The following is a 72,089-nucleotide window of genomic DNA, read 5'->3' as shown; positions in this document are numbered from 1 at the left end:
TTATATCAAAGGTTAACTAAAAAATTGTATCCATGTGCATTAGTTTTATGTTGGACCATTGACTTTCACATTAGACTCTAAGCACAGTCATGATACCAATCCTATATAGGTATATATTTTTACTAATTTGATTCAATTTATTATAAGATTGTATGCAGAGTCAGAATGGTCATGATGATGTTGATTTGGGGTCACCTAGCTTTCAGATGAGTTCATTTTTCCCTAGAGGTATATACATATTCTAATGTATTTTAATTTGTATGTCTATAGTACCTTTTTTTTCACATGAATGTGATTAATTTGTGATGTTGAATAGATTTACATACATGTGTAATAGGCAAATATTTCATCTTTAGGATCGACACCGCATAATGAAGGATGCAATGCTACAATCATAGAGTGCACAAATATTTTAATTGATAATGAGGCATACCAAAATATGTATTCTTGATAATTGTATTTGATTCTCGTGTTGTATCATTTTTAGCTAATAACATCAAAGACTCCTCCAGATCTTTGTCACTGTATTGATCAGGGAGTCATTATTGTTGTTGCTAATTCTGAACCATTGACTGAGATATGAAAGAATTTGTATTACAATTTAGTTATTATTGAAATCAAATATGATATGCATAAGTACAATTGAGTGATAACTTTGATTGTTGGTGTAGGGTCTTAGTACTCCCGATTGTCCATGTGCCCTTGAGGTGGATGTAGATGGGGATTATCAGCTAGCGCTAAGAAAATATTCTATTTTATGTGTGTTTTTATTTCATTTTTAATGTATAATAGTTTTTTATTCACATAACTTTTGATTGTAATAGGTCGAGTTACATAAGAGTCTAACCAATGTACTAGTGAGTGTGTTAGGAAGACCCCATCATCCATAGCATCTCCCTCTTCTCGATGATCGAAGACAACCATGGATTTGTTTTCTTTCCCTAATGGGAAAGAGTAGATATCTAGGGATGTACATTTTACACCTATATGGCATTATACATACATTTTGTATATTGTTTTTAATGTATGTCATTATATATATATATATATATATATATATATATATATATATATATATATATATATATATATATATATATATACACACATATATATATATATATATATTATGTCTCTCTCTCTCTCTCTCTCTCTCTCTCTCTCTCTCTCTCTCTCTCTCTCTCTCTCTCTCTCTCTCTCTCTCTCTCGCTCTCTCTCTCTCTCTCTCTCTCTCTCTCTCTATATATATATATATATATATATATATATGACATTATTAGACATATGATTATGATGTTTCAAATTATCAATGTATGACATTGTTGGATATTGACATTATTAGACATTGTGGCAACAACTTTGAGTTTTTGTTATCACATTGGATTTTATGCTTGTATTATGCGATTAGTTGATTGGATGCTAAGATTGGATAATTGTGAATTTTAAGATGCAATGTTTCGGCAAATCAAGGAATTTCATAATACATATTGTGTTAGACCTATGGGAATGTTTGTGCATTTAGTGATCAATAGTTTGCAAAGTTCAATACCTTTATGTTGGCTGAATTCTTTGTTGAAATTTGTGTCTAGTGCTACATGAATGTTTTGAATGTATGGTGGATGTCCCTCTCTTGTTTTAAATTGCAATGTTATGCATGATAACATATTTTTCACGTGAATGAGTAAGGGAGATCAATTCCATTTCTTTCAATTGTATTTGAAGGTGATTAAATAAATACTCTTCAACATTTAACTCTATCATCAAGGTTGATTAATTCCTCCTCACATTTTACCAAATTTGGATGCATCACCCATGGCTCCTTCATTGCCTTGGAGAAATTTGTTAAACACTTCACAACATGTCATCTCTTCTTCCACACATTTCACACTCTTTGAAGGTATTTTATCAAATAGTTTGTATGCTTTGTATATTCTCACACAACCAATAGTCATGGTGCAATGCTCACAAGCTCTTACAGACACCTATGTACAACATGCATGAAAGCATTCTTGATGCTTAGTGAGGGAAATGAGATTTCCCCCTAACATTTACTAGACCATCTAGACCTAACAAAGCTGACGGAATGGTCTCACGAAAAATGGATTGAAAAAAGCTCCATTTATCAACTTTCCACTATGCAAAAAAGAAAGATTTTGTGCCAACTAAAATGTGTTCGCCAAAAGAAAACTATGAGGACCATCAAAAAAATGGGGCTAGATGCACTTACAGCTTGGGAAAACCTTACTTGTGCACTTCATAGAACTTCAGTAACTGTCATGAGGTCCAAGGTATCGCCCTCCAAATATTGTTGTTTGGTTTGCCTTAGTGCATCTTGGGGACACCTAAGTACGACATGCACAAAAACATTCCTAATGCTCTTAGTGAGTGAAACAGGATGTCTCTTAGAGTTTACTTGGCCAATTGGACCTAACGGAGTTGACAAAATGGTCTCATGATGAACGGATTGAAAGATGCTCCATTTAGAAACTTTCCACTGCACATAAAAGAAAGATTTTGTGTCAATTGAAACATGTTCGTCAAAACCAAACTATGAGGACCATCAAAACATGGAGCTACAAGAACTTACACCTTGGGAATACCTTACTTGTGCACTTCATAGAACTTTGGTAACTGTCACGAGGTCTAAGATATTAAAAATTGTTGTTTGGTTTGACTTGGTGCATCTTGGGGACACCTAGGTACGGCATGCACGAAACCATTCTCGATGCTCGATGAGTGAAATGAGATGTCCCCTAGCATTTTCTTGACCAACCATAGCTAAAAGAGATGATGAAATGGTCCCATAACAAATAGATTGAAAGATCCTCCAGTTAGAAACTTTTCACTGCACAAAAAAGCAAGATTTTGTGTCAACTAAAATGTGTTCACGAAAACGAAATCATGACGACCATCAAAACACAAAGCTATATGCACTTACACCTTACTTGTGCACTTCTTGAAACTTTGGTAACCATCATAAGGTCCAAGATATCGCCCTTCAAAAAATTTTGTTTGGTTTGACTTAGTGCATCTTGGGGACGCCTAGGTATGACATGCACAAAAGCACACCTGATGCTTAGTGAGAAAAAATAGAATGTCCCCTACCATTTACCTGGCCAACTGGAGCTGATAGAATGGTCTCACAATGAATGGATTGAAAGATGCTCCATTCAGAAACTTTCCACTATGCAAAAAAAACAAGATTTTGTGTCAACCAAAATGGTTTTGCCAAAACCAAACTGTGAGAACCATCAAAACACAGAGCTACACACTTACACCTTGGGGACACCTAACTTGTGCACTTCAAAAAACTTTGGTAATCATCGCAAGGTCCAAGATATTTCCCTTCAAAAATCATTGTTTGGTTTGACTTAGTGCATCTTGGGGACACCTAGGTACGTCATGCATGAAAGAATTCCTAATGCTCAGTGAGTGAAATGAGATGTCCCCTAGAATTTACCTGGCCAACCAGACCTAACAGAGATGACAAAATGGTCTCACAATGAAAGGATTGAAAGATGCTCCATTTAGCAACTTTCCACAACACATAAAAGCAAGATTTTGTGTCAACTAAAACATGTTCACCAAAACCAAATTGTGAGGAGCATCAAAAGACATAACTACATGCACTTACGCCTTGGGAAAACCTTACTTGTGCAATTAAAGGAAATTCAATAACCGTCACAAGGTCCAAGATACTGCCCTCAAAAATTGTAGTTTGGTTTTACTTAGTGCATCTTGTGGACACCTAGGTACAGCATGCATGAAAGCATTCCCGATGTTCGATGAGAGAAATAGGATGTCCCCTAGCATATACTTGGCCAAACAGACCTAACGAAGTTGAGGGAATGGTCCCATGACATAGATTTAAAGATGCTCCATTTACCAACTTTCCACTACACACAATAGGCCCTTATTACACTTAATGATATTGTAGACACTCAAAAATGGTTTGTGTCACTCTTTTATCACCTTTGCATCATAACTTGTCTTGTTTTCTCATTTCACTAACTTTGATCTTTTGGCCAATGTCATCATCATTCAATCAAAATGCAGATCATCTCAGAATCAATTCAAAACCATTTCAATGTCATCTTATCACCATCAATCCTTTAGGCATTGTTACGTCCTTCAGTTCCTTATCAACATTCATTAATACATATCATGTGTCCTTGGCATGTTCTCATCTTTTCACCATCAATCCTTGGCATTGTTATGTCCTTTAATGCCTTATCAACATCATCAATCTTTGTCATGTGTCCTTGACAAGTCATCATTTCATTTTCATTTATCCAACACCATTTATTTCATCAATTTAATCAAGTCCCTGATTCAATCCAATGTCATCACATTTGATCTACATTTTCATTATAATCCTTTGGTAGGGTTATTTCTTGTATTTATTTTATCATTTGGCCAATCATTTCTATTAATTTTCCTTATAGGAATAAATAACCCATGCTTTATTCCTATGTCTTAATCATTTAATCAATTTCATCTTAGTAATCCATCCTCTTTTATTAATTATTCCCAATTAATTAATATTTATTAATTAATTGATTCCATTTCCATGAATTTTGGGAATTTTTTCCTAAATTCTAATTCTCCATTTTTGGAGGGATTTATGAGTTTTTAAATTCTAAAATCCTAACTCTCACAAATGCCCACTAATTGTGCTTCCACTTCCTATTTTCTAGCTTCCACTCTTACACCTTCCTCTTTTCAAACTCTTACACATTCTATTCATTTTCTTACACCTTCCCTTTCATTTTCCACTTCTTCTATTTAATATTTTTGCATGTTTCTATGCACATCTCTTACAATTTGTCATAATGTGCCATTTTATGACACATTTTCTATTGTAAATCTCTTAATCATGGCAATTTTCCAATTTGTGCAATTTAACTATGACAATTTCCAATTGCTCATTTTCCTTCCATTTTTGTATTTTGGCTCTCAAACTTTATAAATTCTGCCTCTTTGCACTTGTTTTGGCTAACCACATTAGATTCCAATCACATTCTCCTATTATTCTCATTATCTTATCATTTTGTCATATCATATCATTATCTTGCTTTCAATTGTAGGTACATCTTGTCAAGATCAAGAGCTACAAAAAAATTCAAATTTATGGAGAAGAAAGGAGAGCATAGGAGTTGCACTTGAAGGGAGTTTTGTTATTTTAAATTATTTTATATTTCAATTGGCTTTTATGTTTGGTTTAGATTTGTTTGCATTGTTTTATATGAGATTAGTGGTTCTCTCATTTATGCAAATTTACTCATTTTCTAGTCCCATTTGGTGAACCCAACATGAAACATGCTTTACTAATCTTCTTTCTTTTTCTTGTGTGCTTGAAGGTGTAAGAAGAAAGCTTGGAGAACTCTTGGAGTCTAACATTGTTCATTTGTGCAATTTCTTGGTTTTTGAATTAAAATGAACAACAAAGTCACATAGTCTAACTAGGAGGTTAATAAATATCACATCATATCATTTAACCTAATTAGGAGGATCAAAGAACAACATTTTTTCTCTTTTATGCTCTCAAATTTTCCTTTCTTAATGGATCAAATGAACAACAAAGTCACTTAGATCTAATTAGGAGGTGAATGAACAAAAAATCTCATTTAGCCTAATTAGGAAGGAAAAGAACAACAATTTTTCATACTTTGTCAAACTTCCTTTCTTAATGGGTTAATGAACAACAAATTTTTATGCAATTTTAATTGGGAAGGAAAAGAACAATAAAGTTGTGTTTTCTACCACAATTGCTTTCTAATTGGACTAAGAACCATGTGCTTATGCACTTAAAATGAACATTTTATTTTAAGTGTTTGGATTGTCCTATCATTAGTAATCTCAAAAGGCTATATAGATGTATCCTCTCCCCTCGCCTTTGTGGAACTTGGGTGAAGAGAAATCTATGTAGTTCTTTTAAGAAGCATTTTTGGTGTTACTAATGATCTATTCTTAGCTTGCGGAAACCATGGGATGAAGACCATATCATGCAAACTACTAACAAATTTTATGCAAGATGTTGTTTGAAGACCTTGTGTGTTTTCCTTGAAACCAATGTGTTTATGATTTTCTTAGATTAGCAAACACATTATTTTGATCCTAAAATGAACATTTTCTATTCTGCTTAGCGTGTCTACGGTGTCTAAAATCCCAAAGGGTTATACAGATGTATCCTCTACCCTCGCCTTCGTGGATCTTGGGTGTAAGATAAATCTAGATAATTCTTTTAGAGAAGCCTGGCTTGGACCAAGATACCTGATAATGGGTATGCCAGGGGATGACTTCGGAGCGGTAATAGGCCAAAGCTAGATCTCCACTCTAACTACTATATAAAGGCTCAATTGTGGGTAATGCCCAATCGGCAGTATGGTTGGGTGATAGCTCTCCTCCAGTACCCTTAGAGGTGCATCAAACCCTAGATCTCAAGGTTGGGAGACCTCTTGTGGGATTTTATCATCCACCTACTAAACAAAGTTTCTTATACTAAAACCTTTGTTGTAGTGGCCAAAATCTTTCTATCCACTAGCTCAAGGGGTCACCCATGCCCATGAAGACATCTCACACTTTCGCGGTCCTTAGTAGAGACAACAGTCCCTTGGGAAGTGATGCCCCTTGGGAAGCGAACCATGGTATGGCCAAGAAGTGAGTGCACTGTAAGGGGGAGCTTGTGCTACCAAGATTCTAAGTTGTCTGCTCTAGATAAGCACGGTTGAGCTTCAGTTCAAGTGAGAATTTAGTGGATACTGTCCTTTCAACCTAGTTTGTGGTGTGTTTGTTTACTTTTAACAACAACCATTCTATCTATTGTGTCTTGTGTGAGTGTTTCACTTTAATCAAGATAATTTCCAAATTGATAAACTCACAAAAACTTTTCAAAAAAATTCAAAACATTTTCAAAACATACACTTGTCAAATACTTGTTCAAAAACTTTTAAAACATTTTTGCAAACATACACTTGTCAAAACTTATCCAACATTACAAACGCATGGAAACTCAATCTTGTTGCCTTAGGATCTTATGGCATGTCTCTTAAAAATTATTTTGCATATCCATATTGCATATTTCATATCATGTCCTTATCATATTCCCTGCATAATATTTATTTCGCACTTAGGATCCCTTTTGCATAGCATAGCCCTCATCTTGGTCCCTACATTGTCCTCATTTCCACTTATCATACCTTACATTATCCTCATTTTTCACATCCTAATCCAAATTTTTATCCACCCAATCCTCATTTTGATCCCATCTTAATCCTTGCATATCCCTCATTTTGATGCTATCATAACCCTCATTTTCAACCTAGGACCCTTTGAATTTGGTAGAGAATCCAAACAAAACATGAGTCTTAGAGTATTTTCTTATTTGGATGAATAAAGGATCTGGACCTTGGTCTTATTATCATTTGTCATTTTATCATTTTCTTTGAGTCAAATTTTATCTATGTCTTGATGAATTTGACTTAGTCCTTTTATCAACTTTGTCATTTTGATTTTTTCCTTTCTTTCTTGGTCAAGATCCAATATTCATCCTTGTAAGGTTAGACTCTTAGCCTTGTATTTTCCAAATATTTTCCTCAAAATTCAAACCTCCTTTTGCATGTCCTTAGTTTTCATAGTCCTCATCTGGCATAACCTTCTCCTCATGTTTCATTATCTTAGTTTTCTCAAACCATAGTTGCATAAACCTGGGTTTGCATTTCATCTACTTAGTCCAAAAATCCAACAAAATTGCATTTTGCATTTGCATATTAGTATCCAAAACATTTTCATATCATATCCAAAAAAATTGTCCAAACATCAAAAGCCTCCAAAGTCCAAGGAGTACCATCAACAAAAACTTTGTCCAAGTCCAAACATTTCAGCCAAACATTTCTTTTCATAGTCAAACCTTTGCATACCCCTATATTACACTTTAAATTTGCATGTCCTAAATACCCACCACATTGCATAACTAAACCCTTACCTTTCATTTTCATTCAAAATTTCCAAAATCCAAAAATAAAGTGCATTTTGCATACACCCTCATACTTAGGTGCATTTGCATACATTCTTAGACATCATGCCAATTTTCACAAGATCACAAACTTCCACAAGGCAACAAGGTCCATACCCAGCTATTTACATTTCGAGTGACAAGAACCCACAAGCATTCTTTGACCCAACACAAGACATACATGTGCAACAACAAGGTTTTCACCCAAACATCATGGACACTTCACAAACACCTTTTGACTCAACACAAGGTTTTGACACAAATGTGATATATACTTCAAATGACATTACATCTTTTGATCAAACACAGATGACACCCTCAACAACTTATGATCAATCACTTGAATCTTACATACTCCTTATCGAAAGGTTGCAAATTAAATTGGATAACGAAGCCAAAAATGTTCAAGACCAAATGGAATCTAGTATAAAATGAGGCTACGACATGGCTAAACTTTATAATTGTCCATTACAAACTTTTCCTAAAGCTCATGTAAAATATCTCAAATTTGCAAAGGCAAAAGAAAAATTCAACCAAATACTTCTAAATGAAGACCTTAAATATGATCAATCCAATCCTATTGCATTTGAATCAAGTGAACCCCAAGAAATGTCACAACCTTCAGTCCCAACAATTCAATCACAAACTATTTGGCCTTCAACAAAATTTGATCAACAACACTGTGTCCTCAAACTCACAAACAAATCCAATAAATCTTTATCAAACAAACATCAACTCAAACATGTTAAAATTTTCACATCAAACAAACATGATCAATCAAATTCATTTTGAGGAACATCTTCAACCAAATAAATCTGAACAAGATGTACATATCAATTCTACAACACCAACAAGATCACCCAAGCAAAGGAAATCCAAGTATTATACTGTTAAGCAATTTTTTGAAAAGTTATTTGAAGAGGATGACAATAACGATTCACCCATGTCTAGCAATGGCTCATCCAAAAACATTCATATTGATGCAACACCAATGTCCCCTCAAAACATTTACCTTCAATAAACATCCATGTCTCTCTCTATCCCTTCATCTCCTAAAAACTCACAAAAGAAAATTCCTTCATCACCCTTGAGTTTCACTTCCAATGTTGAAACCTCCCAATGGCTATCCATAGAACAACTTCAAACTAGTTGCATCCTTGACATAAGTCCATTTCATGATTCCAAATTTCTAGATCCAATAACACTATGTCCTCCATCTCCAAGAAATCTCATTTCATATGGTCCAATTCAATGTCCATCTCTTCACATCCAAACATCAATCCATTTTCAAACTTTCATACCCCATGTCAAGAGGATGATTTAAACAATATAGAAATGTGTCCTAAAAATAATTGAGATCAAGATCCAAAAAATATCCAAACCAATCCAATCTTTGATCAAGGCCTCATTTCTGTTAAGCTTTACAATAATCCAATTTTCCAAGATGATCCAGTTCCTTTTGACCTTTCACTTTCTAAGCAAGATCATGATCACCTTTGCATATTTCATGATGATGCCAATCCAAGTCAAGATCAAAGTATTCCTTCACTCCTAGATTATCCAATATATCCATCCATCCCTCCAAATCCTCCACAAGATCTCATCCTACTAGATGATCCTACCACTACTTCTATTCCATTACACAATTCAATTATCCCTCTTGATCCCCATCATAGCCCAAATACACTTGTCCAAGATGCTCATGAACCCCCTTCACTTCAAATGGGTTCCCCTAGTTTTGTCAAGTTTAGTCCAATTCATTGTCCTATCAAGTATTGCATATCATATACACCTAAAAATGGACTCCCATCTAGTAGCAAGTATCCCACACATCAAAAACATTATCGAGTCAAAGGGTCTAACATTGAAGAACAAAGTATGTCAAAACCATTTTATATCAAAGAGGATTCTAAAGGTCATGACTTCAGTCCTAAAGCTCACTCTCAAGGTGTTGGTATCCCTTCCAAATCTAGATCCAAATGTATACCTCCTCCTTCACCCTTTCCATCTATTTGAGGTCCATATGTTCCTCCACCCATTAGTTCACTATCCACTTACCCTTTCCCATATGCAAGTCAACAAAGGCACACATCCTGGAAAACCTTCCACCCATTCAAAAATATTACACATAATTCCTATCCATCCATAAATTCCATTCCATCCCCAAGTAATTTGGATGTCGAGTATAAGGTCTATAAGTCAAGTAATCCACATGTTGTTAAGGATCAACATGTCTAGTCTAATTGACATGTCAATACAATAAAAAATATGATTTGAAAAGAGAAAGAAATATCTAAAAGGCCACAAAGGCCCATCAATCAAAAAGGAACATCAAAATCAATATGGGTTCCTAAATCTCTTTTACAATCAATACAATATAAGGACCCTCAAAAGAATGAAAAGTCAAAATACATGTGGATTTCCAAAAAGCTTCTTGAAGTACAAAGTCTTAAAGCAAGATCAAAGTTGGCATCCAAAATTGCTATCCCTCCATCAAAATGTCTTCTACCTTCCAAATCTATTTTTGGTCCTTGTGTCCCAAAATCCACATCCCTTCCTCTATCAAATCCAAAATCCAATTTTCCTCTATCATTCCATCACCCTTCATGTTGTGTGCCAATTGTTTTCTTGCATCCTTTTCCATCCATTAAACATCAAGCCTTATTTCAATACATCCATCCTCCTACATACTTTTCCTATCCTTTCATTGAGCCTTTCCAATCCCTTGCCTAAATCCCTTTTATCCCTATTTTCATTACCCTACCAATGTCTTTGAGCCTACTATCATAGTCATGGTCCATTAATGCATACCTTTCTAGAGGATTATCCAAAGAATAAGATGCTTGAGTCGTTCATCCATGTCATGTCATGCATCCATTATTTTCTAAAAATGTTAAAAAGTCAAAAAAATCAAATATCACATTGAAAAAAATAATAATAAAGAAAAAAAAATTCATCCAATAGTGAAAACCTGGCAAACAGGCGCTTTGGACAATTACCATGATGAAAACCTAGCAAACAGGCGTCATGTGTAGTCTATGAACATCTTGCACTCCATACTTGGGGGCAGCTTCACTCATATTATCCCCTATCATTTCCTTCATTTTATCATATGTCCATCAAACCCCTTATCCTATTGGCACTCCACGTTTCCTTTTTCCCGACTTTGATCTTGAGAAGGATACAAATCCCCTAGCAAGTCCTCCTTTCCTATATTCTTTACAGTATCATATCCCCTTGCTCAAAATTTTCCTATCCTATCATAACCTCTACTCCATATCCCCTTGTCCATTAATGATCTTGCTTTTCCTATCCATATCCTATCAATTTCCTATCACAATCCCAATCTTGGTCTTGATGAAAATAAGGACATAAAATGCACAACATATTTTTAAACAAACCTCTTAGCATGTCCATCCCCATGCATCACCTGCCATCTAGTTAATAAAGTGTCGATAGCCTATCATTTTCATATCTAGTTATTGAGCTTTTCATAAAATATTTCCTCCCATTTCTATGGATAGACCTTGGTGACCCAACCTTAAAGACATCTTAAGTGACCATTTTTCTATGTCCATCTACCTTTTCCACTCATACATCCACAATACCCTTGCCTTGCTAGACACTGGGGGCAATTCTTTCCTTGTACATACCTTAAAGACCTAAAAAGGTCTAAAAAATCACATATGGTCCTGAAAAAATCCCTGAAAAAAATCATAAAATGTCTTGACAAAATCCCAAAAATTATAAAAATGTCCTAGAAAAAACACTAAAAATTATAAAATGTCTTGAAAAAAAAACTACAAATTGCAAAATGTCCTAAAAAAAACTGCAACAACAAAAAAAAAAAACAAATATTTTCAAAAAAAAAAGAAAAATTTGAAAAATCCTAAAAATTTGCAATAAACCTTGTACATAATCAATGTAAATAATCGCTTCTTTTGCTAAACACTTGCACATGTAGACTATGCCTTGAATTTTGCACTTCAACGAAATCATGCTTTGACGACATCCACACATAACTACTAGATCCAACCTTCAACAATCAACCTATCAAACAACAATCTTTGAAATCCCAACCAACACTTAATAAAGCAAGTAATAATAGATCAGAATGGTTGTTGGCTCACGCTATTTAGTGAGTGTTTTATTTATTTTTTTGCTTTGTTTTCTTTTGATCATGTTCCTATGCTACTTGATGATATAAATTGATTTATGAGTGTGGTCGAGATGGTTCATGCTCATTTTTGTCGTTGTTTTTCAAATGTTCTTTGATAGTATGGGGCACAACTCTATGCCTTAGGATGGATACGGTTAGTATTTTTCTGCTTTGTGTTTGTTTACACAAAAGGCTTGCACTTTCGCTCTAGCTCTATAGGTCATGATGTGTTGCATTCTATTTGCTACATAAAAATAAAGCTCTTATGACATAAGGTGCACCTATGAAAGCAAGTTTCTTCACTCTTCTTAGTCTCATTTCCTTCTTCTACTCATGTTTCTTTCATTAATCTCTTTCTCTCATCATCTTTTCATTTCAAAAAAATTGTCCTTGAGTCAATTTCTTGCCCAATTTTTTCGAGGGGGCACCCTACATTCTCTTTTAATTTCACTGGGGCATTGATCTTTTTCATTATTATTCTTTGACACAAAGCTCATAATTGCATTGTGTCAAAGAGGGGCAAAATGTAGATGCTCAAAAATGGTTTGCATCACTCTTTTATCACCTTTGCATCATAACTTGTCTCGTTTTCTCATTTCACTAACTTTGATCTTTTGGCCAACGTCATCATTATTCAATCAAAATGCAGATCATCTCAGAATCAATTCAAAACCATTTCAATGTCATCTTATCACCATCGATCCTTTAGGCGTTGCTATGTCCTTCAGTTCCTTATCAACATTCATTAATAAATGTCATGTGTCCTTGGCATGTTCTCATCTTATCACCATCAATCCTTGACACTGTTATGTCATTTAATGCCTTATCAACATCATCAATCTTTGTCATGTGTCCTTTACAAGTCATCATTTCATTTTCATTTATCCAGCATCATTTATTTCATCAATTTAATTGAGTCCCTGATTCAATCCAATGTCATCACATTTGATCTACATTTTCATTATAATCCTTTAGTAGGGTTATTTCTTGTATTTATTTTATCATTTGGCCAATCATTTCTATTAATTTTCCTTGTAGGAATAAATAACCCATGCTTTATTCCTATGTCTTAATCATTTAATCAATTTCATCTTATTAATCCATCATCTTTTATTAATTATTCCCAATTAATTAATATTTATTAATTAATTGATTCCATTTCCATGAATTTTGGGAATTTTTTCCTAAATTCTAATTCTCCATTTTTGGAGGGATTTATGAGTTTTTAAATTCTAAAATCCTAACTCTCACAAATGTCCACTAATTGTGCTTCCACTTCCTATTTTCTAGCTTCCACTCTTACACCTTCCTCTTTTCAAACTCTTACACATTCTATTCATTTTCTTACACCTTCCCTTTCATTTTCCACTTCTTCTATTTAATATTTTTTCATGTTTCTATGCACATCTCTTACAATTTGTCATAATGTGCCATTTTATGACACATTTTCTATTGCAAATCTCTTAATCGTGGCAATTTTCCAATTTGTGCAATTTAACTATGACAATTTCCAATTGCACATTTTCCTTCCATTTTTGCATTTTGGCTCTCAAACTTTATAAATTCAGCCTCTTTGCACTTGTTTTGGCTAACCACATTTTTCCAATCACATTCTCCTATTATTCTCATTATCTTATCATTTTGTCATATCATATCATTATCTTGCTTTCAATTGTAGGTACATCTTGTCAAGATCAAGAGCTACAAAAAAATTCAAACTTAGAAGAAAGGAAAGCATAGGAGCTACACTTGAAGGGAGTTTTGTTATTTTAAATTATTTTATATTTCAAGTGGCTTTTATGTTTGGATTAGATTTGTTTGCATTGTTTTATATGAGATTAGTGGTTCTCTCATTTATGCAAATTTGCTCATTTTCTAGTCCTACAGATATCAGAATACTTGAACACATGAAATAACCTATCCTAATATGCATGATGGAGTTATTTACATATGAAAGTGAAATGGATGTCTTTATATCAATGCAATGAATGTGTTTCAAAAATCTACATAATGGAATCTTGATTGAAAAATCACAATAACATTCATCTCTTTATATTAATGATATGAATATCTATTTACAACTTAGCTCTATTTAAGGCACCTGTAGGAAAGAGCTAAGGAGAGAAAGCCTTTAGTCTTGCCCAAAAAAAGAGATGACATTTATAAACTTTGTTAATCACATGATTTTTTTAATTACATCTAACCCAATGAACCATCTGGATCTTCTCTACCCTTTATTGTCTCAAGTATTACCTCATGGTCCGACTCGCAAACCATCTAAAGAGTCTTATTATGTGATTTTCCTTTGTATTTGATCAAGTGGACATTTAACGCAATGACAAGGTTCAAATAATGAAGAATCTTCCTCTTTGTTTGTCAATTCTCAAATAATCACAAGCTAGGGTTCTTCATACCATATCATCTAAGCCATGTACCAAGTGATCCAATTTATGTTTCACCTCAACACAACAACACAAATAATAATTTGTCCCTTCTTCATTATCTTCAAGTGAAAATATAGAAAAAAAATGACTTGCAATGATAGAAACATAATGTATTCATTAAAACCAACTAGTTAACTAAAAGTAAAAAGTCACATATTAGATATATAACCTGGTTGAACCAGATCAGAAAAGAGATTAAATTCAATCAACAATTTCATCTCTATGATTTCCAATGCTCATAGGGGACAATAGGTGTCGACTAGAATCAAAACTCATAAATACCACTTGTCCACCCATCCAGTCTACTCGCATCCATCCCAATATTCCTCTAAACATGATCGACAAGAGTATGTCATTTGTCATGTGTGGATACTCCATGAACCTGCATCAGAGCTTCTAAAAGAGTGTAGTTCACTTGATCATGTTAGTGTACTACAATTCTCATATCGTGCAAAGTTAGTAGTATATATCTATCAACCAAAAAAATATTTGAACTATAGACTCACCTTACTTACCTGAACCCATTGTAATGTTACACCTATCAACATTACTTTTTTCATCTGGAAATGTTTTTTGATTAAGTAAAATAGGTTATTTACAAGGGTTAAAGCTGTCAAGTTAACAACAAAATATTACTTAAAGTTCAAGTCTAGAAACAAAGCAACAGAAAAAAGAATAGGCCATACGTGGCCATCAAAAGCAGACAAAATACAAACAGCCAAAAGCCAGGGTATAGACAAAAAACTATTAGCACCGATCAAGGCATCATTTATTTGACCAGCTTTGCATTCTTGAGATCTAGCTCTCCCATGGCCTCATCCTCGTCAGTCTTCAATTGACTATCATCCAGAGACACCTCCTCTTCCCTCTTCCTCTTTTTTGATCTCCTTCTTTTTCTTGGGATCTCAACCTACAAAGAATCATTTTCATCAACAACCCTGGTTTCCTCTTTGTCTTTTTCCTCCTTCTTTGCTTTCCTCCATCATTGAGTGCAGCTGAATGATATTATCATTAAGACCTTTTATAATGTTGAGGCTCTAGTTAGCCGAGCTATGGAGAGAGCTCTCCATCCTTTCCACCTTTTTTTCAATCTCAAAAACCCTCACATCCAACTTGCTAATTCTGACATTTCTGTCCCCCCCTTCTATCCTTTCCTACCCATTTATCCTAAACTTAATCTCTTCCATTTTATGGAAAATCCATTTAATGGACTAGAAATTGTCCACCAAACTATTGTGGGCATCGTTTAGGAGATTCATCCCCATTTCCCTTGCATTATCACATAGAATCACCAAATTCGGGTCTATGAGCTCCTCCAACTGAATTTTTTGATCTTCTCCCTCCAAAACCTCTAATGGATATGCTCTCTAACCAGACCCATTTTTGCAGTGCTAGAATGAAAGTTCCTCCATATAGTTTTACTTCCCTTAGCATCAAGAGTAACAATGGTTTTAGTCAAGCCATCTTCCTCTTTTCTCTCTTCCTGAGCTTCAATATTGATCTCCTTACCCTTACCAAGTGCCTTCTCTACTTCCTTCACACCAGCCCTTCTCCTTTTGATTGGGTTGCCATCCTTCTTACTTACATGAGCCTTATTGGTCCCACCTCTTTCACATTGCCCTCTTTATTTGTATCCAACCCCTCTTCCTCATCATTGCAATCCTCCTCTGAGTTTACCTCTTGCTTTATCCTTCTCTTTATTTCTTTCCCAAACTTCTTTTTAAATTATTCCTCCCCATGTCCTTCATGATTTTATCCATCTCCTCTCTGTCATCTAAATGCAGACCTGAACTATCCTCCATACCTAAAGGGAGGTAAGAGCTCTTTGTTTCCTCTGAGGATTTCACCTTCTAGGAAATATCCCTTCCATGGGTTTGAGCTTTAAAATGCTCATATATGAGTAATAACAAATTCTCATGGAAGGCAAGCTTAGCGTACTCTTTCTCATGGAAGGCAAGCTTAGCGTACTCTTTCTTCTTAAAATCCATGATACTCTTATTTGCAGATAAAAATGGGTAGAAAGGGATGGAGACTTTTGTTCCATAACTGAAGTGGTTTAGGATAACGAAATGGTGGGTTTGAATCCTATCAAACCTTCTATCAAGTGTAATGTAGGATATAATCACCCTTAAGACAAACCTCCATAGTTTCTTAATTGATGCAGGTTCATAGTAGGCACCAGTCTTCACTAATTCTTTCATCTCCTTGACGTCCTTTGCAAAGTCTTTCATCACATGCAGGGATATTTTCTTATCTCTATAGAATTTTATTCCCTAATTAGGAGATTCAATGACCTTAGCTATGACCCCTTCATTGACATGGAAGTTAATACCATCAATCTTCACCTTTCCACCTTTCCATGACTTAACTGTAACGTACCTTTTGATCCCAGTCATGAAGTTTTTTGATGAAGGTCGAGATGTCACCTTCCCTCAACTTCTCCCACACCTACAATCTCTTCTTCCACTTCTCCACTTCTCCCTCTAGCTCTTTAGGATGCCTCTCCCCAACCATTATGTTGCAGAAAGAAAAAGAATAACTTTGTGTTCTCCAAGCTTTGTGCGTCGAACATTGGTTTTTCTCACAAACAATGTTGCTCCATCTTTGCACTTTAATTATTCATAAGTTAAGGCTCTTTTGATCATGTGCCTGCACCATCATGCTCTCCCTCATGACCATCCTCTATGAAATTCCACATATAATTGATACTAATAAACTTATGCATCCATCTCAACCAATAAAACATTCGTGCATTCTTGAATTGAGATGCACAAATCTCTGACCAAATGATGTGTTGACGATATGACATGCCCCTATTAGCCAAATCACCATAAAATAGTTGAAAGCAACCATTTACAAACTCTGTAGAATGTGATCGATCATCACCAATGTAAAAATGGTACTCCCTCAAAATCTTCATGTCCTCCTTTGTACTTATAGGTGAATGAATGAGTGCTATATGAACAAATATGGAAACCTATTGAGAAGCATAATATTTTTTCTTGTGCCTCTTTTTTTGGTTGTAGTGTGTAGTTCTCTCTGCAGTCCACAACTAAAATAATGGTATCTAGCACAAATGTATCCTTAGACAACTTGAATTGTAAATGAAACCATTGTGCCCTATGTGTATGCCTTACATGCTCATAGATGGTTTGTTATGGAATATCTTCATGAACTGATACACTAGAATCTTTTCAATCACTCGATCACATCTTTTACCCTCTTTCCCATCTTTTAGAGCGTATTTCGCAATCTTATGTTTTCCAAAATCTATTATTTCATTGCCAATTACATGTGTACTATCCATATGTTGACAAGTAAATAATCGTTGCAAACCACCACAATTGAGGCATGCACCATTCAAACATGACAACTTGTAAAAAAATTTATTACCCCCTCTTTCACATTGAATGGTAGAAATGAATTTTCTTGAAGATCTAGGTGGCTCATTTATGTCACACTCCTGCATAACAAAATTAGAATGCAAGAACACACATATATGCCTTAAAATATTAAAATGGTTAGAAAATTCAATATGAACCCTACAAAAAGTTGTGCATGTGTGATTTATCTTCATATAAAAAGGTTTACCCATTTCAAAATATCTTTGAATAATTTTAATTCGAGGATACATACCATTAAATTTTGCAAAGAATTGTGTTTAAGTTGAATCCAAAAAATGTTTTGCCTATAGATCACGATTTTTACTACCAATCCTCCATCTTACCACATCTCTTTGATTAGGCAAAACACGTGTGTTATTCTTCCAAAAATATTCAATCAATGATTTCAAAGTTTCACTAATTTTTTTATCCTTTCATGGTAGTCTACCACTAAATGTCCATAACTCATTTTTTGTTGGATCTTGCACTCTTTCTCACCTTTCGATGGCTCTCATTTGAGTACCTCTACCTATTTGCATCATTTTGCTTGTGCTTCTAATGAGTCGGGCTTTCTTAATTTGAGTGCTTACTATTGTTGATGTAAGTATGTGTCTTGTGATATTACTATCTTTTTTGTGTGACTTAGAACTCACTTTGTCATATGCACTCATTGGAAAACTTACAATGTTTTTTTCATTTGACTCATCTGTTGTTCTTAGCCCAAGAATCTTCGTGATAGGCATAAATTTCACATTCCTCCTCATTTCAACAAATAATTGATATCTTCCTCTCACATTTAATTCTTCAAAGAATAATCTCCACATATGATTAACTTTTCTTTGACAAGTACACTTTGGAATCTTATCAAGCATTGATTGCAATAATTGTATCAATATCAATCAAATATCTCGGCTTTCTAAAATAAATTGTAGAAAAATTTCTAATCTCATCAGTGGTCTCAACATTATGAACATCAACATAATTGTGCATGAGTTGTGTACCTTCAATTGAAGATGATGTGCCTTGGAAATAAGATGCAAAAGGTGGAATATCACCTTGGTGGTATGTTGATTTTGTGCCTTCAACGTGACATGATGGAGTGTGTGCACCCTCCAATGTAGACCATGGTTTCTCTTCAACATGAGATGGCGATGTGACTTTAATATTGGAAGATAAAATACCTTCACAATTCAATTGTCTTGTTGACTGTAAGAGTTGCATTCATTCTATTTGTCTTTCCAATTCTACATCTTTGTTTCTTTCTCTCGGTGGTTCTTGTTCCTCTTCCAAAGCCATATTTTCATTAATTGATTTGAATTTTCTTCATTCACTCAATACTCTCATTTTTTCCCTTTTAATTATCAAATCCCTCTCCTCTTTCGGTGTTTAAATTTTTGGTTTCTTCCTTGGCATGATGATGAATTCTACATGTCAAATCATTCAAACATATGAATTACAATATTTTCTAAATATGGAATCATGCAAACATACGAATTAAAATGATATCTATGAATACAATAGATTACTACTTGCCATATCAAAATACAATTTGTCTCTATAATCACAATATATATTTGAAACTTACTCCACTAACACCAAATATCCTACAATGTTGATTAATAGTTGAAATAATGTACAAAATAGTTGATTTTGGTACTTCCAACACTAAGAATAGTCTTTTGTGTCTTCCAATACCATGAAACCTGCATTTTTGTCATAAAAACATAATAGAACAAACTACAAAATGGATAGTGTGGGCCTGTCTCAATAGTCACATTGTTGTTTGAGCAATTTTTCGTGCATTTACATAGTGCAATCGCGCTATGTAAATACACCTTTTTGTCCCTTCTTTTCCATCCTATCCCCTATAGCTCTTCCTACCCCTTCTCCTTCCATCCTATACCATTCTCTCTCACTCTCTCTCTCTCCATCCTATCTATCGTTCTCTCTCTTCCTATCTCGTTCTCTCTCTCTCTCCATCCTATATATCTCTCTCTTCCTATATCGTTCTCTCTCACTCTCTCTCTATCCTATCTAAGCCTCTCTCTCTTCCAATCCCATACTCTCTTCTCTCCATCCTATCCCTGAGCAATCTTCCTACCCATTTCTATGCATCGTATCCCCTACTCTCTCTCTCCAATAATATCTCTCCTCTCCATCATTCACTTTTTCTCTCCATCAATCACTCTCTCTCTCTCTCTTTGAACCCCGTCTTTGCATCCTATCCCCTACTCTCTCTCTCTCTCTCTCTCTCTCTCTCTCTCTCTCTCTCACTCTCCATATACCATCCCTTCTCCTTCTTCATGTCCCCTACTCTCTCTCTCTCTCTCTCTCTCTCTCTCTCTCTCTCTCTCTCTCTCTCTCTCTCCATGTAGTATCCCCTCTCCTTCCTATCTGCTCCTACTCTCTCTCTCTCTCTCTCTCTCTCTCTCTCTCTCTCTCTCTCTCTCTCTCTCTCTCTCTCAATTGATATCTCCCTTTCTCCACCTATTGTGCTCTCTCCTACTCTCTCCATCATATCCTCTCTCCTTCTCTCTCCATCTCCTATCCCATACTCTCTCTCTCTCTCTCTCTCTCTCTCTCTCTCTCTCTCTCTCTCCTATCAATGAGCAAGATTCCTACCCTTTTCTATGCATCTTATCCCCTACTCTTTCTCCAACAATTACTCTCTCCTCTCCATCAATCACTCTCTCTTTCTCTACATCAATCACTCTCTCTCTTCCTACCCCTTCTTTGCATCCTATCCCACTCTCTCCATAGTATCCTCTCTCCCTCTCTCTCCATGTCGACATGCTTCTCTCTCTCTCTCTCTCTCTCTCTCTCTCTCTCTCTCTCTCTCTCTCTCTCTCTCCCTCCTATCCCCCCTCTCTCTTTCTATCTTAACATGTCTCCCTCTTCCTATCCTTGACTCTCTCTCTCCATCATATCCCCTCTTCCTTCCTACCCCCTTCTCTCTCTATCCTATCTAGTTTTCTCTCACGCTCTCTGTATCATATCTCATATCTCTCCTCATATCCCCTACTCTCTCTCTCCATTGTATCCCCTTGAGCCCTCCATCTTATACCATTCTCTCTCGCTTTCTCTCCATCCTACCCCCTCGAACTTTATTCTTATCCCCTACTCTCTCTCCCTCCATCCTATCCCCTCAAGCTCTCCATCCTATCCACTATCTCTCTCCCTCTCTCTCTCCTTCTAGATATTTTCTATTCCCTACTAGATCACTCTCCACCCCATCTTTTCCTCTCTGTCTTCATATATCCATGATCGTATACTCTATCTCCTTGTCTATTAGTCAAGCTCTATCTACATCCTATCCACTCTCTATCTTCTTATTTGGACATCCTACGCAAAATCTCTCTCTTCCTATCTCCATTCTATCCCCCACTCTCTCCATACCCTCTCTTGATCTCTCTCTCCATCCTATCCATTATCTCTTTATCATTTTCTACCTCTCTCTTCATATCACCTTCTCTACCTCCCTCCCTCTCTTTTGGCTATGTAAAATATCCTTAGTAGCACATATGCCCTAAAGCGTATGTGCTTCATAATGCATTCATATTCACCAAACTGAAGGATTTAATTTGCACTGGTGATCCAACACAAAGGTTTGATCGTTTCATATTGGTCTCAAATGTGATTTCCAACTAACATACCAAAAATACTTGGTTTTTCTTTTGTGCTCTCCATCTTGTTTGATCGTGCTTGAACATGGATAAAATTAGGTTACATAATATTGTAGATCTCTATGCTAGCTATGTAACCATATAATTTCTTTTGAATTTCGACTATTTTAAGCCTTTCAACTATAAGTTTTTTCAATGTATGTCCATTTTCTCTCTAAAACCAATGTGTAGTATTTGGGGGTTAGATTTTAGCTCCTTCGTCTGATTTTGCAAGTTATTTTTTTAGAAACTAGACTTCATTCTACACATTTTAAATAAAAGTTGTGATTTTTTATTTGTTCTTAATGATTTGTAGAGGGAGCACACAGATATTTCACATTTTTGGGATGTGTTCACTTACAAATTTCATAAAATATATATACACATTAAAAAATTACCCAAAAATTAAGGTATAAACTACATGATGTCTGTTCTGATCAGAGCGATTAAAGGACTTCCAAAAAAATTTAAGAATTTAGGGAGACCACACTTTGCACTATGTTATGTTTTTACTGTAAAAATAGTACTACTTTCTGTGGGCCCCTTTTTTGAGGGCCTTAAACTCCAGCATTTTAAAAATAAATTAGTGGTTTAGAAACTAGATTCAAAGGACTACAACTTTTGTTTTTGTCATATCTTGAAATATTTAGTGTAACTATCTTTAAATTCTCGTCAAAGTTCAGAAATTATTGATTTCAACAAAAAAAAGTGGCATCTTATACCATTTTTGGTACTACAACTTTGTGCACTTATCCCCATCACTAAGGAATGAATATGATTATCAAGTTCACAACTTAAACAAGGGAAAGACCAAAAAAATAGCCCAAAGAATATTTATCAAGTCCTTCACATCACAAAGGAAGTAGAAGGAATTAAATGACTTATTTTGCATATGGTGAATTTGTAAACCAGCTGATTCACAATCACATAATTGCTTGACATCATACAAAGGACTGTATTCAGAATATTGAAGAAAAGACTACAAGATCCATTACCACCAGAAAAATAACATCTAGACCTTAAGATCTAACACATGCATACTTCTCTTCATTCAAGAACACAACAAAGTAATCACAAGACCATCTTGTCCCTACCAATGTGATCGAGTTGCAGAAAAAGAAAACTAATTCCCCTCCCCTTGTTACAATGATATCCACAATACATTCTCCCTTCCCGTTGCCCCAAGACCTTGCAGAAAAGAAGAACGTCCTCCTCTTAGACTATTTCCAATCAATAATATCTCCTCCCTGCACTTTTGTTTCTATAACTACTTCTTGAACTAGTTGATTCCGTTTCCTAACTTTTTCATCTTCGATGATTTTGTTTCTTTTAGCTATTTATAACTTTTCTAATATTAAGGTTGGGGCTTATAATAATAATGTTCTTCTCATTAGGAAGGCATTTTATAGAATTTTGAATGTCTAGAAATGAGCTGCCCTCACATGTGGGCATATCAACTCTGCCACATGGAACCATGTCAAATTTAGTTTTCAAATTCAGTGGATTGACCATCAGATGTACCTGCATTTGGATTATCTAGGTACATGTTGTTATGACCTTTCACAAATATGTGTAGTTCATTGGTAATCTGTAAATTTATAGAGCTACAAGGTACCAAGAGGATTTAGGAATTCTTTTCAGGAGGCTTCTTTCCAAATGTTCAAAATTCGGGTGCTGAAAGCAAGCCAAACAGTTCAATGGGCATCTTTAAAACATTATAATCTTATGTCGTATTTGGTTAGCAAGACATTTTCTAATTGGGTAGCACTTTAAATATTTCCAGCTATTCTAGCAAAATTTGATCAAGGAGAGTGCGGATCACTTTGATTGCTCTCAGACTTGCTAGAAGGTTTCCTAAATTTGATCCATTACAACCTCAATAATTTGTTGTTTGCACAAAGAATATAATAGATTTTGAATGTTTTAAATTTGATCCATTACAACTTCAATCATTTGTTGTTTGCACAAAGAATATTATAGATTTTAAATGCGGTTCAATTCTCAATTAAACTACCATAAAACTTGTAATGTACTTTTATCTATGAGGACTTTTCAATACATAAGTTTTAATTTAATTGTCTTCTTATATAGTATTAAAATTACTTGAATTTTCCTTCACATGCTTCAATATATCGCCTAGGTATATCTTCCTATCAAAGTAAACATCGCACCTTCTTAGGTATAACTTTAGGAGGGGAAGAAAAAAAATTGAACAATTTATTCAAAAAATACTGAACAATTTGTTGTTTTTACTGAAATTGCAAGTTGTGAGTTTGAGGCTGGGTTTTTTGGAAAAAAATATGAATGAATTAATTACTAACAATCGGACTCACAAGGGTCGTCATTTACAACTTTAGAGACAATAAAACTAGCACTTGCATCTTTAAAAGATGCAAGGGTTAAGCCGGTAGTCTTATATACTCTTCATGTTCTTAAATAATTATTACTATATTTGTTCTTCTTTGGTCTTGGATGAGGTTTTGGTTGTGTTTACACCTCAGAAAATAAGGGTTGATAAAGTTTTTCGAGTCTCTAAGTTGATTGTGTTCTTGTAAGTGTTGGCATGATACCTAAGGATGTAGATGCAATGGAGGAAAACCTAAATGGACTCCCTACCTCCCAAGTGTGCACCTAAACTTCCAACTGCACTCAAACAGTACCACCCTAAAGATAAGCAGTTGGTAAGTAGAATGTATGCAGTTGGTAAACAGAGGTGTTAGGGTGACTAAAATGTAGAATATATATGATTTGAGTGCTTTTAAGTGTTTTCTAAGGTTTAAAGATGCAATGCAAGCTATGGAAGTGCAAATTAGGGTTTTGGAACCTAGAATAAAATCAATAATTACCAAGTGCACTCTGAAACTACCAACTGCACACTAAAACTACCAACTACGTAGCTAAAGTGTGCAGCTGGTAAAACAAGGGTGCAATTGGTAAAATAGGGCAAAAATTGGAAATCTATAAGTGGGTATGCAAGATATGAGTATTTTTTGAATTTTTTAAATATTTAGGGATGTTATGCAACCTAAGAAAGTGCCAAATGAACTAGGGTTTTGATATGTAAGGTGCAAATGTCCTAGGTAAACTATGCAAATGCAAATGTAAAGTGACATTTTGGATTTTGACTAAAGGGGATGAAAATGACTCTATGGTATGCAAAATGAAGATTAGGGTTGGACCTTGGACTTGGTAATGATGCTAGAGGTTGATGTAAGTAAGTTGGACTATGCAGGGGATGGTGTGCTAAGGTTGATAATGATGTTTGGGATATGCAAAATAAGGATAAGTGATCAAGGAGACAAGTTGGTTGATAGACAAGTTGATAGGGTTTGATAGTGTCCAAATGATGCTAGGGTTTTGAACAATGCAAGATGAAGGGGATATACCACTAGGGTAAGTCAAAATGATGTTTAGGGAGACTAGGAATATGATAATGCCATTACAAGAGTGCATGAGAAGGTTTTGAACTTAGGTGAAATCTTTGGAAGGTATTAACTTAAGAGTTTAACGTTATGACAGTAAACTTTGGATCTTGACCAAAAAGAGATGAAAGTGAAAAGATCAAAATGACAAAGTCAAATACATCTTAACATAGATAGAGTTTGACCAAAGAAAATGACAAAACGACCATGGTCAAGATCCATTATCCATTGACACAATGAGATACTCTAGGGTCCATAGTTTTGTTCAAATTTTTGCCTAAATTCAAAGGTTTTGGGTTCAAAATGACATTTAAGGTGATCAAAATGATGGTTATGCTGATTGAATATGCAATATGCAAAGGTCCTAAGATGCAAAATGAAGTTTTTGGGGCAAGATGTTATTTTGGATCATATGCAGAATGAGGACCTGCATAGCCTCTTTAAGAGAATAATCTTTAGTATGCAATAGTATCCTTAAAAAAAAAAAAACTAGGCAAACACAACTATATGATGTAATGGATTTCAATATCAACTTTTACCCATTGTTTAGCTTATAATTTATTGGTCTCATTTTCATTCAACATGAAAATCTATTGATTTCTTTCTTCCAAAGGATCATCCAATTTCCAAATCTCAAAAATTTTACAATTGAACTTTCCAATCCACCATCAAGATGAGTTAGTCGTGGTCTCTTATCACCTAAAGCTTGAAATTCAAAGAAAAATAATATAGTGAGATTGATCTCAACACTTGCAGTAATTCACCTACAACAAATGAAAAATAATGATTTTAAAGCTAAATGTGGGATAAAGTGTAAAAAAATAGTAAGATTCATTAAACTTAAATGTTGCAAATTCATTAATAATGATAAAATATCAAGTTAGTAAAATTATTCATAAAAAATAATGCAAGCCGTAATAAATAGATTTGATTAGAGAAAGCAATTTTAAAAAATTGATGTGTGAAGAGACCTAAGATTATATTAATTTGTTACATCCATTAAATAGATAATCCATCTAAAACTTGAAAATTACAATGATACTCACATTATATGTAGAATGACAAACACATCTTCTAACCCAAAGTATCAATGTATAGGAGAAGAACAAACTAGAAATCATCACATAGTTTTAGGAAACCATTAGCAAGCCCAAGGCATGTATGGTAGGCAAGTAGTCAAGGCACAAATCCTCTAAAGCCCTCATGGTCTTATCTTCTAGTCTATTTTTAGCATGTTCCTACAATATCATGCCATAAAAATATATGACCAACCAAATTTGAGTGCTCTAATTTCTCTCCACACAACCCATTCGAAGGCATTCCATGTCAATTGTTGAGACTTATAACAATGTTTGTTAAGATTCCATTGTAACATCCCTCTTACATGTTCTTATATGTTGTCATAATAAGCCATAAGTAACACATGTTATGATGCTCTTACCCACTATTCAAGACATTGACACAAGACAAAACATGTCGACTTAATATAGGCCCCTACTAACCCGTATAAGGAAAAATATATTCTAAAAGTTATGTCACCTTCAAATGGGATACAAAAATTTCCATTTGAATTCAAAACAACTTAAGATAGCATAATAAACACAAATAGGATATTAAATATGATCATTATGAATGCAAAATTGAGATGCCTCTTTTCAATACTAACTTGGGAGATCTTCAACTATGTTCAATATGATTTCTCATAATGTCTGAGACAACAACAAGGGTTAACTAAGTCTTATATTAATTAGATTAAGTTTTCTTAATTTTAACATTATCAAATTTCCACATTCCACTTGAAATATAATTTTTCTATTTTTGGATTTGATTGTTTATGTTTGTAAGTGTCAACATTTTAGATCACATTTTGTGATCCATCATTAGAGTGAGAGAATGTTAAAATATAATAACGTTGATGCTAAGAAACATATACAATCAAATTTGTAAATAAAAATAGTTACATTTCTTAATAAATTTTTATGTTAAAAAAAGTATTTTAAAAATTTTGATCCACAAAACTTTAAAACAAAGATTATGTTGTCAACGGACTTGTAATCTTCTAGTGAAATTAAGAGGCTTACAAAGAGCCTATTAGAAATACCTCAGTTACTTGTAAGTACAAAATTGTAGATTATAATGAAGACAAATTTAACAAGAAATGCAAAGCATCATAGTTCCTATCTAAACCACGTAATGGTTGTAGATTGGTGATTGAATTGGAACTATGGATTTCAAATGGAGTAAGAAAATTAATATTTGGAGGAATGAGAAAGACATTATTGTAAATTGACATTGGGAATAAATTGAAACAAATAATAGAGTATACAAAATAGAAATTTTGTCTTCTTTAAATTTGTACTGAGATCTTCACTTCTAATTATATATCTCTGAGACCTTTATTGGTGTGTATTCTTTTGGTTACTATTTTTTAAATCTCTTAATTAGAAATCAACATCTTTAGTAAATATATTAAGAAATGAACCTGAACAAAAGAATCTTCTTTTATCAATCAATGTTGTTTAATTAATATTATCAAGTAAAACATTTAGCATAATTGATTGAATAGTTGTTTCATTGCTCTGCTCTATCTTTTCATTAGAATATACCAAAGAATGCCAAATATCAAATGTGTAAAATCAAGACACAAATTAAGATGAAATTAAGACCAATCTTTTAAGAGTATTAATTGGAAAAGAACTATATTTAAACATGAGATTCAACTAAATCACACAAAAAAGACTAAAATCTAAATTCCAAACTTCACAATCATTCATAGTGATTAAAAATTAGAGAGAGAGAGAGAGAGAGAGAGAGAGAGAGAGAGAGAGAGAGAGAGAGAAGAGTAAAGAGCGGGGTAGGGGGATAAAGAGATATAATAAAGATATTTGAGGTGATAGATAGTATATAGATAGTTACATATAGAATACAAAGAGAAATTGAGAAAATAAAATATAGATAGTGAGAGTTAAAACTTAAAGAAAGGGGTATGATAAGATAGAGATCGGGGTAGAGGAAAAAGTGTATGTGTGTATAAGAAAGATATAAGGAAAGGATATGGAGGTAGATAGGGAAAGGGTGCAAATTAGAGAGAGATATGGATATAAAAACATAGAGATACATAAATATAGAGAAAGATGGAGATAAAAAGATATAGATGATAAGATAACAATTTTAAATTGTTGATTTCAAATATCTAGGCTTTCCATTTTGTATAGGAAATAATAGTTTGAGGCATAGATAATTATAATGAAGATAAGGAATAATTAAATGCACATTAAATATTGAGCAATAGTCATCCATTACCAAGTTGTTAGGAAATACCTTGATATTTGGAATCATTAATTTAAATGCATTAAGATGTACTTGTCTCATGCAAGATTTATTTATGGTTATCAACATTAAACTACATAATTCATTTGATTTATATTTATCTTATTTATGTTTTTGATTAAGGAAAACAAGTTTTGAAGGGTGCCTAAAACCATTTACATCTCATAAAACTTTCAATGGAACTCAACAAAAGTATAGTCCAATGGTGAAACAGGTCAACAACCAAGTGTGACCAGGGTGGCATCGCATAAAAACAGTACTCATCATCCACCAAACTAGGTTTAATCCGGGCACCTGAAACCCCATGGTAACAAAGAGAGTAAGATAGTAGGCCCCATACCATGTCAGACTACAACGAACAAATTGGCCATAAGAGCCAGGAGAACCAAAAACGGAATAGCCACAATAAGGACTCAAGCTTTCCCTTTCGGTCCTATTTTCTAAGAGTGTAATGCCATATCAAAAGGAGGAGTGGAGGGCTTGCCCTTTTTTACCTTTTATTGCGGTCCATCCATTCTCCACTAAACCGGCAGCCTTCTACCACGCAAAGTCAACATCCCCACCACCAGCCACCATAAACCCTGTCGCCGGGGAACGGACCGTAGCAGAGACAGGGGCAACAGCAGCCTAAAGTAGGGCAACAACATCTGGTGCCAAAGCCCCAGGAGGGGCAGCAAGCGAAACGTTAGAGACAATATCCGCTAGAGGGTGAACAAAGGATGGCACCAAAATAGGGTCAACGGTCAAGCCATCTAAAACAGTAGGCAAGGACGTCACCAAAATATCCTGAGAAGAGTCACCCTCTCCAACCAGGGGGGATTTATGAATCATGTAGTGATCATTTGAAACCCCCTTCCACCGTGAAGGAGACTTCTTCAGTCTTGATTTTTCAGCCGACAGCCTTCTACCACGCAAAGTCAACATGCCCACCACCAGCCACCATAAACCTTGCCGCCGGGGAACGGACCAATAATTATGTATTTATCTTATTTATGTTAATCTTTTTGAATTGATTTATATAAAGTTTGTTTGGCTTGTGTAATATTGAATTTTGGACATTTTCTTTAGACACGTACAATCAAAATATGAGATTAAAATTTGCTCTTTATTACTCACTAATGAATTTTTTTATTTGTATTTATCTATTTATCTACCTACCTAACTACCTAATATCACTCTATCCCCTCATATATCCCCACTCTCCTCTTTGTCTCCTCCCACTCATCTTCCTACTTCTCTCCATCCTACACCCCATAAGCACGCACTTCATAATTATCCCCCACTTTGATATGTGATTTTGATCCATCTATTATGAATATTTTCACCTCTCTAGGCCTCTTTTCTCTCTTTCTATTATTCATATCACTCACTCCTCCAACCTGTGTCCACTTATCTCTTCCTACATCTCTCTCTCTCTATCCCTCTATCATTTCATATATGAGATCAACAACTTAACTTTTCAAAATCAACTACTTGAACTTGGCTCTATCTCATCATTTTACTCTATTTAACTATAGATCTTTATATATTCCTATGCATTTATTCTTTTTAATCTCTTTACATTTCCATCACTACCTATACTTGTCAACTCACTCCTCTCACTCCACTTTAAAAATTTATATATGCATTCAATCGCAGCATTTTAAAGTAAGAAATGAATCAATGTCAAAATGTTGAAAACACTATTACACTCTATCTTAAAATGTTAAATGACATAAGTTATTATTTTTGTGAGAACTCACCTACAAATATATATAGTTACGCCCTAACTACTGTGATAATGAATTCATATATAGTTCTTAACCAAATCGTAGGTTCATAAGTCCACATAGAAATTCTATGTGGTGATAAATGATTTTAGATGAATGCCATAGATTCATATATCTATATTAATAGTTCCAACTTATGCAATTTTTGTATGATAGCATTAAAAAAGGAGAACAATCCACAAAAAAAGTAGTCATTCATGTAACATAACATAAAACTCTACAAATAACTTTTATACAGATATTTTGGAAGAAGAAAAAAATGTTATTTTTTAAAGAATTGTAAGAATGCATACTTTCAAGGCCTTCAAATATCAAAGAGTTGGCAGCCTTATTTTATTGTCTATGTTTTTCAAACATATCTAACAGTTCCAATTATAGTTTTGAAAATGCTATATTCTCTATGCTTTGTTGAATATGACTATACACCAACTATTTTCATTTATTCATATTGTTTCAGCAAAACCATCACCTTTGGTTAATACCTATGTGACCTAGTCCTATCCAATTTAAACATTTTTCTTTCTTTCTTCCATATTTTAAAGAAATATGAAAGAAAATTCAAAATTGAGATCTTTTTAAAATTTCTATTTTATTTTTTATTTTTAAAAAAAAAACAAATGGCTTAAAGGTAAACCAATATCATTTTTTATTGAAACCAAACTATTCTAATTTAAATTATTCATTGTAGTAAAAATCATTAAAAAAAATTCAATCCAATTTTTAAGGATAATGATTTCTTATATAAAATATATTTTAAAAAATTATGATCTTTCTAAAAATAAGCTCAATTCTAAAATATTTTAATTAATAATTTAATTAAAAAACTATTTTTATAAACAAAAATCTATTCAATAGTATCACATATCTTCTACAATAATTTAAAAATATAATAGCATGGTCATTATTGTGTCTTATCCCTAGGTTAATAATTTTCTAATGTTTGTATGACACTATTTCAATTTTTCATGTTATTTGAGTTTCATCTTACATTATCTTTGACAATATATCTTTTTGTATGAAATTTATTTTTGAAATCTATTTTGTAAATATTTTTTAGCATCAACATTTCTGATCAGACCCAGCAATCCATCATCAGAATGAAAAGATAGAAGAACTAAAATTATTGTGTTAAAAAAAATCATACATTTTGAATAAATTGTATAAATATGATAATGTTAAATATATCTCTTACCATCTATTTATTTTCTTTTGTAAATAATATAAAAATATGTGTTCTTTAACAATGTATAATTTACTTAGAATCATATTATTAATTATCATTCAACTTCAATAATTTACCTACAACTAACTTGATTGTCTTATTAAAAAAAATATATTTATCTTCTATATATTTTCTCTGAACATCTCAAGCCTCTCATGATTACCCTAAATAAGCTTTACCTTTGCTAAAGTAGTATAGTTATGAAAAGACAATAAATTATTATTAGAAATGATACCATTGTCGATCATTAGTAAAAGGGAAAGAACTGCTTTCAACATCTTAGAATGGTTGATGGAAACTCTAGTCAACCGACCTTCTTCTATTCTATTGTTTTAATTGGTAACTATTATATTTGTAAAATTGAGATACACATTAAGATCAATACTAATATTTTGTTTTGCCTTCATGTTTTTAAATGTATTCATCTTGTGTCCCGTTCGATTTTGAAGTTTCACAACTACACATTTTACTTAATAATCAGAGGCTTAATTGCATTAAATGTTGGTCGATCATCTGCCATTCAGAGTTTCAAGTGATTATGGTCCCTCGTCTAACTTCTTTTTGGTCAAATACAACCTTTCATTGAGAGAAACATACTCTCTTTGGCTTTGTTCTTTCATATTTTTCCTTCCTCGTGAAACATGTTGTTTTGCTAGCTAACAAATCTTTTGAATCAATTCTAAATCTCTTTACACTTATGAAATTAGTTGTCCTACACACAGTATTCTTAAATTTCGTAGCCAATTTGTTCCTTCCACTACAAACCTATTAACATAAGCTCTTCCATTTATAACATACATTCTTTATTATATATTAACGCTGGGTATATCGTTGTAAATAAGTGCAGTGTATTTGCCATCTTAATTACTAATTCAATCAACAGGAGTGTATCTTTGCAGGATTACATGCTCTATTTTGGGGCCTCCCCTGCGCCATATCGAATGTCTTGTACTTGTGAAACAGGTGGTGAATAAGCCTTAAAAAGGAAACTTTGAATTAAAACTGGTGGTGGAATAGTGTCAATTGTTGTATAAGAATTTTGCCAAACATAGCTTACATGACAAAAGAATTGTATCCAGTGGCTCTTTCTTGTATCTAGTGTGGCATCATAACAGTTTCCCGGCAACGCTTTCCAGTTCACCCACATATGATTCCAGCGGCTCTCCTTCTCCAACGTCCGACGTCGGAAACTCTGAAAATTCTGACGAAAGTCTCCTAGGCAGAAAGCCTATCGGCTAAAATATCGAAAACGGGCAGTCCTAACATAAGAGGCAATCAAAAAAGAGTGAATCGAGCACTGCTTCCTAAACAAGAGCGAATCGGGCACTGCCTCCTATTTCTACTGTTGAAAAAAATGCATTACCAGCAAAAGTATCTGGCAGACTTTAGACTTCTGTGTCATAATTTAAGTACATTATATAACCTAATCTAGATTAACCAATTTTCACGTGTCTGCTTTTTCATTTATTCTTTAATTAAAAGTGACACAAGTTCAAACGACTTGGTTTATGACTTTCCAGACCTGCCGGCTCGTGTGTGGTGTTGATAAATTACAAATACTATCATAATGTGACATCAATTTGACTCGTAAAAGATTTGCTTTATAAAACGTTCAAACAAGCTCATTGAGGGGCACAAGTTCAAACAAGTTTGCTTTATAAAAATGTAAATTACAAATAAGATATCCTTAGGTCCAGAAGTGAATCCTTCCACATCGATTTGACTCATAAAAGATTTGCTTTATAAAACGTTCAAACAAGCTCATTGAGGGGTACATGTTCAAACAAGTTTGCTTTAGAAAAAATTAAATTACAAATAAGATATCCTTGGGTTTATATGCAACCGGTTTTGAAGTCTCTCTCAATGCATTAACAGGGAAATGATTCCTTCCAACTTGCTTCTCTATTACTACAGGAGCATTATTTTCTTTCATGTCATTTCACACTTTATTTGATGATCTAACATGTCATTTCCCACTCTTATTTGATCATCTGAAATGCCACTAATTAATTTTTCTAATTTGAAAATTGTTAAATATGAGAAAACTTAAAAAGCCTTGAACAAGGAGCAATATATACCCAACATAAAGCATTTCTGTTTCTTCCTATAAACCAACTTCTATTGCCTAATTGAAGATAATTTTCGTCCCTTCCTCAGCATAGATTTACCAAGCAAATTTATTTGGCAATGACTACAGGCCTCTTTGACTATCCCTACAAAAGTCCATACTAGGAAATTATTAGACAACCTAACATCCCTAAAGGAATGCACTAGCAATGAACAAAATATGTAATAAAACATCATGACGCATGTAACCCATCTCCGTTCCAAAATTGAGAAAAGAACACCGTCACATAGAAGATACCTTTAAAACAAGCTTATATCATCAAACAATAATTTGGACACCAAAAAAACATGATACCCATTAGCCTAATTACAAAAACCATTGAACAGTTTATTGCCCCCGTATCATTCTGAGATGAGTCGATGCCACAGTAACATCAAATACTCAACTGAAACACATTTAGCATTATAAAAGTAATCAAAAGTAGTGAGAAAACAATAGAGCGGTATGTTTGCAATGAACCGTCCACAATATAACTTGAAATAATCACAAAATTGCCTACGTGGAACATTTTCTAATGAATACCCTCGAATACAAAAGTAGTGAGAAAACAATAGAGCGATGTGTTTGCAATGAGACGTCTACAATATAACTTGAAATAATCACAAAATTGCCTACGTGGAACATTTTCTAATGAATACACTTGAATATCATGCAAAATGTGTCTAAACGCTATTCATAGTATTTATGTCTGCTAACTTGACAATGCAGTTCCAAAGGCCTCAAGGTGACAATTCCAGATCTCCATAAACATGAAGTTCACATAATTGAATTCATATCTACTAAAATAAACCCCCTTGTCCGAATGGAAATTGTATGTACAGCCCAATAGTTTACACCATAGCTTGAAATCAATTTGCCTAGCAGCACCTTATATTAGTCTAAAACTTACCTGCAACTATTTGTTACAGTTCCATCTGTTGACTGCCTTATTTGATGGTGACAAACCTTGCAAACACTAGAATACTGTGAGAACAAGGATGAGAATGAAACAAAGTAATTTTTTACACCAAATACATGTTCATAAGCCATATCAAACCAAGCAACATTGGTAAGCCACTTCAGATTTGTCCTCCAACGCAGCTGAAACAAATGTTGAAGTAGGAGCCTACCTCACTATTCACAGGCCAGCTTTGTATCAAAACTACTGAGGCAGATAGCAAATGCTTGGAATGCTGATAATGGGTAGCGATAATCCATTGTGAACATGTCCCTTCCAACCTTACCAAATTGAAGAATAACCTTGTCATGGTCACTTTGAGACACAGGCTGAGTAGGCTCGGTAGCTGAAACAAGCTGAAAATTCTTAACAGAAGCAACTGTAACACGCCCTCGGAAATTCAAACACCAGCACTGGAGCTGTTCATGCCACCTCGGCGATTTATTTTTCAAGACCAATGGACCCTCTTTAGAGTTACCATTAATTATAGGTCCAGAGAAATAACTACTGTCAATTACACCAGACTTGGAACCAAAGTGAGGAAAGGATGCCAAGGAATCTAAACTTAATATTGGACATTCACTAGGAGTGGGAGCACTGCCTCCTATTTCCATGGCTGAAGTTGGGATCGAATCCATCGTACACTGCATACGCCTTGGGCCCCTTGTTCCCAAGACATTCAATTCATATGCAATATGGGCCACAACATAACTCCCAGCTGGAACCTTAGGGGAAACTTGCCTTGAGCCAACCCGTCGCCCTGCACGACTTGTAGATGCTACTGCACCACTATGAGGAGGTTGGCTATCATATATTGTGAACTTTGTTCCTAGAAAATTGGACCTGGAAGAAATGAAAACAAAAAATGACATATGGAAAAGGACTTTCTCAAATCTGTCCAAGCTTCTCAGTTTGTGCAGTTAATTTATAATATCAAAATGCCCATTGTGTTCCTCCAAATGGCAAATACTACCACTATAACAACACAAATGTGACAGTGACAATTCCTTTCAATCTAAAATAAGATTCATAAGAGCATGAATTAATTTATAATATCAAAATGCCCACTAAGTTCCTCGAAATGGCAAAATACTACCCACTATAACAACACAAATGTGACAGTGACAGTTCCTTTCATCTAAAATAAGATTCATAAGGCCAGAAATTATTTAGTCTCCTACAACGACTAGGATTAAGATATATCTTTAGTCCTATTTCTATTTGTCCTATTTCTATTTGTACATCCAAGATGTCTAGTTCACAAGACATACTAATGTGAAACAAGAGTAGAAAGATGCATGTTGAATACTACTTTAAAACAGAGAAAATCGTATTTAGTCACCTGAGTTTTCCTATGTATGCATTACTTCCCCTTGACATGTCTTCTGCGTCGAGGGAGATAACATAATCTGCACTGGCAGCACGTCTGAATTTACGAGCAGCAAGAAGAAATTTTCCATTCTCGGCAAGTGCTGCAAAATGCCAAAAAAACTATCTTGAAGATTGAAGAACAAAATCTAAATCAATTTTGATCTGTTAAACTCCATCGACATTGTAGATCAAGCAAATAAGATAAATCCATCAGCATCACAGATCAAGTAAAAAAAGCTTCACAATTCATTGATTTTCATGTATACCATCTAAGAAAGTTGTTGCTTCTTAAGTTCCCATTTCATGTTTAAGGCCACATGGCACATTATGAAAAATAAGAGCATGGTTCTATTAAAATTTCAAACAGCTGAAGCCAATGGAATAAATGGGCTTTAATATTACAGTTTGCTACAGAATCACAACTTAATATTCAACAGATTTCATCCTTTGAAAATACAGGAAAAAGGGTCAAGCGATATAAGTTCATATAGTATATCATCCAGGCAGAAACCTACGATCAAATCCCAGAAAAAGTCATATAGCTTTAACCACACAAATGCTGAATGCTTAAATGGATAAACTATAAGATCCAGTTCTGGTGTGACCCACCCCCAATGGAAAAGGCCAGGTGCAAATCCAATGTAAACAAATATAAAGATCCCATGTGAATTCATTCAAGAGAAAATAAGTAATAGAGAAAAAAAAAAAACCCAGAAAGTGATAAATTAATAAAAAACCCCTATGAATTCACCCCCAAGGGAAATAAGCAATAGATAAACAATACCAAGAAAACGATGCACTAAATGATGGATTTCCAACTAGAATAGAGTTTCCTGGAAAAGCTATCCACAGCCTGGAAGGAGACAAATAAAGAACCTAAGCAGTACAGTAACAATTGTATATAAACCTAGCAAGCTACAAATTACTGTTAGTTTCATCAACATTGCATTGAAGAATTAAAAGGTAAGCTTTGTCTGCCCCATGTCACAAATGCTAATGTGAATAATATTGTCCACTATATGCTAATGTTCAAAATTCAAATGCTCCTGAACTAAAACACAGAGAGAAACAACAGGCCGAGAAACAGTCACATCACATCATTAATTTATTAGAATTAAGAATGTAGGAAATATTAGATTTTGGCATCCTTGTATAGATTTAATTTTGAGAAGGTAGCAATTATCGGATCCACATTTGCCACAAGAAGATGATTTCTGTAGAAAATAGGTATTGGTCAACATTGCAAAACATTCAAAAGCTGCTATCGTTATCAAAAATTTGGGCTTGGCCAAAAAGAAACACCTAACCTTGCAGAAATATGCATAGAGCCTTGGAAAATAGAGTTGTGTCTCCTTGAATAAGAAAAAATTACTGGCCATTGCACCCAATTTAAATTAACAATTGTAAAATGCCCATTTTTTACTTCAATTCAGAATTATATAAACCCATCATCCCGTAACACTAATAAACAACCTTAATCCGCTTATGTTTGTTTTCTTAATTCATCATCAAATGCAAACCTATCTTCTCTTTAAATCAGAAGGAAACAGAAAAAAAAAAATTTGCACGTGCCTCCAAACCAACTTTAAGATATATAAAAACATTAGCTCAGATGGCTTCAATCGACACTAAGTGATTTCAACAAAACCTAGGCATAATCATTGTATTGATAGCTCTGACATAGAGGAAAATACAAAAATCAGAACAGCAAGTATAATGTTGCATGTCTAAAACAAAACAAGAAGAGAGAGAGAGAGAGAGAGAGAGAGAGAGAGAGAGAGAGAGAGAGATTAAAAAAGAAGAGAGAGAGAGAGAGAGAGAGAGAGAGATTAAAACTACCCACTAGAACAAATCAATGAGAAGCAGAGTATTGAAAGCTTACTTGGAGTCAAGCCCAAATATAAATGGTAAGTACATGTAGCCCTATTTCGCTTTATATAACACTGGATCAGAGAGTCTCTTGGTCCGGGCTGTAAATAAAAAACAAGAACATAATTTTCAATTCAGTATTCAAGACCTGCTATATTTGTTTTCTGAAATAAAAAGCAATACAACTAACCATTTGCAGAGAGGCTAACATTTGTTAATGACCATAACAGAATAATTCTTGAAACCAAGAAACTAACACATAACTGAGTAAAACATTTATCCCTACAAATTAATATTAGTAATTTAATTCTTGATTATACTGTCTATCAGGCTTTCAAGCCTATAAATAGCTCAGTGAAATGAAACTTATATTCATCTAAATCATTTCTCTGGTGATCAACTGTGTAGTTCTCTGTAAACCATCCAAGATATGTGCAAATACAATTAGTTTGCTGGGGCATTTCCTTAAGATTTCTATATCATGCAAGGAAAGCAGTAAATGTATTTTTTCCACACAAAAAAATCATGCCATCTCCTTGCTTTCCTTGTAAATCATGACACTCATGCTGTGACTTAGATTCTTCACCAGGTTTAGAGAATGTTCCCATATGCCTCCATCATGAAAGACCATTATGGATAAACAATTGATAAACTAAATTATCGTGTCACTTCATTGTCATTTATTATCTCCATACACTTCGACTACTAATAGAGCAAAGCCTGTCATGAGAATTCATTGCTTCCCATGTACCCTCAATGTGTACAAGTGACGTAACTTTTCTTTTATTCCAATGATAATTGCAACATCAAATTTTAAGGAAATTTGTTCAAGGCATACTCTAGGCACTGACCCATATGCAATGCAGAAACACACATCTGGTTTAAACAACAAATCAAAATGAAAATTAAATTAAATTCACAGAGAGAACAGCAAACTTGAGCCAATCTATAGATATTCAAAACTATGAGCTCCCTGTATTCTGTACCAGAACCTACAGTTAACCATCTAATGCTCTCTCGATCATCCTTTATGAAACCATGGATAGGGAATCCAAATTAGAGCAAACTTTTCTTTGTAACTAGACCATACAACCCCAAAAACTTAAGACTCAAAGCGTGAGATGAGCTGCACAAAGAAATCCCATTCCAAATCACACCTTCAAACAGAACCCATCTCAACCTACCAATGTAACCCTTAAATGGATCACAACACCCATCCTGACAACCAAATTTTGTATCAGAACAATCAAACTCATTTATTTACTTAAAAACACACTTAAACCCATCAAAAACACAATAATTTGCTGATCAAAAATCTGATAGAGAACTTGGAAGTCACATCCAAACATTTGATGATTTTGCGCACACATGCAAATCACCGGGTTTCATCACTCAGATTTTGAATGCAATCCATAATGGTCCACATCTTTGGCCAAACCCACAAATTCACAATCTCTCAATCGATATGTGATCCAAGAATGCCTTATTTGCTGACCTTGCACATAAAATAAAGCCCAATAATCAACCCCGTCCTACAATAAGATTTACAACACTTAACAATCATGTGAAACTTTCGGCAAATTTTCTCCTCACAAAAACTTGCCTTCCAAACCTTTAAAAAGTTGAACCATGCAAGATTTTGAAATCTTCAAATGCAGCACCCTCCGTACAAAAAACAATTTATGATTGCTCTTAGTACCATAAAATAGGTTTTCCATGATTCCTACCAAAGGTGAACCATGCAAGATTTTGAAATCTTCAAATGCAGCACCCTTCGTACAAAAAACAATTTATGATTGCTCTTAGTACCATTAAAATAGGGTTTTCCATGATTCCTACCAAAGGTGAACATCCAAATGATAGGAAAGACATTTGAATTTACAAATAGTAGCAATTGCTTCCTACCCCTAAAAACAAAAGTTTAGACCATTATAAACGCAATTACGAAAAAAAAATGATGATGATGGCCAAACCCCTGAGATGTTTTAGCATCAATATCTAAAAAATGTAAGCACGCCTACTTGAAACAAAACACAAGAACAAAATATCTAATTGCAAGTGAAAGTTTCATCCACTTAAAATTATTTTTGGTTGACACAAATGGATGGAACCCTAAGATCTGCACAATCCTAATTGAAAATAAAAAGATGCTACTTGAGACAAGCATATGAACAAAGCATCTTCTTGCAAATGGAAACCTAGTCCTCGGTCTTTACTCTTCATTTTCTCCCTAATTTTCTCATGTGACTTCCCCATGACTTGCAAGCAAAGAATAAATTCTAGCTCCTTCTTGCGCCTTGTAACTCTCTCCTAGAAGCTGATATTTTGAATCCTCAAGAGGCAGCTAGAGTATACATTTGATGCACCTCTCCAAATAGGGCACCACAAAGGGAAATGAAAATTCAAACTAATTAGCCCCTTTATGATGTGATGAGACCCTCAAGGTCAAAGCAAAGACTTGGAATCACCACCTAATCATCACAATCAAGACAAGGCATGCAATATTCTTTTCAATTCACAAACACAAGGTTAGATCACAAAAAAATATAAATTGCAACAAAATATATTTTGGTTGATGTTGATAATGATAGTTGGAACCATAGGATAACCCTCCATCAATCTTGACTAAAGTGAAAGCACAACCCTACTTGAAAAAAAAGATGCAAGAATGCAATACCTCCATCCAAACTGAAACTTGGTCCCTATCAAGTGCACCAAAATTACACGTAGTTTTACTCACCATAAAATGTTAAACTTTAGATCTATTGAAAACCCTAAGGAAACAACTATCTCCTTACTCAAACAAAATGACCTAAAAACCCTAGCGGTGAATTAATAAGTGACATACATAAGGAAGCAACTATATGACTGAAACTAAGATATTCCACACAATCCCACCAAGTGTCATCCAAGACCCCCATCTAATTAACATTTTCTGCATTCTCCCTATTGGAAGGCCTCTATGCAAACCAAAGATGGCTAATAAACATGCTATAGTATAAAGTGACTCCCCCACCTTCACACTCACCCCAAGAATTAGCATGTTCCTAAAACCTATTTGAATATAAAAGTTAGAAACAAAGAAGAAAAATCTAGAAGTTAAGACGACTAAATTATTTCAATGGGATATAAAATTGTACTGTGAAATTTACCTTCTGCATTTCCAATTTTGAGAACGATTGTCTATGCTCTACCAAATGTGTTGGCTGCTACTCAACATTTGTATATCTTTAGCCTCAATATTCAACTATTTGATCCAATCAATTTTTTTGCACATCTTTTGTAGCATAAGGTTGAGCAAGTGGACAAAAAAAGGCATTTAAAAGATGTGTGAATAACATGTCTGAACCAACAAACCAACCACTCTACAATTTTTTGCATTTTATGAATTCAACAACACCATTAGACCCCATGTCCTCAATGATCCCTATGAGAATGTCAATAATAAATTACTCTTTATATGCCCTTGGACTCTGCAACCACATATAACAAGGGTCAACTTTTGGCATTATTTCATCCATGAAAAAAAAATAGACACCTCTATCTTATAATAGGCTCAAGTGGATCTTCTATGAATTCCACCTCATTTGTCAATAAAGTGCAACACACTTATTCATAACTCAAGTGCTTGTACCTTTTTGGAGCCTTATTAATTTTGTTCACCATTTCCTACCAATATGGTGAGTGACATTGTCAAAATTTATTTGTTGATTGGCAACCTCTGGAATTCATTTTAAGATACCTTTTCCAGCGGTCTCTTTCATCCTCTTATAGGAAACAAGCTCTTCTTGATGTGTAGTCAAAAGTTGTGGCTCTCTACAACTTCAAAAACAGATGGCAAAAGAGGGCGTTGTATTGCTCAATATCCTTTTCTTGCCAAAGGAACACCTATTCTATGTGTTATTGCTGCTTCTACTTTCTTCTGTTATAATGTATTCCATGACTTTAGATGTCGACAAGTGTACACCCTTGTTGCTTGGTCATAATTCGATGAACATGTAAGTCATACAACACAAATAGACTTTCACCTAGCAATATGAGACGTCAACCAACAAAGCTAGAACTGACTGCCATTGTACTTCTTCTGGCAACAACTTTGGAAAACAACACACTCCAAACAAGTGAAAACAAGAAGCACATATAAATTATAGTTTATAACTCTTTTAATATTTTAAACATAGAAAGATGAAAATAATACAATTAAACAAAATGAGAAAGTTCATGTGTAAGGGAAGAGGAAGAAGAGAGAGAAAAACCAGAAAAAAATACACCTCCCATTGGAAAAAAAACCTATAAAATTTCCTTGACAGTGAATGGGTAATTGCAAGTGCATAAGAATAGCAACCCACCTGCTTTGGAATCTTACAATAATCAATCTTCAGCTCTATTGTGTAATGTGAAGTAAAAAATGAAAATTCAGAAAGTGTACCTGATTTATGTCTTTTGCATTCTAAATAAGATAATCTGGACATTCTGTAGTGTTTCAAAGTGTTTAGATGTCACTTTCAAGGTTAGAGCTAATGTTCTCCAATTGAAGGGACAGCCTAGGAGCTAAGTTACCTGGCTTGCCCCCCTAGCCCTCCGGACCAGGTGAAGTTTGAACTGGTCCATGGTTCTGGTCTGGTTTGCCTGTGGGTTCGACCAGGTATCAAATCCAGACAGACTGGTTTGTCCAGACCGAAACTAGGTCGAACCAGGGCAGACCAAGTGCTGATCAGGTACAGTTCCAATGAGAAACATTCTACAATTTAGCGTGGAATATAATTATTACCGAATCTGAATAAGAACTATAGCATTACAAAGAAAAATTTGCTGAAGTTGAAATATTTATTACTTCAAACTAAACTAGCCCTCAAGATTTCTTCCAATGAAATTTTTATATCCAGTTGCTGAATAATGACCCTTGTCCAATGAAGCTCTCTATAGTGATAAATCATATTTAAAACATTAAACAATTTCTTCAATAGGTGAAGGGAGTTGCAAGCTACTTTTATAACGTCATTCAAGTAGGATGTTAATTACAAACAAACAAGCTCTCTGTAAAGTGAAAAAGTAAATAGCATTTAAGGACTTGGGAAGTGAGATCATTATTGATGTAGCTGATCCCATTGACATTGACACTGTTTGTGAATCAAGTTATCAACTAATGGCATTGATGAAGAAGAATATGATGACAATTTAGATAACCTATTAGATGATCGAAACTTAATATAAAGTTCCAATTGTCGAAAATCAAAACAATGATACTTGAACTCATCATTTCAATATTTTGATGTTGATACGATGCTATGACTACAATTTTATAATAATTTGTTGTTTTTATGATACTATGTGGCATTCTAATCTTTATTTGCTCTTCAGGGCAGCATATATAAGTGCATATATTATATATATAATTTTTACATGTTTTTGTACTAACAAACCGAACAAACCCCATTTCAAAATTTTGTAGTGCCGGCAAACCAGTTCTTTGAACCTGAACCCACATCAACAACTTAGCCTAGAAGGTCAAACCGGAGAAAGAAATTAAAAGTATTTTTGAAATCCCCATTTCAAGCCAGTTTCTGAGTGCATGCTGAAAGACAGACCTAGATTTGCCTGGCCTAATCTGTTTTGCAGAACCCTGGACAGCCCTACAATTGATCCAGATCTAGATCTGGGCAAGGTTCAACCTGGACCCAAACCTGGGATTTCCAAGAACATACTGGCAACAAGGAAAAGTTTACCTAATCAAACACAGAGCTACAATCAAGCTATTCATTATCATAAATATTGTCATTACATGAATACTTAAGGTTCAACAACATAAAGCACAACGCTGAAAGCGAAGTACCTGTCCATATCCACTATTACATTATTCTTCTGAAGGCATCAATTAATAGTTCACTGTAAATAAAACATGCGAAGGAGAACTTCATTAACATAAAGGTGCATCTAAGAACATCTGAAGTTGTGCAAGTGCAAGTAAGAACAATGCCCACAGTCCACACAATCTTTAATCCCAGCTATGGCAATGATTCCCTTAAAAGGTCACTTCCCAACAAAATATCATTTGCAAACACCAAACTATAGTCAGAAAAGGCAAATATAATATAGGTTATCAGTGTCATAATAATGTTTAAAAATCCAACCACATGAGGAAATCCTGCTCCCACCAAAAATCAATGTGTTATAAGTTATGATTTATGATTTACAACATTGTTCTTCACAACCCAGATTTCTGCTATATCTTGTAGTACATGTCACGGGACTTCAGCTAAGCATTACCCTCTATATCAGAGTGACATATGAAGATTTGATTGTAATCTTTAAAACCTCACTCGGCACCCACTACCAATTCTGAGGGTAAATTTTCAACAGTCTTTCCACCATTTTCATTACAGTGGAGATTTTACACCCTTCAATTCAAAGAGCTTTGGAAAAACATTGATTCTGTCCTGTATTAACAACTAAGGACTTTAGCTGTGTGACTGTTGATCTCAATGGTTACTGCTGTATACTTTCTCTCTGCCTCTCTGGTCTTAGTTGTTGCATCAATCTATTTCTATAAACTAAGAGTACGAACCATCAATAAAACTGATTTGCACATCAAACTTAATTTAATATATATATTATACCACCTGAAATATAATTTGATTCCATACCTATTAAGGTCTGATGTACTGAAATTCTACTCAAATTAACATGCTGATTCTAAGATTGTGGTATTGATTCAACGATGTGGTATTGATTGCAATGTTCACTTCATAAATAAGACTGGACAAGACTTTTGGCCAAGGATAAGTTATCAGATTGAAATCTGTGTTCTTTCTAGATCTCAGAAACCCCTTTCCTGATAGAAGCAAACATCATCTTCTTCACCTTCAACTCTTGATTAGTCTTTTCTTTTCTTTTGTCAAATATTAATTTGAAGCACACTATAGATAAGAGAATTCTTACGACTCTTTTAATTTTAGAGCTTCACACAATTCAAGCCTCTCTTATTATATTGTTACTATCAACTATTTGGCAAAAGAGTTCTGCTGATTTTTTATCAGAATATATTATATTACTTCCACCTACAGCACCTCCCATATTTTGGCACTAAGAAATACTCAGATAGAATTCTAAAACTTAAATTATGAGAAATACATAACCACCAGAACTATTGCTGTATAAGGGATCCTTTTTATTTTGCACTCAACTGTGCAGTTTAAGACTATGAGATCATGGATTTGCTGATTTGCTTCCATTAATAAAGATCCTATAGTCACTCTGTTCTAATCACATATTCCAACACAAAAGTATGGTTTAAGATGATCGCAAGCCTTAGCGACTGCATTTTAGATACTTTATTTCATAATGGCTTTTACACACATTTTGTGTTTCCAATTCATTTCTTCTACTTTTTCCCAAAGTGATCAAATAAATGGACCTGTCCTTCTCTGTAGCACCTTAGATTTTGGTATTCATTTTCAAGTATGAATCATATGAACCAATCTTTGGTATTCTCTAGTCTTTCCCAATTTTGCATCCCTATCTAAATCTTAATCTGATGAGTCTAATCTATCTCCGAAAAAATTTGCCTTAGCATCCATGTACCATTCTAGTCTATATAGAATTAAAATGCTCTTTCATTGTACATTTCTACTATAATTAAGTAATCAATTGACAACACCTAAAATTCTAAAAACCTAAAGCTCAAGAGCTCCCATTTTCTAAAATTGTAAGAATTTTGATTGTGGGCTAAATAATATTCCCTTATTTTTAACAGAAAATTCACTTCCAGCTCTCCTTGAGAAGCATATATTTCAGATTATCATTCTTCTTCTTTTCCTTTTAATTTACCACTGGTGACACTCAGTCCAAACGCTTGTACCTGCTCTCTTTATAATTAAGTACACCCAAATCTGAACATCCACCAACAGGTAAAATTTACAAGTTGTCAGAACCAATCGCCAGTACCAGTGTAAGCTATCACAGGAGCCCTGCCTACCTAGAATTAATGCTAGCCTTGCCCACCCAAGGAGTTCTCCCACCATGTATGACAGGAAGGGATTGCAGCACCAGGTAAAACCTTTCCCATCTGTAAACACTAACAGTAAAAGACCCATTGTATCACCTAATATTTGCTCCATCTATCCGGTCCACATATGCACTTTCATCCCATTTGTTGCATCTCAAACTTATTTTTTGTATACCTTCTCTTATTTCATCAATGATATGGCGACCTGTCTCTGCAAAGTATATCAAAAATATCACTAGTTGCACTTTGGCATATACTTTTCAAGTATGCTCCTGGTTATCATTGTCATGCATACTACAGACCAACCTCATTGCTAAAAAAATGTACCTGATTTGGATATTGGAATATGAAGACACTTTTTCCTCTTGATTGTGTCATCTTCACTAATATATTCTAAGAAAGTATAGGAAACTCAGATTGATCTGATAAACCTTTCTCAGATGAAATTGCATTGAACAACAAGGAATTAAATTGCTATGAGCAAAGGAAGTGGTTCATGTAGATCAGATTTGCTCAGTACTGTATTAATCAATCCTATTCTTGCCAATCAGTGTTATCCACCATGTAGTCTAGCTATTTAGCTTAGCATGCATTCTGCTTCTTAACTCACTTCAATTTGCTTTTTGTGAACCATAAGTAGTAGTGAATCAAAGCTTATATATATATATATATATATATATATATATATATATATATATATATATATATATATATATATATATATATATATATATATATATATATATGCCTGGTTAGAAAATTCAAAAATCAAATGCCATCATGAGCAATCAGACCCTTCTCTCCCCTGTCAAAGTTTCAAAAGAAAGTCTGGGACCTATCTGCATTATTTTTCTGTATTGAAACTACCTGATATAGCTTCAAAATGTTATTTATGGCCTCTGCTTCTTTTGTAACTTGTAAGAAATGTGGATAATGGCAATATGTTATAAACAAACTTTAAATTGGTGAACCATCTCCTATACATTGTTGCGACCTGTGCCACATGGTTCGCTGCATTTCTTGTATTGTATGAAATCTGAAATTCAGGAAATTCCGATAAAATCTTAAAATCCATCATAGTTCACCCAGAAATTTGCAGGAAACAAGGTTAGGGCTATTTTAGGTGAAATACATTCAGTTGTCTGAAACACATTCTCAAGAAAAATGATATCAGCTAACAATGCTAATCATGCAAGAATCTACAACAGAAATGAAGAAACCCTATCAATGCCAGAAACACCCATTTTGGAAGCCACCAAAATCATGTTGAAGGAAAGGGGTATTTATTTTGCCACACTGCTCGGGAGAGATTGTGTTTACTGGGCATCCAGATTGTTCCCCGCAATGCGCATCCTTTTGTAGCATGGACAGGAGAGGAACAAAAATGAACCTCCTCAAACATGGCAAGCAGTCAAAAATGCCGATAACTTGATAATGTAGAGTGCAAAGAAGTTTTAAAACACACAAATGTATATGCAAATTATATTAAATTATAAATATATCATAAGCTAGAGATGGAAATAAATTTTGCTTCCCTTGCGAGCATATAATATATTTATTATCATTTCAAGTACAATAAATAACACTTTTCTAATTTATATATTAAAAATGCTGGTAACTCAATAATGTAGCCTGCACAGAAGTTTTTAAGACACACAAATGTATATTAATTTATTAAATAATAAATATATCATAAGCTAGCTATGGAAATAAATTTTGCTTCCCTCACAAGCTTATAATGTATGTATTATCATTTCATATACAATAAATAACACTTTTCTAATTCATATATTAATTAAATAATAAATAATCAATTAAAAATTTTAATATATTTACATTATAATGATTTTTAAATTTATTACAATGAATTCAAGAATTAACGTAATATTGATGTATTTTCTACACTTTTTATCTTATCAATTGCAAAATATTTACCAAAGGCAAGGGCCTACAACACAACAGTAAGTTGTGAACCTCTCATATGGAAGGTCTTGGGTTCGAGTATACTCAAATTCAACAAATAATATTAATTAATCTCAACAAATAATAACAATAAATCTCAGCTTCAGCCCATTACCTATAATAACAAATTTGAAAAATATTTATATTAAGTTTTCAAGTTTAATGTAGTATTATTTTATTTTAATAAAAAGTAAAAGTAGTTATTTTATTTCAATTCCATCTAACATTGTTATTTTTGATAATTTAATCAATTAATAGTGGTATAACTAAAAATTAAATTTATAAAAGGCAAATTTAATGTCAACTTTTTTTCCAAACTTTTTACCTGGCCAAGCTTCATCTGAATTCTATTGTTGCCAAACTCAAACTCAAACCTTGCGATTTAAGTTGCTACCAAGCCATGTTATTTGCCCCCTTTGCTTCTGTAAAACCCTGCTTATGAACAAATAAAAGTGGAATAGGATCTCCTTACTTAAGTTCCCATTAGAGATGGGCAACCTTAGGATTTAATTAATTAACACAAAAGCTGGGACGCCTATGCAAATTCCAATCCATTGACAAATGGTAAACATGCTGCATTCATTAATGAAAATTCATTGTTTCCAAGATCAATTGCCAATTTCTCCTGTCAAGTGCTTTTGACATGTCCAAGTGGATAAGTATGTTGTTCCGTTAATCTCACAAGTGAAACATACTTCAAAATATATTTTGAAAAGCAATAAATCCTCTATCTAAAACTATAGATTTTAGCATTGAAAAATAATCTGGCACATTGCATACTTGCTTTGGGTTATATATAAAACATTTTATATTCCTATAATTTTCTTGTATTTTTTATAGGTTTCCTTTCACTGACTCCCACTATCACTTGAAACTTGGATGGAAAATCGTATGGCCTCCCTAGTCATCCCAAAACTTGTCCTCCTGTCTAGATCCCTGATGCAGCCTTGTTGTCCACAGAAATCAAAACCCTAGACAACCTGAAGAATGTAGCAACCCAAGAAAACCCCTAAGCCTGCAACTACAAATATTTAAAAATATAGTCCATAAAAACAGAAAAAAAAATATAAAACAATACATAAGACAAAATGCAGCAAATAATCAAAGCAGGGAAAATTGTTTTGATTTCATCAAAGAAAAACCATGCATACTGTGGCAGGGTTCAACAGCAGATCTATATTTGGACAAAAGTAATACAGAAGACAACTTTAACCTTGATGCCTGAAAAGAAAAGATACGTAGTAACCTTAATACAAGACTAGACAAAACTAACTTCACTATGCTAAATACAAGCAAATATTCGTTTTAATCACAATTGTAACCTTAACAAAAGTTTACAACTGCCAGATGAACATCAACACTAAAGGTAATGTAGGACAAAGTCAGTGGAACTCCCATATCAAAAAGAGCTATGGTGGTCGATAATAAAAAAATATCATAACTGGAACAGTATCCACAATAAGAAAAGGGTTACCGAATAGGCCATATTTATTCCTCAACCAGAAATGCACTTATCTGGTCCTCCTTGGATCATTGAACAACTGCCATCTACTGGTTAGAACCTGCCTCAAATTTATTATTGCAGATTATTTATTCTGTAAAAATTATTTGCTTGTAGAAATAATAAGACATTTACAATAAATTGTAAAATCTGGATTTATCCAAATTTTGAGATACGCCCCAATTTAGGGATCAGAACTCAAAAAAAACTACATTATTTTCAATTGGGTTGAAACTATCTAATTGTTGGTTGGGTTTATAGGCATTACGTTAAACATCATTCAAACTTTATGATATGGGTTTTGATTGGTTCGAATAGTATAATTTAATTATAAGCTAAAGAAACTCAATTGCTAAAGTACACTTTACCTACAGCACGAGCTAACATATAAGAAAATATGAAACTCTTGGTAACATGAGGAAGAAGCTAAAAGAATTTCCTAAATGTACAATCTACAGCACAAAGCATCTTGAACACTAAATTAATTTTAAGAAACCTTTTAATGATATGAGAAACCATAGACTGGCCACTTCCTGCAATACCTTTGAGATTGAGATCTGTCACGCCCCTTTGCCATGAAACATTATATATAAAGTGTTGAAAAGTTACAAGGGGTCGACTGAGTTTATCCAGGCTAGCCGAGCTATGGATGTTTAAAACAAATTAAATCTAATTTTGACTTTAGGGCTAACTCCCTTCAAATGAAGACTAGGGGCACATATTTAAGAAGTGATGTGCAATTAACTAAGTGAAGCATATAAAACAAATGATCGAATGCAACTACAGAAGACTAGGGCAATGATTTCATTAAGCAGTTATTCTGTTACTACAAAATCAGGCAGCAAATTGTTATTGATATCCATAGCAGTGACCTTGATAAAAAAATTAAAATTAAAATAATTGCAGGAATAAAAGGGAAAAACTGCAGTTATTAGTTTACAAACAGCACTACTTTAGACAGTGACTCAAGCATAAGGAAATACAATTAAATAAATCATTTGCACTTGCAAAGAGACATCAAAAAGGGACATTATCCCTTATGAAAGGGCAGCCACTTCCAAAGGATGCATATTTTCAAGGAAATGTTAAGATATATATATATATATAGAGAGAGAGAGAGAGCATTAAAAATGTCAGCAATTTCCTAACAGCAACCAGGATCAGATCAGAATCTGTAATTAACCAACAGGGAGAGACGTTCTTGTTTAACTTGGTATAATTGGATATATATGTGTGTATGTGTATGTTTACACCTGATATATGCTGTAATATAATGCACAATTTTTTACATATAATTTAGGATACTATATATTTGGCGCATAACATATATACGTTGGAAACAATCAATAATATGAATTTCCAAATTGCGACAATCATTGTGGCAAGGTAAGTAAGGGAATACAAGGAGGGAGAATGGCTATAACATCATTAGGTACACCACCTCATTTAAGATGGCAGAAGGCCACATGAGGTCAAGAGGGATGGTATATCTGCCCTTAGGCCTAGGGTAGAGGATCACTTTGGGCACCTAATATATTTCCTCCTACAAACTCTCCATTGAGCAATTGTGGAAATGGATGCAAGACAGTCTCAATCATAGAAGGATGAATAAGAGTGGCATGATTAGGGAGAATGGATATAGGACACCTCATTAGGTATATCATCTCATATGAGATGGCCAAAGGCCAAATGAGGCTAAGACGGATGATATATCTTCTTTTGGGCATAGAGGATCAGTTCAGGTGCCCTATCATGTTTATTGATCCAAGCTCCCTTATGATTGAATCCATATTAATAAATTGGTTTTGTTATATGAGTATGATAATTATGAATATATGCTCATTAACCCTAGTAATGATTAATCTGATGAACTGTATCTTCAATATTTGTCTAACATGATTGCATGATCTCAACAAAAAATTATCTTGCTTTACATTCTTTCGAGTAAAGTTAAATATATAAACATATTATGTTCCCGGTTTTATTAAATTATGCTTCTACAAGAAATTATACAGCTATTCAAAAATGCAGTCCACACAACTATTCAAGTTCTATTTTCCTCTAAAATTGTTCATCAAACTCAAAAAGATTGTGTACTTTATCATTGTAATATATTTGAAATATTTTTTTGAAAGTTGTCTGCAAAATTCACCCAGTTGAATGACTGTAACAGACCATTTAATATACTGCAAAATTATTCAGTATCTCCTGATATCATACTTTACATCTTGGCAGTACAACAATACATAATTATAATTTTTCTTAGAATAGGTGAACTACCAGTCATAGGTAAGTCCATCATTTTCCTGTAGATGTAAAAATCCATACTCAAGGTCATAATCATATTGTAAGCATCCATGCTCAAGCTTTTGATTACAAAAAATGGAGCATTCCAAAATGCATCATCAAGAGTAGAATACTCCAAATACCTCAGAGCCTAATAGAACCTGTAGCTAAGTTTTGTATGTATACTGAGTTTTAGTTTCAAGTACACATTGCACAAATCATTTCAAGGCATTCTAATGGTCAGTACAAGATGTATGTTTCTGATGATAGAATGGTTGGATACAATCATAAATTGGAAATTTGGAAGGATAACAGAGCAGAAAATTTCAATTTCTTATGCCATTATTAGATTAACAAAAACCCTTTGAATTCGTTTCTGAGTTTTTTGTGCAAATTTTATAATATAGTGGTGTTGCATCGAATCAAATCTTGGACCTTAACAAATTGACCAACCTACCAAATGGCATTGAATAGTTCAAATCCGATTGTCATGACATCATATCATCTTGTATAACAAAACTTCGTCTATTTTAAGCAATAAATGCATTAAAGCATAATACATTTAGGTTATATGGGAAAGACATCTTAACTTTGACAGTTGTACAAGTTGTGTTTGATTTCATAATAACAACTTCTCTGGTTGTAAATATTTCTGGATATTTTGAATCAAATCACTATTAAATTAAGTTATCATCACTAAAATTGCCTGTCATTTGATTTCTCGTGTTGGCTGGTATTGACTTCCTTTAGTCATTTATAAAATCAAATTTCTATTTAATTTTATTTTCATAATGTCTGCCTATTGATCAGTGTGAAGCATGATCAGTGTAACTAGCACACACAGTGAGCAAATCTAGTCATATTATTGGATACACAATTAGCCCCCATGTTTTCCCACAGCTGATAAGCTCTTCAAAAATATTAATGACTTCAAATGCCACTTGCTAATGCAAATAGAGATAGAGTATACATGATACCGCATTATCTTAAATGGAGTCGTTCAACAGACAATCTGCGATCTTTAACTCTTTCCCATAAAAGATAAATTGTGTCCTTGAATTCGTGCAGAATTTACGGGAATGGGACATTGTAATACTCCCTCCAACACATACCATAGGACCTAGGACGCTGAAAATATATATGTGCAAACTACGTAGTAGTATTTACAGCTATGTTCGGGGAAGTTTTGACCCGTGTTGTTATTTTACCTCTATGTACAAATTCCCATCAAATGCCCAACTAAACTGCTAACAGACGTACGGGTGCGACCTCGTAGATACTAGAATACGGGTCAAAGGACCCCCCACGGTGTTATTTACTCCTAAACGCAAATCTTGGGGAACGAACCAAAACACACTTGGTCAGCAAGAGTCCTGAACAATACCTTGGGATTTGATACCGCGCCTGTTCTCCTTGAAGAAGCGGGGTTTGTGATGAATGAGAGGCATACACTCCTCGCCAAGTTGCAGCAATCAATATTTGATCTTGCTGCCGTTGAATTGTTCTTTGTAAACTGAACGAGAGTAAGGAGCAAAACTAAACACCCAGCACGTCAATTCTAATTTGGGACATGCAAATCCCCAAATAATACGCACACAACACGCAGACGGTTACAATTTGAGCCGCAAATGTCAGCCATGGCTTCGTGGTCCCCTAAACCACAACAGCCGTCGGGCGGCCATAAATAATTTCAGTTTTAGCTTGGAATTGAGGACTTAAAAGTTAAGAAAACAGCATTGCCCTGACGAATATGAAAAAAAGGAAATAATTTGACCTGCTTTAGAGAAAGAGGAAAAGTGAGCTTCCCGCAGAGTTGAGGCGTCTTAACAATGTCCTTGGCAATGAGGCGCCAGCTTCGACAAACCCCAGCGCAGGCGACGACATGCTTTCTGGCAGGCCAAGTGCCCTCGCTCTCCTCGATCCTCATTAACACATCTCTCAGAAGCTCGGCCGGCATGTTTGCCCACGGGCTCTGTTGCAAAACAGCAGTATTCTTATAATTACTGTCATACACGGCGCTCTGCGATCGGCATCTGAGACTCTGGGACAACTTCCTGTCCAAACCCCTACGCGAAATGCTTCCAATGCCATCTCTCACGTCCTGCAGAATACTCCTGAACGACATCTTTCTTCCAACCAATCAGCTCCTAAAATCATCCATTCAAACCCTCGTTTCTTCCTGTACAGAACCCAACCAATCTATAAATCCTGTACAACCCAAAGTCAGCCCTCCATTGACAAACTGCTCATGGCGAGCGCAAGCAAATGCACGCTGTCTTCTGAGTTGCGTACGAGTGTGACCAAACAAACCCTCGTACCCCACTCAAAACATCGCGCATAAATCTTTCCCCACTGTAAACGGCTGTTTCCTGCCACGCTTTTCACTAGAACAGCCTTTTACCAAGCCTCCCAAGTCAATGCCTCATATACATCTGCATGATTCTTTATTGGAATGGGCCTCTATTTCCCATCGGCTATGTCCCCACTTCTGCCCTGATGGTGATGTCATTAACCAGTGAAAATCCCTATATTTGTTAGGCTATTTATATTTCAAAGAATGGATGAATGTATGTTCTTAATGAGATACAACTGTGTGGGATCTATGAATAGTACAATAGTGTGTAAAGTCAAATTTGGTTATATGGATATTAAAGAGGTTCAACATAGAGGGGAGTTATAGTATTTGGTAAATAAAATTCTTTATGAAGGTCTTTATTAGACAGGGCTACAAATAGTAGATAAGCATCTAAAGTCTATATTTGACTGAATGGATATCTGTAATAGAAAAGGTTTCAACATATAGGTGCATGCTCTAGTATTTGGGTAAATAAAATTCTTCATGGAAACCCTCATTAGATTGGTGTGCTCGCAAGCTTCGTGTCCTTGCTAGGTTGCTATGCACATCCAAAATAATAATAACACGACACCTACTAAAACTCTTAATCTACCAATCTTTTTTTCTGCTTGGAACAAAATTTTACCAATTTGCATGTAATTTGAAATGAAAAGTTTGGAATTAGGCTCTAGTATTGGGTAAATAAAATTCTTCATGGAAACCCTCATTAGATTGGTGTGCTCGTAGGCTTCTTGTCCTTGCTAGCTTGCTATGCACATCCAAAAACATAAAAACACAGCACCTACTAAAACTCATAATCTACCAATCTTTTTGTCTACTTGGAACAAAATTTTACTAAATTGCATGTAATTTGAAATGAAAAGTTTAGAATTAGACTAAATAGTCTTATGGATGTCAACGTCATTAAAAACTCTCAATTTGTTCTTTTAAGACTTTATCAATCAAAATTTACAATTGTTTAAAGTAAATAGTGGGTGAGAAGTTTGTTAGTTTGAAGGTTAAAGCAATTTGACTTCTAAAATTAAACTATTCAATAATGTGGATGTCAACATTATTAAAAGTTACTTCATTTTGTGTCCTTACAATTTCTAGTTGTTGAGATTTACTTTATAAAAGAAAATATTGGGGAGTTGTTTGTTCATTTCAAGATTAAGGAGATTTGATCTCTAAAATTAGATTATTTGGCCTTAGGATGTTAACATCATTAAAAACATTCATTTGTATTTCGTTTCAGTCTTTTCAATTGAATTTATGGAGGCTTAAAGTAAAGAGTGGGTAAGTTTTTTCTTCATGTGAAGGATAAAAGATGTTTATTATTTGATTTTGTGGATGTCCACATCATTGACAACTATATTTGATGTGAGTTATTTCATGTTGTTACTATTTTAACAATTAAAATTTATATTGTCTTGAAGTAAAAAGTGGGTGAGTTGTTTCTTAATTTGAAGATTATAAGAGGTTTGAGCTCTATAATTAGACTATTTAGTCTCTATAGATGTTAATGTCGTTGAAAACTTTATTGTGTTTTGTTTCAAATTTTCAATTGAAATTTAAGATGCTTAAAGTAAATAGTGGGTTATTTGTTTGTTAATTTTAAGGTTAAAAGAGTATTGACTTCTAAAAATAGACTATTGTATGTTGACATCATTAATAACTTCCATTTTATTCTGTTGCAAATTTAATAATAATAAAATGTTAGTGGCTTAAAGTAAATAGTGGTTGATGTGCTTGTTAATTTGAGGACCAAAGAAGCTTGACCTCTGAATCTACAAACAAGTATTTGACTATGTAGACCTCTTTGTCCCAAATTAGTATTAGGGGTAGGGGTGAATTAGTTTCAACTTTAAAACCAATTAGCTAAGCTACTATGACAAACAACTAAAATGCAAATTGCTTTAACAAAATACAATAACAAAAGCAACAAAATAGAATCATGCAAGCTCACACAAAAAATAAATACATCAATGGCACATGGATTTTTGTATGTGGAAACCCTTGGTGAGAGGATGAAAACCACGGTGGGAGTAATATACCCACTAGCCTTTTACTGCAGATAAAAGGTTGCCCTGTTAAGAGCTACAATTGTTCTTTCTGAGAACTCATCCGATTAAGAATGTTGGTATTTTGTTAGGACTCCAATAAGCCTATGAAAGGTACCATATGAGAGGGATTACAACACTCCTACTAGGAGGTACCTTGTTAAAGGATTTGTAAATGCTTATAATAAAGCATGTATGGTTAAGAGTTACAAAATAGTTGCAATGGTGAGAAAACAAACTAAAATAGTTGATATGAATAGTGGCACAACTTGCCTTATAGATCTATTGTTTGGTCCTCGAAGATCCTCTTGTCTACTTTCTCTACCTTGGCTTGGCCTGTGAACTCCCTTGTGTTACCTATCACTCTTGTCTATTCCTTATTGTCTCAGATATCCCATCTGTTGTTGCTCGGTTGTTTGATCTACAATTGAACTTCTACACACACTCTCTCCAACAAAACTCAACAACATAAACACTTTTTGAAAAAAAAAATTGTTTAAAACCTATTTACACTCCTCAAATATTTGGGTGCCAAAACCATTAAAAAATCTCACTCAAATGATGGATTCAAATTTTGAAAGCACATACAGGTTTGTCACATAACACCTATGACTGCTTACAAATAGGTACCTAGATTGGTAGGTCTATTAGTCTACCTGAGTCATATGATCTAGCTTTTGACCTTTTTATTTGTGAACACTCTATTGCGGAAGCATGTCATATTATATCGCCTTTCTTTATGTATGTCATTTCATAACAATGGTGACTTAGCATACCTTCTTTCTGCCTATGATTGTTTCATTACACCTTTGTGCATGTGTGACTTGTCATAGCCACTTACCTATATAGACCAATACGAGACTCTACCGATGGTCATTATGACTTTAAGTATTCTACCTCTCTTTATTACCAGTTGCCAATCAATGATAATAATGTTGGCAATATGGCTAAGTAAGATAAGTCGGCATATAGTTGGAGTTGTCATCATGGAAACATATACCTTGTGTGAGAAGGCACTATGTACAGATGAAGTTTATATAGTTAGACATGGAAAATTATCTAACTATCAAATAGTTATCCAATACAACAAGAACAGTTTTGATATGTATGGATGAAAGAGTACTAATTGGTACATGCATAGTTAAGGACAGATAATAGAGTATGTCAAGATGACGTGTCTAAGTATGCAAGTCAATACAAACAATACAAAAGAAGTTATGGAATAAACATCGGTAAAGGTAGCATATCGAGCAAAACAATGCATATCAGTAATTTGGTAATTATGGGTTAAAAAAATATTTTGTTTATGAAATAATTATTTAACTAATTAGCAACGACACCCTAGATGTTAACCCTTAGTTAGCAAGAACTAATTTTATATTTTACCAAGTGTGTGAAAGCTTAAAGGTCAACTGGACATTTTTTGTAAAATGTAAAGGTATAAAGGAAAGATTGTATATGTGAAGTAATGTGGAAGTTGTATGTGATATGTGAATTATATTGATGTGAATTTTGATGTATGATCAGAGGTATGTGAAGAGCAGCAAAGGAAATATCAAATATTGAAGATATCAACAGTAAAGAGGTTTTTGTATTTATCTCTTTTGAATGGAATTATATTGAAATTGCATGTTTGGGTAGTGGGCTCATCTTGCATACATTTTGTAATTATATATACCAACTCCTAATAGGGTTGAGGCTTTTAACATGGCCTATTCCTCTAACAAGGATCAAGACACTATATGTATGTAATAGACTCCTAACAGGGTCAACATCCTTAACGAGATGCTTTTGTTCAATGGATCATTTTGTGGGTACCATCCCCATCAGGGTTTTCCCTTGGTCAGGGTTTCCCTAGTTAACAAAATATGGTGTTATGAGTTATTTATGTGTATGGTTATGTCTATTGTTCAACATTGTTAGTTTACTTTCATATGCAAGTTTCTAAAATATTGATTCACCCCACCCCACCCCACCTCACCTCCCCCACCCCACCACTACCCCCCCCCCCCCCCGGCCTCAATATTCCCTATTTGTAACAATTGGCATTAGAGCCTAGTTACTCTGAAGAGGCTTAACAACTTGAATAAGATCCCTATAAATATGGAATAGTTGTAGAGGAATCTTGAAAAAGCCTTTGAGCCAATTGATCTTCTCACTGAAGAAATAAATAACCTGAAGGAAAGGTATCAAGATGCAAAAGACTACATTGGGAAATTGAAAGATAAGATTGATCATCTCAAATCTAAAAAGGGAACCTAGAGAGCAAACAAAAGATAGTGATGAGGTATTAACATTTAAAAAGGAAAATGAGATTTTGAAACATGAGTTGAAGATTGTTGAACTAAAGCTAATTCTAAAGAAAGATGATAGCAAGGTTGAATTAGATCTAAAATCTAAAAATGCATATCTAAGGTCTCATCTTACAAAAGTAACATCTGAGCTTGAATCCATTAAGATGGAGCATGCAGAACTTGAGAAGTACAATATTGTTGTGAAAGGAGAGTTAACCCAAGCTAAGCAAAAATTTTAAAAGTTATATTCCAGTAGTGAGAAAACTGACAAGCAATTATATTATCAGAGACCTTCCTATGATAAGACTGGTCTTGGATATTTGATTGGAGAAAATTCAACAAAGAATTTTGAAGCAAGAAAGGAACCAGATCTAGTTGTTGAAACTCTTGAACCTAAGAAGAATGGTCAGAATGAGATTAAACCAAGTCAATCCAAAGATGTACCAAAAGAAGTCGAGCAAGCAAGTCAACCTGAGAAACTTGATGAGCCTAAGCAAATAGATCAAGTTGAAACACCTAAAGAGGCAAGGTATGAATTCAAAGGTAGATGCTTTCTTTGTAATGAAGTTGGTCATATGAAGAGAGATTTTACAGGTAAGTCTTTTAAACCTATTACTAATTTATATTGTTATAATTGTCATGTTTTTGGTCATAAAGAAGTTGATTATAGGAAACCTAAGTTTGATAGTAATAATAGCAATAGTAGAGTGTTTAGAGATACTAACCCTAGAGGTAATGAAAGAAGGAGATCCAGTGAAAGGACATCCAATGAAGGAGAAAGATCTAATGGAATAAGGAGTAACATTGTATGTTATAAGTGTAACAATTTTAGACATATTGCCTGAAATTGCAAAGCTCCAGTTAATAACAATGGACCTAATTATAGAACAAGCACACTAGTATGTCAGCTAGGTAACAACTTTGGTCACAGAGCAAAATTTTACAAAATGGACATGAGGAACATCAAGAGGAATTCAAATTTCAGAAGAAACAATAACAAAAATGTCAAAAGGAATGATAATAATAGTAATAGTCAGAAAGATGAATCAAAAGAGCATGTGGAAGAATTCAAAGAGGTATTTGTCAAAGCAAAAGATCCATAAAGTTTACATGTAGTATTAGAAGAGTAGTATTTTGATGCACTTGATGAAGGATTAAAGTTAGCCATTATATGTGACTCGTCCTATTTGAATTAAGCACATTTCTATTGAAAATCAAGCATAAAAAAGGTATAACTAAGGTTAGAGATCAAGTTAAGAGTTGCAAAGTTAATACAAGGCGCTTAAGTGCACAAATGATCTAGAGATTGCATGAAGTTATATGGATGAAAACAAGTTGACTAGTATATAGAAACAACTTTTTATGGACTGAGTAGTTGCACAATTAATACGAATATCATTTTGACAATATATAAGTTGTGCGAGAAATATTGTGTGTATCATTTAAGCATGTGAAGAGTTAAGGAGCAACCAAGAGCAATTTGACAGTGGATTGAAGAGATTTCAAGTGCAAATTGAAAGCAACCCTAGTTAAGTGAAATTGAGGTATTTTTCAAATTTACAGTTGAGTTTCAAAGTATTAATTATCTTAAAATGGACAACCCTACTGTATGTGATGTTAGTGAGAGGCCAAGGTACAAGTTCAAGAGGCATCCCTATGTGTCAATGGAAGATGATCCTTTAGGAGCATTTTCACAAGTTTTGCACGCTATGTTACACGTAGATGATGTCAAGGCATACATACATTACAAGTTTGAGAGTACTGGGGACAATGAAATTCATAAGGACCTAGACCTAGTATGTAATGATGATTTATCACTAAAGCAAGAGTTCACACACCTAAAGGATTTGAACATTTTCAAACATATGTTCTTCATGGACTTTGAAAATCACAAGTAGAGCAGGATCATTTTAAGCAGCATTTAGAAGGAATATTTTGGGTAGGAGACATCCTTGTGATGATTAACAACAATATGATCCATAAGCTCACTGGTTTGAGCAATGAAGGCATAAGCCCAGTTAATGAGAAGAATGCAAAGAAGTTAATGGGCTTTTATTTCCTATCAGTTATGTCCTCACTTTTCCCTTATGGTGATGTCACACCTTTGGCATGACATTAATTAGTGAAATCCATATATTTGTTAGGCTATTTATATTGAATGGATGAATGTATGTTTTTAATGTGATACAACTTTATGGGATCTATGAATAGTACATAAGTACATAAACTCAATTTTGGTTACATGGATACTAAAGAGGTTTCAACATAGAGGTGAGTTATAGTATTGGTTAAATAAAATTCTTCATGAATGTCTTTATTAGACAGGTCTATGAATAGTAGATAAGTATCTAAAGTTTATATTTGACTAAATGGATACCTGTAATCGAAGAGGTTTCAACATATAGGTGTGTGCTCTAGTATTGGGTAAATAAAATTTTGTTGGAATTACAAGGGAGAAGAGTAAACTTCTAGGAGGGGGTGATGGGGGTGGGGTGAATCAATAGTTTAAACTTGGACCCATAAAACTTTCACCATTCATTCATCACATGCATAAGTAAGCTGAAATAACATGTAAAGCATATGCATCTAAATCACATAACCATATAAGCATTCACACACATAACACCATATATGATTACCCAAAAACCCTCCAAGTGAGAAGGTAAAAGTGGGGTGGGGATGGCACCCACAAATCTTCACTACTGGAATAATAAAGTGTATCTAATGAAGGTTACAATAATTTGACCATGAAACATGATCTACCTTGTGAAAGGTCTACCGTGTTAAAGGCTTACAAAGATTGTTAGGTTTCATCTTGTTAGAGGATTTCAACACCTTGTTAGAAGTGTGCCTAGTTAGAGGACTTCAACTTACAACTAAGTAAGCACCCTATTAAAGGATTTCATACAACCTGTTAGGACTACTCTATTAAGAGATTTAACTGAAATCCCCTATTAAAATGTCTCAGCATAGATCCTGTGATTGGCATTTTCTTGCCTGATAATAGATCACCTCTACACAATATCTTATTGATCCTTCACAATTAGATGTCTCAATGATGTATCCTTCTCTCCATCCTTTGTTCTTCTCTAACTAATTTTGCAATTCACTCTCACTTCTAAGTCACCTTGAATGCTCTGCAAACTATCTTGTTCACTCCTTCAATTCAATCACTCACCCATCTCTGTCATTGTAAAGAGTTTAGGGCTTTGTCCTCCTTAAGAAGACTTAGGTGGCTTAGGGTTAGGTATGAATCTATGACTGAGATTCATCCATTTTGCCCCCTAAACCTTCTCTTTTTCTAATTGGTTGCATGTAATTTCATAGGGGAATTCAAATATAGATTCATCCTTATCTCTATAATATCAAAATATAATCTTAAGTTGGATTTAAAATGGTTTACATGGTTGTTTGTGCCATTATAGACAACTATGTCAAAACTGTGTCACTCGGCATATGAAGTCTTTGATGCTCAGCATGCATTGTTCTATACACTGTGACTCGGCACCTGCATTACTCGACATCCACTATTTACTCAAGTCCTGAATCACTCAGCATGGTCTATCTGCTTGGCATCTGAGTGACTTGGCACATGAGTAACTTGACACTCATTGCAACTAGGCATGCTCTAATATTTACATGTTGTGATCAACATGTATTACTAGTTCAGCATGAACTGAGTAAATGGCTTAAGTGTGTTGACACTCACTTGTTAAAATCAATCTGAGATCAACAATCTTCCCCCTTGACATGAGTGTGACAAACACTTAAAATATACAATATTATCCCTAGCTTCTTGAGCATAACATATCCATGACTGGACATATATACAAAACTTTAAATTTTCAAAATTTTGCATTAACTTGTATACCTCAAAACTTTATAACTCCCCCTAAGTTAATGTGTCTGATTTGTATCCAAAATCTATGCTCCCTTTAACTTCAATGCACTGCATCTGATATGCTCTCTCTTAGCTGATATTTGTATTTGTTTGTCGCTTTCTCTCCAAAAATGTATATTGCCTCTTTTCTTTATCTCCCTTATATTTTCTATCTTCATATTCTCTATCTCCCTCTTTATCTTTATCTCCCCCTTTATTATATCTTCCCCTGCATTATATCTCCCCCTTTTTGACACTTATGTCAAATGGGTTATACACCTATGGTGTGTTTGTCCAAAAGGGATTTGCGGACATCCATTATTATCCTTAAAGCTACATCCCAGTTATCACATGTAGCATCCAATGACTTAATTTGGATTGCAAGCTCAACAGCAAGGTGTACTAGACCATCAAAAGTAGAAAGATTGGGGTCTTTCTTCAGTAAAGTCTTGGCATAGCCTAGTTCCTTGTGCATTATCTCCATATGAGGGGTGAGGGTAGCCTGAGTACTTGTTAGCTTGGCACTATTATTAGCCTCATCTGCTGTTAAGATAGCTAATTGACTCTGTGTCTAAAGCAATGTTCTAAAATGCTTCTCACTCTAAGCTGGATTTGATGGTAGGCTTACACCTAATGTAGATATTTTGCTCTCCAGACTGAGAATGTGGCTTATAGTCTCTTGGGTGAAGAGTGTAGGATTGCATAGTTTTGAATATAGTGAGAATATATTCTCAAGTACCTTCTTCACATCTTCAACCTTTGTTGCCAATGCAACTTGTTGTGGTGTTATCTCACTGGATATTTTCTTATTTACCTTGCTTTGGAACTTCTTTTTAGACCATTCTAAGAGTTTTGCATTTGTATCAAGGTCTTTATTTGTGACCTTTTCCACTATATCAGTCAGTCATTCTGTAAGTGGCTTGGTCTCTTTAGGAGTTGGTAGGCTAAATGCATCTAAAATGATGTCTTTGATATCTTGGAGTACTTGCTTCTGCTCGTGTTCTCTCCCAAGCATTTCTTGATGCTTTTTCCTCTCTAAGACTTGTTGCAAAATGCCTATTTGCTCCAATTTCATAGTATCATAGACATACTTTGGAATAACAATTTCTTCATCAAGGCTTATGTCTCCATAGTGAATTACCTTTCTACCTTTTATGAGTTAGGGCTTGTCACTGAGATTTGCAATGGAATGGCTTCTATGCTTAGCCTTTGAAGAGTTTGAGTAGTAGGAGTGGTAGATGTTGGTAGGGCTACCAATGCTTGGATGGCCACGTGTTCCTTCACCTTGGCTGTTTGCTCACTCTCTTTAGGCTTTCCCTAGTCTATCACTATGACTTGGCTAGCACCTTGTTCCTGTGTTGTAGGTACAAATGAATCTATCTGTCCTATTTCCTTTTGTGACCTATTTTAATGTCTTTCTCTTTTGCCTTCTTCTCAATTACATATCAATTTTAACACTTGTATCAACGTTGGTGGATATGTCTACTGTTGTTTGAATTAAAGATTGCACGTTAATAACTGAAGGGATGATTGAAGGTGGTTCTTGTGGATTCACATTTTCCCTTGTAACATCGATTATTGCCTTTTGCAATTCTTCTACACTAACCAGAACAAGATTACCACATAGTTTTGCTTGCAAAGTAGATTGATCTAAAATCTTCTTTAAATCTTCTGCAGTCAAAGGATTGATGTTCTAAGCTGATGCATCAAAAACATCCTTAAAAATTATGGTTTCAGTGGTCTTGGTTGTGTCATGGGAGGGACTGATGCTCAACACTTGTGTGTCATGCTCACTCTGTTCATCTTGTTGCTGCTCAGCTGTTGTCTTGTCATCATTTTGCTCTTATGTCTCTTCCCCAGTTGTATTGTCTTTATCATCATCTTCCTTTTCATCATCTTTATCATCATTTTTACCTTTTGAAGGGTCAACTTCTTCTTACTTCACAGTGGTCAACCCATTAATAAGTTTCCATATTTGTGTTGACTTCTCAACAACATCCTCAATGTTATTTTTGAGAATGCTAAAGGCTTTATGTTTAGGTTTGAACCTAACTACATATTTCTTAACAAACTTAGCAATTTGTCCCTTTGTCAACTCTAGCACTACTTGTGCTAATGTCGTCTCCCTGATTTGTCTTTCCACATTCAGATAATGATGCCATTTTTGCTCAACAATATCATATATGCCTTTTGGTATAGAGTTCGCAAATTCTAGTGGAGTGTTCTTGAACTTTGACATCATGGCATATAATGCCTCTTCCACTTGGTTTTTCTCTTCTCTTCCCAGTTTATCAAAATCAATATGTTTAAAACCTGATAAATCAACATTGCTCTTGATATTTTCACATAAGTTCTCAAGATCAGGGAGAGGATTGTGACTTACCACCTTGAATTGACTGCTGTCATCTGATTCTATCTTCTCTTCATCAGAATCTGGTTGTGCCACATAGTCCCTTCTCTATATTTTCTATTGTTGTCCATCTTGCTCAGTTTTCTTGGTCTTTTCTTTGGCCTTTTGGTAGTTGCACGTGTGCTAGCTCTAGTGGTCAGTGTAGTAGGCTTGGCATGGCTAGGTTTTACAACTTTCTTTGCCTTTTCCATTGGTTATGCCTTTGCCTTTCTCTTCTTTGACTAAGCAGTGGTAGGTGCTTCCTCGGCTTCTTCTCCCTCGAACTTACAATATCCTCTTCTTCTTTATCTTCTCCCATGCCTTGAGTCAAAGTTAGAGGTTCTTGTGTTTGTGCTTGTTCTTCCTCTTCATCCTCTTCTTCTTCTTCCTTTTCTTCTTCTACACCTTCTCCAAGTTTTGATTTAGCTTCTTAACTAGTTTATCCTTCTTCTTGAGTGTGGAGGCAGTCTTTAATTCCACAACAATCTTTGATTTCACCATCTCATAGTTTCCAAAGACTTTAGCAGTCTTATCTACTTCCTCTGCAAGTAGAGTTGTTACATTTACCTCATAACCTAAGGTCTCAACCATCTTACCCTTGGTGTGGTAGCTTGCACAAATGTATAGTCAACACAACAAGAAAACATATATCATCATAATGTTTCTCCACTAAGGAAACTAGAATCCTAAGTCTCTGCTTCATTGGCTTCTTAAAATCTTCAAAATAACTAGTCATTATAGTTTCAAAGTTTCCTCCTAATTGCTCAATGTACTCATTATCTATACTGCAATTGATCTATTTGTCTTCCATCCTACAATACCAAATGAGGGAAATGTATTTTGTACATAAAAGAATATACAAACCAACATAGAACCAAACTTGCACTGTGCACTCTTGGTTTTCCTTATAGCTCCAAGGTTCTCCATAAGTTGTTTTAGTTGAAGTTCTGCTAGATCATATGTATGATCTTTCTTTACAATTTTGTAACCAACATCCACAACTATGCAGGGTACACTATTGAATCTACTGGATTGATAGAATTTGTGTGAGATTACCCTTACAACAAAGTTTAGCAGTGGATTAGTGATGGTATCTATAGTCATACCTCTCTTATTCTACACTGCTCCAATATTCTTCTCAATCACTTCCTTAGAATCACTCCTGAGTGTATTTGGTCGATCTTGGGTTGGGTAGCCAGTAACCATATGGATTATTCTCTTGGTTATTTTGATTTTTCCTCCTTCCAACCACAAGGAACCATCATGAATTCAACTTAGCACAATTCTTATCCACTCAGTCTTAAATACATTCAGAAAATCTATGGCTTGTGTCAAACCCTTTTTCTCAACAATTTTGCATTCTTCCTTCAAAACATTGTTTTCACACAATCTGTTATATGCACCTCTTAACTCCATGTCACCAATGCTTCCTATCTTGCAATTATAGCTTTTTCTCACATCTTGCACCATTATTACATTTGGCGAGATCATTGACAATGCACCAGAAGGGTCTTGTTTATAGGGGATGTCAAGAATGGCCTTAAATATAGGTTACTTAACTTCATTGCTAACAAGCTAAACATTTAAAACTTCATTCCCTTCAACATTCTTCAAACAAGATGTCATCTTGTCAAACTAGGGTTTATGAAAATTGAAAACTACATATCTCGGCTTCAGATAAATACCTTTGAAAATCTGTTGAACTGATGATGAATCTCTGCAAAAATATTTTGTAATCACTTCTGACAAATTTGAGGTCGCTATTGGCTCTTCTCGCTCTTTCTCATTTTCAAAATGATGAAGAAATGAGCTCAAATTGATCATATACCCTTCAAAAACCTTGCATTAAATGTTACATGCTTACATAGCTATAAGCTCGGCAATAACCATTTTTGGGTTCACTCAGCATCCATTGATGTTTCCACCACTTGACAACTACTACGAGTTCAACATCCACTACATAGTTTGGCAACTCGGCATCAACTAACATTCCACACGACATAGATAGGAAATGTTTCATACTTGGCAACAAAAAGCTTAAAGATTTGTCTTGAATTTCTAACAACATCTTGCATCTTTATTCATGATAATTTAGTATTTTTAGTATTGTATCCTTTTGGAACTAATGCATGATATAATCTTTAAATGTCAGTCCTACATACCTCTTGTTTACCTAGTTTGATGAGGTGTGATCACCTAACCCATTGGGTGAAGTGATCCCTTCTCCATTTGATGTGTTGCAAACATCTTTCTCCATATTCTTGACAATAATGACAACTATATCTTGTATTATAATCCCAATTGTAGGAATTCCTATTGTTTCTTACCTTTTTTGGCTTGTTTTATGACCACATGGATTTGGATCTACCTTCAAAAGCTCTATGTCCATACTTCTGATAGTTGTAGCAATATCCTTCAAATCTTTGTGTATGCATGGTTCTGGTTCTACATTCATATGCTTGATGACCTTGCTTGTTGCACTTATGACAATAAGTCATGTTCTTAGGCTTGACATTTTAATTTTAATTTTTTCTCTTGCACACATTAGCAGTATGTCCTTTCTTGCCACAATTATGACAAGTAGGTTTGGAGTTCTTACCTTTGATGTTCCTTTCCTTTGCAACTTTGGATGATTCTCCTTCTTCAGTGCTTGTGTAGCCCAATCCTAATGTATCATTGTTAGGTCTAGGGGATCTTAAGTAATTTCTCAAAGTATTTGATGGCTTCATTTGGCTTATTGAAACTTTCAGCAAATTCCTTTTCTCTTTTTAGGTCACTCTGCAATTGTTCTTTCTGCAACTTCAATGTAGTTATCTCAATATCCTTGACATTCAATCCATAGTTGGCATTCATCATTTGACTTAGAGTATCCAATTGCACGTTGGAAATCTTGGTTAGCTCTGTTGACTTCTCTTCCAATCTGTTGGCCAGAATTCTTTTATGTTCTTCAATCATGGCTTTGTCTTCCATAGCCTTCTTTTGTTCAATCACCTCCACAACAGTATATCTTGTGATTCTTGCTCTAGCTTGAGATTTCTAATTTTCTCAACTTGGATTCTATTCTTTTCCATTAAATTTGTAATAGCTGCATCAAATTCATTAGAGTCACCATTTGCAAATAGCTTGGTAGTGTCTATCTCTTTATATAGCGTGTCATTCTCTATAATAGCAATCTCTTTCCTTCTCTTCAAGGATTTCTTTAGTTCCTTTCTTGCTTCATTCGGTTGATGTAGTATGAGATGTATTTCGATCTCCTAGTTCTTAAGAGTTTTTCCCAACTTGTACACTTCCATTTCAAGATCTTTCCTCAAAGCTGCAAAGCTTCTCTTTCAGAGAACAAGGTTTTGATACCAATTGTTGGAATTACAAGGGGAAATAGTAAACTTCTGATAGGGGGCTATGAATTAGTAGTTTAAACTTGGACCCATAAAACTTTCACCATTCATTCATCACATGCATAAGTATGCTGAAATAACATGTAAAGCATATGCATCTAAATCACATAACCATATAGGCATTCACACACATAACACCATATATGATTACCCAAAAACCCTCCAAGTGATAAGGTAAAACTAGGGTGAGGATGACACCCACAAATCTTCACTACTGCAATAATAAAGTGTATCTAATGAAGGTTACAATAATTTGACCATGAAACATGATCTACCCTATGAAAGGTCTGCCCTGTTAAAGGCTTACAAAGACTGTTAGGTCTCACTTTGTTAGAGGATTTCAACACCCTGTTCGAAGTGGGCATGGTTAGAGGACTTCAACTTACAACTAAGTAATCATCTTGTTAAAGGATTTCATACAACCTATTAGGACTACTTTGTTAAGAGATTTAACTAAAATCACCTGTTAAAATGTCTCAGCATAGATCCTGTGATTGGCACTTGCTTGCCTGATAATAGATCACCTCAACACAATATCTTATTGATCTTTCATGATCAGATGTCTCAATGTTGTATCATTCTCTCCATCCTCTATTCTTCTCTAACTGATTCTATAATTCACTCTCACTTCTAGGTCACCTTAAATGCTCTGCAAACTATCTTGTTCACTCCTTCAATTTGATCACTCACCCATCTTTTTCATTGTAAAGAGTTTAGGGCTTCATCCTGCTTAAGAAGACTTAGGTGGCTTAGGGTTAGGTATGAATCTACAACCGAGATTCATCTATTTTGTCACTTAAACCTTCTCTTTTTCTAATTGGTTGCATGTAATTTGCATAGGGAATCTAAATATAGATTCATCCTTATATCTATAATATCAAAATATAATCTTAAGTCAGCTTTAAAATGGTTTACATAGTTGTTTGTGCCATTACAAACAACTATGTCAAAACTGTGTGACTTGACATATGAAGTCTCTGATGGTCAGCATGCACTATTCTATATACTGTGACTCGTCATCCATTGTTTACTCGGCTCTTGAATCACTCAGCATGGTCTATCTGCTACACATTCGACTGACTCAGCACATGAGTGACTCGACACTCATTGCAACTTGACATGGTCTAATATTTACATGTTGTTCTCAACATGTAGTACTAGTTCAGGATGAACTGAGTAAATGGCTTAAGTGTGTTGACACTCACTTGTCAAAACCAATCTAAGGTCAACAAATTCTTCATGGAAACCCTCATTAGATTGGTCTGCTCACAGGCTTCGTGTCCTTGCTAGGTTGCTATGCACATCCAAAAAAAAAAAAAAAACACAACACCTACTATAACTCTTAATCTATCAATCTTCTTTTTTTCCTCCTTGGAACAAAATTTTACCAATTTGCATGTAATTTGAAATGAAAAGTTTAGAATTAGACTAAATAGACTTGTTGATGTCAACGTCATTAAAACTCCCATTTTGTTCTTTTAAGACTTTGTCAATCAAAATTTACAATTGTTTAAAGTAAATAGTGGGTGAGAAGTTTGTTAGTTTGAAGGTTAAAGCGATTTGATTTCTAAAATTAAACTATTTGATAATGTGGATGTCAACATTATTAGAGGTTACTTCATTTTGTGTCCTTACAATTGCTAGATGTTGAGATTTACTTTATAATAGAGAATAGTGGGGAGTTTGTTCATTCCAAGATTAAGGAGATTTGACCTCTAAAATTAAATCATTTGTCCTTGGGACATTAACATCATAAAAAACATTGATCTTAGTTCGTTTCAGTCTTTTCAATTGAATTTTATAGAGGCTTAAAGTAAAGAGTGGGTGAGTTTTTTCTTCATGTGAAGGATCAAAGATGTTTATTATTTGATATTGTGGATGTCCACATCATTAACAACTATATTTGATGTGAGTTATTTCATGTTATTACTATTTTAACAATTAAAATTTATATTGTCTTGAAGTAAAGAGTGGGTGATTTGTTTCTTAATTTGAAGGTTTATAAGAGGTTTGAGCTCTAAAATTAGACTATTCGGTCTCTATAGATGTTAATGTCATTAAAAACTTTTATTGTGTTTTGTTTCAAATTTTCAATTGAAATTTAAGATGCTTAAAGTAAATAGTGGGTTATTTGTTTGTCAATATGAAGGTTAAAGGAGTATTAACCTCTAAAAATAGACTATTGTATGTTGATATCATTAATAACTTCCATTTTTTATTTAATAATTAAAAAATGTTAGTGGGTTAAAGTAAATAGTGGTTGATGTGCTTGTTAATGTGAGGACCAAAAGAAGCTTGACCTCTTAATCTACAAACAAGTATTTGACTATGTAGACGTCATTGTCCCAAATTGGTATCAGGGGTAGGGGTGAATTAGTTTCAACTTTAAAACTAATTAGCTAAGCTACTATGCCAAACAACTTAAATACCAATTGCTTTAACAAAAAACAATAACAAAAGCAATGAAATAGAATCATGCAAGCTCACACAAAAAACATACAAAAATGGTACATAGATTTTTGTATGTGGAAACCCTCAGTGAGAGGATGAAAACCACGATGGGAGTAATACCCACTAGCCTTTTACTGCAGATAAAAGGTTGCCCTGTTAAGAGCTACAATTGTTCTTTTTGAGAACTCATCTAGTTAGGAATGTTGGTAATCTATTAGGATTCTAGTAAGCCTATGAAAGATACCATGTGAGAGGGATTACAACACTCCTACTAGGAGGTACCTTGTTAGAGGATTTGCAAATGTTTGCAATAAAGCATGTATAGTTAAGAGTTACAAAATAGTTGCAATGGTGAGAAAACAAACTAAAATAGTTGATATGAATGTTGGCACAACCTACATTATAGATCTATTGTCTGGTCCTTAAAGATCCTCTTGTCTACTTTCTCTACCTGGCTTGCCCTGTGAACTCCCTTGTGTCACCTATCACTCTTGCCTATTCCTTATTGTCTTGGATATCCCATCTATTGCTTAGTTGTTTGATCTACAATTGAACTTCTACACACTCTCTCTCCAACAAAATTCAACAACATTAACAACTTTTTGAAAAAAATATGTTTAAAACCTATTTACACTCCTCAAATATCTGGGTGCCAAAACCATATTCAAAAATCTCACTCAAATGATGGATTCAAAATTTGAACACACATATAGTTTGTCACATAACACCTATGACTACTTACAAATAAGTACCTAGATTCCAGTAGGTCTATTAGTCTAGCTAAAGTCATATGATCTAGCTTCTGACCTTTTTATCTATGAACACTCTATTGCGGAAGCATGTGATATCATACTACCTTTTTTTTGTATGTCATTTCACAACAATGGTGACTTAGCATACCTTATTTCTGCCTATGATTGTTTCATTACACCTTTGTACATGTGTGACTAGTCATAGCCAGTTATCTATTTAGATGAATATGAGACTCTACCGGTGGTCATTCTGACTTTAACTATTCTGCCTCTCTTTATTACTAGTTTCCAATATGGCTAAGTAAGATAAGTTGGTATATTGTTGAAGCTATCATTATGGCAACATATACCTTGTATGAAGAAAGCACTATGTACATATGAAGTTTATACAATTAGACATGGAAAATTGTCCAAGTATCAGATAGTTATCCAATAGAATAGGAACAATTTTGATGTGTACAGATGACAGAGTATTAATTGGCACGTGTGTAGTTAAGGACAGATAGTAGAGTATGTCAAGATGATGTTCTAAGTGTGCAAGTCAATACAGACAATATGAAAGTAGTTATGGAATAAACATCAGTAAAGGTAGCATACATAGTAGACCAATGCATATCAGTAATTGGGTAATTATGGGTTAAAGAATTATTTTGTTTATGAAATAATTATTTAACTAATTAGTGTTGACATCCTAGATGTTAACCCTAAGTTAGCAACAACTAACGTTGTATTTTGCCAAGTGTGTGAAAGCTTGAAGGTCGACTGGATAGTTTTTGTAAAATGTAAATGTATAAAGAAAAGATTGTATTATGTGAAGTACTGTGGAAGTTGTATGTGATATGTGAATTATATTGATGTGAATTCTGATGTATGATTAGAGGTATGTGAAGAGCAGCAAAGGAGAGATCAGATATTGAAGATATCAACAGTAAAGAGGTCTTTGTATTTACCTATTTTGAAAGGAATTATATTGTATAATTGCATGTTTGGGTAGTGGGCTCATCTTGCATACATTTTGTAATTGTATATACCAACTTTTAATAAGGTTGGGGCTTTTAACAAGGCCTAG

General features: G+C 34.2%; 1 protein-coding gene across 1 annotated transcript; it reads right to left on the bottom strand.

The window, feature by feature from the left end:
• Positions 1 to 34,192: 34,192 nt before the first annotated feature.
• TLP3 (tubby like protein 3) lies at positions 34,193 to 53,880 on the bottom strand. Its single transcript, XM_089800859.1, has 4 exons — positions 53,239 to 53,880; positions 37,724 to 37,811; positions 35,813 to 35,942; positions 34,193 to 35,313 (listed from the first exon to the last, which is right to left on the bottom strand). The coding sequence occupies exons 1-4, from the start codon at positions 53,587 to 53,589 to the stop codon at positions 34,647 to 34,649; spliced, it is 1,236 nt and encodes a 411-aa protein (XP_089656985.1). The 5' UTR covers positions 53,590 to 53,880; the 3' UTR covers positions 34,193 to 34,646.
• Positions 53,881 to 72,089: the final 18,209 nt, after the last annotated feature.

This window comes from Cupressus sempervirens, chromosome 9, assembly GCF_028749045.1.
Source record: "Cupressus sempervirens isolate cs-2001-9-10 chromosome 9, ASM2874904v1, whole genome shotgun sequence".
NCBI classification, from domain to species: Eukaryota; Viridiplantae; Streptophyta; class Pinopsida; order Cupressales; family Cupressaceae; genus Cupressus; species Cupressus sempervirens.
This window is presented reverse-complemented; position numbering and strand designations above follow the sequence as displayed.

Coding starts and splice junctions, on each gene's coding strand:
- TLP3 (XM_089800859.1), bottom strand. CDS start 53,589: ATGTCGTTCAGGAGTATTCTGCAGGACGTGAGAGATGGCATTGGAAGC. Junction 37,812..53,238: donor TTCCTCTTTCTCTAAAGCAG/GTCAAATTATTT, acceptor TTTTATTTACAG/CCCGGACCAAGAGACTCTCT. Junction 35,943..37,723: donor ATATTTGGGCTTGACTCCAA/GTAAGCTTTCAA, acceptor GGCATTTTGCAG/CACTTGCCGAGAATGGAAAA.